The 72,089-nt window shown below is 44.6% G+C and overlaps 1 protein-coding gene across 1 annotated transcript; it reads left to right on the plus strand.

Annotated features, from left to right (window-relative positions):
• Positions 1-47,031: 47,031 nt before the first annotated feature.
• DUSP2 (dual specificity phosphatase 2) lies at positions 47,032-53,872 on the plus strand (the record flags this gene model as incomplete). The annotated part of the gene is made up of 4 exons (XM_081334125.1): positions 47,032-47,419; positions 49,780-49,910; positions 51,867-52,086; positions 53,658-53,872. The coding sequence occupies 4 exons, from the start codon at positions 47,032-47,034 to the stop codon at positions 53,870-53,872; spliced, it is 954 nt and encodes a 317-aa protein (XP_081190251.1).
• Positions 53,873-72,089: the final 18,217 nt, after the last annotated feature.

The following is a 72,089-nucleotide window of genomic DNA, read 5'->3' on the forward strand; positions in this document are numbered from 1 at the left end:
GTAGGGAAAGTGTGATGTCTTCGTGCTTTCATTTTCAAGGGAGATTCCTGTGGAGAATATATATATACTGTATATGTATATATGCCCACTCAAATGATTAATCAAGAGGTTTCCACTCCCTGAATATTAATTTAATCTCTCAGAGTGTTTTTGCACTGCCTCCCTCCCACATCTGGCTCAAAGTGAGGGGTGGTACAAGGATGAGTTGTTTATCTGAGGACCAACATTTCAAGAAACCAAAGCTAACCTTGAAACATCTTCAAAGTTCCTATTTAAGAGAATATTTGAGGGGAATACACCATTTTCACAACTAGAAAAGGATGGAAAATAACCTCATAAACTGTAGGCCAGGGGTCTCCAAGCTTGGCAACTTGAAGACTTATGAGCTTCAACTCCCAGAATTCCCCAGACAGACAGCCATGCTGGGAGTTGCTAAGTTCGGAGAGTCTTAAAGTTGCTAAGTTTGGAGAGCCCTGCTTCAGACAAAAAGATCAGTATATTGGTTTTCCTGGGCTCCAAGATCACCACAGATGGGGACTGCAGCCAAGAAATTAAAAGACGTTTGCTCCTGGGGAAGAAAGCCATGGCAAATCTAGACAGCACAGTGAAAAGCAGAGACATCACCCTGTCAACAAAAGTGCGTATAGTTAAGGCTATGGTCTTCCCAGTTGCAATGTATGGCAGTGAAAGCTGGACCATAAAAAAGGCTGAGCGCCAAAGAATTGAGGCCTTTGAGTGATGGTGCTGGAGAAGACTCCTGTGAGTCCCTTGGACTGCAAGGCGATCAAACTGGTCAGTCCTAGAGGAGATCAACCCTGACAGCTCTTTAGAAGGCCAGATCCTGAAGCTAAAACTCAAATACTTTGGCCACCTAATGAGAAGGAAGGGCTTGCTGGAGAAGAGCTTAATGCTGGGAAAGGTTGAGGGCAAGAGAAGAAGGGGATGACAGAGAATGAGGTGGCTGGATGAAGTCACTGAAGCAGTAGGCGTGAGCCTAAATGGACTCCAGAAGATAGTAGAGGACAGGAAAGCCTGGAGGAATGTTGTCCATGGGGTCGTGATGGGTCGGACATGACTTCGCAACTAACAACAACAAATGGGATTGCCTTCAGCAGACAGTGGGAAATATTGCCATCTTTGTCCTTCCTGTCCTCTACCATCTTCTGGAGTCCATTTAAGCTCACGCCTACTGCTTCAGGGACTCCATCCAGCCATCTTTGGGACCTTGCATATATTCCTTCAGAAAGGACCCCCGCCCCCTTTTCTCAGGTGAGGCTGCTTTGTAAGGAAGCCCAGGTAGAAGTTTTGGCAGCTGCCTTTCCAACCCATCTGGAGAAGAATGTGAGGTTGGATCTCCTTCTCTGGCTTGAACTGGGTTGCCGGGAGCTGTGGGCGAATTACAACTCTTTGCAAAACCTCATAATGACTTTGGTTTCTCTATGATCAAAGTGGAGACGTAAATACCCATTTCTTTCTGTAATGACACTTAGTGCCGAGGAGGGTGGAGAGCCGTCAGCCCAAACCACTGATCAGCCATCGGCTAGCAGGCCTCGTGCAGAAGGTACATTTTCCCAAGCTTTATAAACACATACCCCAAACACACACTAAAATAGGGATTTTGCATAAGAGCTGGTTATGTCATAAGTAGGTAAAAATATTGCGGGGGAAGTCCCTAGATTGAATTTTGCTCTACTGTGGACTCTTAGCAAGTCCTATCAGAGTCTCGATGTCTACCAGATCCACCTTCCCTTCCTGCTTAGCTCTATAATAATAGTGGGTGACATTCAAGCCCAGCCTCTTCATTCTGCTCCATATGTTGACTCTAAAAATACAGAGCAGGAAGTGAAACATCTCGGCTTGTCCTGATCTTAATGTCACTCACCCACACAACTCCAGGTCCACAGTTGGAGTTTGGAGGAAAATTGCTACGTTCCCTCCAGTCCCTCCAATCCCTTTCTCGCAGAAGTCCCGATACTGTCTTCTTTGGTCAGTTAGTACAACAGTTCATTTAGGGACTGTTCAAAGTTACAACTGCATTGAAAAAAGTCAATTATGATCATTTTTCACACGACGCTTAGAACTGATTCACATTTATGATGGTTGCCGTGTCCCAGAGTCACACAATCCACTTTGGAAACCTTCTGACAAGCAAAGTCAATGGGGAAGCCAGATTCACTTAACAACCCTGGTTACTGACTTAATAACTGCAGTGATTCACTTAGCAACCGTGGCGAGAACGTTTGTAAAATGGAGCAAAACTTACCTCACAACTGTCTTGTTTAGCGACAAAAATGTTGGCCTCAGTTGTGGTTGTTAAGTCAAGGACTATCTGTATTGCATCAACAGAGAGATGTTTGATTTGAGAATGCGATGTTAGGGAGTGGGGGGGGTCACTTTCCTTCATCACATTTCACTTCCACGCATTTGGTCAGTATGTGAATTAATGTAAAAAATCTTGGATAACTAGAACAAGACATCTCGGTGGGAGAATGATAAAGGTCTATTTGATTCTGCTTGTAATCGTTAGATTTTCAGTTGCTCCCAACTCATAGTGACCCGATGGACATAATTTTGTGAGGACAGTCTATGATTAGTGGCCTCTAGAGATCTTACAAGCTGCTGCTTTGCACCATCCATGATGGGATGTCACCACCTGGTCTTCTGTCGGCCTCCTTTGTGATGCCTTTCAGTTTCAAGCCATTGGGCTCCAAGGCCCTTCTCTGCCCATTGTTTGCCTAAAATAGTCAAGTTTTAGCCTCATTATCAGCCCCTCTGGTGCAAAATCTGGTTTTACGTCATCTAATCGTGAACGATGCATCCTTCTTATGGTCTGTCCTCAACCATGCTCTCCAGCATTGCAGTTCAAAGGCATTTTGTTGTTGTTGTCATTCCAACTTTCACAGCCATATGTTACGATTAGTTCTGATCCTCAGAACAAATTCTGGAGTTCAAAACTATTTATTTCTGCCTAATGTTTTTCAGAGGGATAGATCTATTCATCTATTCCTATAAAACAACAAGTTTTTTTGTTTCTTTTCTACCTTTTCAAGAGGAAAAGAATATTTTGTTATTTCTCAGGTCACAATAAAGGTAAAGGTAACGGTTCCCCCGCACATGCGTGCTAGTTGTTTCCGACTCTAGGGGCCGGTGCTCATCTCCGTTTCAAAGCCAAAGAGCCAGCGCTTCTCCGAGGATGTCTCCGTGGTCATGTGGCCGGCATGACTAGACGCCAAAGGTGCACGGAACGCTGTTACCTTCCCACCGGAGTGGTCCCTACTTGCATTTTTATGTGCTTTCAAACTGCTAGGTTGGCAGAAGCTGGGACGAGTAACAGGCGCTCACTCTGCTACGCGGCACTCGGGATTCGACCCGCCAAACTCCCGACCATCTGATCGACAAGCTCAGTGTCCTAACCCACTGAGCCTCCCTGTGAAAATTACAGGAGTAGGCAACCTTGGCTCTTTTATGACTCGTGGACTTCAACTCCCAGAATTCCTGAGCCAGCTGCTGGCTCAGGAATTCTGGGAGTTGAAGTCCACGAGTCATAAAAGAGCCAAGGTTGCCTACCTCTGAGCTAGAAGGATCCTTGGAGGTCTTCTAGTCCAACCCTCTGCTCAAGAGGGAGACCTTATACCATTCAGTTGTCCATTCTTGTTTTGAAGTTCTCCAGTGATGAGTTGATCCACAGCTCCTCTCCCCCTTCCCCTCCCCCTCCTACATTTTTCATTAATTTTCTTCCATTAAATGAAATGCAGACAGGCAGGGGAAGATGGGAGGATCTCTCTGCCCAGAACTATTATTTAGCTGAAGTGTTTTAAGGTTTGTTCTTTCACTGAGTGCTTCTGATCACCTGATATTTAAATGCTGATACTATCGGTTTTCTGTGTGGGAGTCTGCTTAGAGAAATTGTATGATGTATAAAAGAAGGATATATGTATAATGCACACAGACATATGTTTTGTCGCTTTCTTGTGTTATTGAATTTTTAACCGTACTATTTATTCTTGTTATTATTTTAACATCTGTAAATGGTCTGGGTCCATGAGGGTTGAGGTAGCCGATACATGGCATAAATAAATAAAACCACATTACAGTTTGGGGCAATATAGACTACCCCCAGGAAACTGAATTAAAAAGACTGAGATGAGGTTTGTTGAGAAAAATCAACTTGCGTGCTGGACTGGTAAGTCAAAAATTTACCAGAAGAAGGAGCGAGGGTCTACTTTTCCCAAGAGGCTGATGAGCAAGACATGAGGATGTGTTTACAAACTATACAGTACAACCCAAAGCATATAATACATGTTCAGGAATGAAGGACTGAAGGCAAAACCACCACCGTCCGTTCCTTTCCTTTCCTTTCCTTTCCTTTCCTTTCCTTTCCTTTCCTTTCCTTTCCTTTCCTTTCCTTTCCTTTCCTTTCCTTTCCTTTCCTTTCCTTTCCTTTCCTTTCCTTTCCTTTCCTTTCCTCCCCTCCCCTCTCCTCTCCTCTCCTCTCCTCTCCTCTCCTCTCCTCTCCTCTCCTCTCCTCTCCTCTCCTCTCCTTCCCTCTCCCCTCCCCTCCCCCCTTTTTAAAATATATATAAAGGAAATGATTTCTTATCTGCAGCTTCCCTTCTTATAATGTTCCAGATACAAACTTTACTCCTTCACATCTTTACTCTTTCTTTACTTTACTCCTCTTTCTTTCTCCTTGGCCATGTAGTCACTTGGCTGAATTAGTAACTACATCATTGATCAAGGAGACCTTCACCACCCATTGATTTTACAAGGATTAAGCGTCATTATAACAGCAACTCAGCTTCCTTTGTAATTACTTGAGGTAGGCGAAACTAATTTTGATTGCATCAAGTGCCGAAAGAAGAAGTAGCTGCTTTGGGGACGAGAACCTGGGCGGGGCATCTGTGAAGCTCGGACTTCCAGACTCACTTGGCCAAAATCTGCTCAGGGCTGTCTACCTTTTCGTTCGCACATTGCTGCTTGTTCTATCTCATTGGACTCCAGCAGGGGATGATTTATTCAAGTTATGTACTCGGAAATACGTTTGCTGTCATCGAGATGAGGTGAGACCAAACCATTATGGTAGCCCCAAGGCCAACAATCATATGCAAACAAAACAAGAACCAACAGAAACATCTCAAGCTAAAAAGGAACAGAAAGCAGCAGAAATGTTCAGTCATGGAGAAATCGTTGGTGCGGGTAGAGATGCAGAAATGGGCAACCCAGAAATAGATATTCAGGCAATGTGCAGAGAGGAGAAGCAGCAGACAGACATTAAGTTCTCCACCAAAGAATTCCTTCAGGATAGATATGGGTGGTCTGCAATCCCCTCTAAATGAGTCCCAACTAGGTGGAGTAGATGGCTCAAGGACTCTTATTGTGGGGAGATGTAGGGGAGCATTGTTTAGCACCCCATCAAGATGGCAGGCATCTGGTCACATCAAGACAATGACTGCTGGGAATCTGACGCATGCCCACTTGAAAGGACCCATGTACTATGAGGCTGGACACGAGAGTTAGATTGATTTGAAGACCAGTGTCTCAAATACACTGTTGAAGACTACTTCTGCCAAATTCAGAAGAGAAAACACAAAGATTCCAATGAATGTTCTACAGCAGGGGTGTCAAACCTGATCACATCGCAGGCTGTATCAGGACTTGTTTTGCACTTGTGGGGCTGGGGTGGATATGGCCTGTGTGGTTGTATCCAGACAACAGGCTGTGTGTTTGACATGCCTATTCTAGAGACTGAAAGGTGTCATTTTTTTCAAACTAATTTGACTAAAGGAAGGCTTTAGACCAGTGGGGCCACTGGGAAAAGGAATAATGATAGCTTTGCTATCTTGAAACCATAGTAAGATGAAGAGATGACTCATGAAAATCCTAAAGGGGAAAACAACCCAAGAAGTGTGGGAAACTCTGAAAAATATGATCATAAAAGCCCAGTCCAGCACAATACCACTGAAAAAGAAAAACAAGAAATTCAAGAAGAAACCAGCATGGCTGCACAAAGATCTCTCTGACAAACTGAAAGACAAAAAGGACAAATACAAAAAATGGAAAGAGGGGCACATAACCAAGGCTGATTATCAGCAGACAGCTAGAACATGCAAAGATGAAGTCAGGAGAGCAAAGGCTCAGAATGAACAAAGACTTGCAACAGAAATCATGGATAATAAAAAAAAAGTTCCTTCCAACATATTAACAACAAGAAAAAAGTCAAGGAAACAGTAGGTCCACAAAAGAGAGAAGATGGCAAGGAAATAACAGGCAAAAGGGAGAAAGCAGAGCTGCTTAAATCATACTTGGCATCAGTCTTCACACAAAAAGAAACTATAGCCCAACATACCAAAAAAAACCACTGCAAAAGACAAATTAGAAACAAAAAAATAATATAAGCAAGGAAATGGAAAGAGAACACCTATCCAACCTTCTCCTACGGGAGAAGGGCGGTATATAAGTCTAATAAAATAAATAAATAAATAAATAAATAAATAAATAAATAAATAAATAAATAAATAAATAAATAAATAAATAAATCACCAGGATCTGACAAATTACATCCCAGAGTTCTGAAGAAGCTGGCAGATGTTGTCTCAGAACCATTGCACCACATCTTTCAAAAATCCTGGAACACCGGGGAAATACCGAAGGATTGGAAAAGGGCTGGTATGGTTCCCATCTTCAAGAAAGGGGGGGAAAATTGGACCCAGGAAACTACAGTCCACTCAGTTTAATATCAATACCTGGGAAGATCCTAGAAAAGATAATAAAAAACAGATCTGCGAACAACTAGAAGCAAACAAAGTTATAACTAGCAGCCAGCACGGGTTTGTTAAAAACAGATCATGCCAAACCAATCTTATTCCATTCTTTGATAAAGTGACTAATTTAATAGGCCATTAAAATGGTGTGGACATAGTATACTTAGATTTCAGTAAGGCATTTGATAAAGTGGACCACAACCTTCTCCTTGGTAAGCTAGAAAAAGGTGGAATAGACAACATCACCACCAGATGGGTCTGTAGCTGGCTGGCAAACCATACTCAATGAGTAGTCCTCAATGGCACTACATCCACAAGGAGAGAAGTAAGCAGTGGGGTACCACAAGGCTCGGTCTTAGGCCCAGTACTCTTCAATATCTTCATCAATGACTTAGATGAAGGAATTGAAGGGGAACTCATCAAATTCGCAAATGACATCAAACTGGCAGGAATAGCCAACAATCCAGAACACAAAGTCAGGATACAAAAAGATCTTGACAAACTTGAACAATGGGCCCTATCCAGCAAAATAAATTTCAGTGTGGAGAAAAGCAAAGTTTTACATTTAGGTAGGAAAAATCAAAGCTACAAGTACAGATTGGGCAAGACCTAACTTAAAAACAGGAACTGTGAGAGGGACCTTGGAGTCCTAGTGGACGATCACTTGATTATGAGTAAGCAGTGTGCAGCAGCCGCCAAAAAAGCTGATACAATCCTGGGTTGTATAAACAGAGGCATGGAATCAAGAACACACAAAGTATTAGTACCGCTTTATAAAACCCTAGTAAGATCACACCTGGAATACTGCAGCCAATTTTGGTCACCATATCACAAAAAAGATGTTGAGAGTTTGGAAAAAATCCAGAGAAGAGCAACTAAGATGATCCAAGGCCTGGAGGCTAAAACATAGGAAGAATGGCTGCAGGACTTGGGTTTGGCTAGTCTAGAGAAAAGAAGAAATAAGGGAGAGATGATAGCAGTATTCCAGTATTTGAGGGGCTGCCACAAAGAAGAGGGGGTGACGTTATTTACCAAAGCACCAGAAGGCAAGACAAGAAACAATGCTTGTAAACTGACCAAACAGAGAAGCAATCTGGAATTAAGGAGAAACTTCCTGACAGTGAGGACAATTAACTAGTGGAACATCTTGGCTCCAGAAATCATGGGGGCTCCATCACTGGAGGTTTTTAAGAAGAGACTAGACAATCACCTGTGTGAGATGGTATACAGTAGGTTCTCCTGCTTGAGCAGGGGGCTGGGCTAGAAGACCTCCAACGTTCTATTCTATTCTATTCTATTCTATTCTATTCTATTCTATTCTATTCTATTCTATTCTATTCTATTCTATTCTATTCTATTCTATTCTATTCTATTCTATTCTATTCTATTCTATTCTATTCTATTCTTTTGGATGCCTGATGATTCCAGAATAATATCAACTTTAAGACTTGATGGATCTGTATTCTCCTGTGGGGAACAAGCTTGCAACTTGGGGTCTTCCTGGACTCAACGCTCTTGCTTGAAGACCAGGTAGAAGCCATGGCCATGAAGGCCTTCAGCTGATGTTCCAGTTACGACCCTGTGGAGAACAGGAGGTGCTAAGAAGGTCACTCATGCCTTTCTCATCTGATAATGGGTATGTAATTTGCTTCACATGGGACTGTCTTGAGACCATACAGAAACGTCAGCTGATGTAAAACGTAGCAGTCCCCATACGTTTGGGTCAGTAGTCTTGCTACTGTCATGCAACATTCCTGCTGCAGGAGCCACATTATCTTCCCACAACTGTGGGTTTCTGAGTGTAATTCTGGTCATTTCCTAGAGAGAGTCATGGCCTTCCAGAAATAAAAAGGGGAGAAACATTCTTTAAGTCTTGGGAAGGGAGATAATATGAAGAAGAGGCTCAGGTTGGCTCTCCCCACCCCCAACTCAATGGGGTTATGAGGGAGGAGAGGAAAACATTATCAGACTTGGAAGATTCTGTTAATATAGTTGATCTCAATAAAGCTTAGTTCTCAAAGCAGTGAACACAGCGCAGAAATAAAATGTCAGATTGCAGTGGGCTGCACAGCAATGAAGAACATGAGCCAAATTTGGAAAAGCAAGGACATAAGCCTGCCAGTCAAATATAGGTTATGTTCTGAACCAGCCTGCTACCGGCCTTGCAATAAGGCAAACCCCTGTTCAAACAGTAGAGACTGGAGAGCGTCTAAGGCTGGAAAGCGTCTGCCAAGATTTATTACTCAAATAACAGAACAAGAAACAAAAACACTGGAACTTGAATTCTCAAACGGAAGGGTTGCTTTCAGCAACCAGCCCTTCCCCAAACACTCCTTTTATTTAGAGATCAGGGCGTGGCCTCCCTGTGCCTCCTCCCGAGGAGTCCCACAGCCTTTCTCTGTTTGGTCCTGCTCGACTGCCTCCTGCGTCGGGCGTCCTTGAACAGGGCCAGCTGTGGGTCATCATCCTCCGCACTATCGGGCTCACGCAGCTGAGAAGAGGGCCCCGGCTGGGGGCTCTGCGAAGCCTCCAAGCCATCATCAGCCGGTTCGTCTTCCACACACTCCTCCTCCCCCTCATCTGAGTCATCCGAGACATCTGAGCCGGCTGCCGGACCCACAGGCTGGCCCTGAGTCACAACAGGTTAGTCTGCTCTATTGTGATCCCTGTAAGCTACCTCTGGTTGTGAAAGCTGGACCTTCAAAAAGCAAGGCAGGTGTCAAGGTTCCGACACAACCAAGCAAACACCTTTGAGACATTTCTATCTCTTCATGTAAAACTTTATTGAGTACACCTCTTTGGCACTAATGAAAGCAAAACCAGCTCTGGCAAGACCCCTCCCAAACCATAGAGTAAAAGCATTGAATTCTCCCTCCTCCCTCTGGGCCAGGTCATGTTGTCCAATCAGCTGGCAAAATATTATTATGAGAAAGCATCTCTAGGTCTGGCCAGACACCTGGTGTAACGTCCTTGAGTCTCACGGTCTGGCTTCTTAATCTTTGAAGTCTGCATTCCAAACCTCTCCCCTCCCCCCACGTTCATTGGTAAGCTGAGAAACAATATTTGTCGCACCAGCAGAACTGTGCTTCGAAACCTGACAGCAGGAAGATCGACTCTTTGAACTGCAGAAGTCTCCTGCATATTCCTTGGACAGCAAAGGTGACCAACAAGCAAGTGCTGGAGCGCATAACACCAGACATGTCACTGGAAGGCAAAATCACCAAACTGGATCTCACTTATTTTGGCCATGTCATGCAAGGGAATTCACTGGAGAAAGCAATGATGTTTGCAAGAGTGAGCAGTCAAAGGAAACCAGGCTGCAAAAGAACATGGTGGCTGGACACCATCAAAGCTGACACCAGCCAGAGCATAGAACAACTCAACAAAGTCATACAAGATTGAAACCTATGGAGATCCCACAATCAGACATAACTGAATGGATATCATCATCATCAGCAGCAGCATCATCAGCATCATCCTTCTGATTGTCTCTCTTTCCTGCTCTGAATAACCTTGAAGGACCACCTGTCCATTCCCAGCAAATGTAGGATATCTGCTGATGGTTTCCACCTAATCAAGAGATGGGATGTAGGATCATGGAAGTGATCCATTTCATAACACACTTCCTGCAGCAAAACTAACTCCTACGTGCACAGCCTTACAAAACCCCAGTTGTTCCAGAAGGCCAATTATGTTGTCAGTGAATTTGGATGATTGGTGCTATGTAAATGCTTTAATAGCTACAGTATATACAGGTAGTTAATGATCAGAATATTACAGTATTGTTTTTATTTATTTTATTTTATTTTTATTTTAATTTCATTTATATCCCGCCCTTCTCCGAAGACTCAGGGCAGCTTACAAGCTTAGCAGTAGCCTTCATTCTATGTATATGCCTGCTTATTAGGGCTTCACACACACCCCCAAGCGGCATTATTACAAAGTCAGCTTAATTGCCCCCAACAATCTGGGTTTCTTGGGGAACAACACTTGGAAGGTTTTCAATTTAAGTGATCTATAAATTATATAAAGGAATAAAAAGAAAACATAGAAAATGGTTAAATTCAAGTGGTTTATACAATTTCACCAGTAGCGTTTCAACAGACAGACCTTCCAATAATATTATCCAGCATTTCTTGAATATTATGAGTAAATCCATCATCCCTTCTAACTTTCCTAAAACTTTCATGTCTTCGTGGCCCCCTTCCTAACAAAAGTTAGTCTATTAAAAAATTGAAATGGATTCAAATTTGGAGCGTGAGTGAATGCAGAAGCCCACCGTTCATAGAGGGCCTCCCTTTGAACAAGTAGCAAGGATGGGCAAGAAAAGACAGCTAGAACAGAGTTTCTCAACCTTGGCAACTTTAAAATGTCTGGATTTCAACTCCCAGAGTTCCAGGGAGACTGGGAATTCTGCGAGTTAAAGTTCAGATATTTTAAAGTAGTTCAATTTGAGAAAAACTGGGCTAGAAATTGGGAAGCTGGTAATTCTTGTCCTCTCATCGGCATAAAAGCCAGCTAGGTGATTTGAACCTATCAACCTTGCTCAGCAAAATAGGAGGAGGAGCATTAGGTATGTCCACCAAAAAGAAAGGTTACGATCAAGATATCTATGGAGATTCTCAACCATCCTGGTCACGGTTGTCCAAAAGATGTTTTTTTTTTAAAAAAAAAGGCAACTGGACTTTCTTGGGGTTTTTCTTTGAAAACTTTCTTTGAAGGTTACACCTAAAGAAGCTTCTTGAGTGAGAAGAAAAATGTTTTCAAAGGGGAAAAAAAAAACCCTAGAAAGACCAGTTGCCTTTTGGAAAAAGCCCTTCCAGGATAAAAATCAATTAAAAAATTAATTTTGTTTTTTTGTTTTTAAATGACATCTAAATTGAAATAAAATTCAATTTCAATTAAATTCTGAGAGTTGCGGGGAGTCAGGCAGCTGATAAGTTTAATTAATGAAAAACCAAATTAGAAGGTGGTTTACTGACCAGGCCCATTTGGGTGGCAGCGTTTCGTTGACTATGGCTGATTTGCAAAAGCCAAACAGGTCCAAAGCTACTTAAAACTAGTCCAGACCGAAGACTAGCCTGGGATTGAGAAACCACTTCTGTTTCTTTCCCAAGATAATTATCTGGACCTAGCCATGAGGTAACCAGCAGTTTTGGTCAGCTTGGCAAAATGGAATTTTTTCAGGTAACTACTTCCTATAGATTAAAGATAGATTAAAGATAGATAAAATTTATTTAACCTATAATTACTGTAATTTCAATCCCAGAGAAATTGCAGTGTCAGCGCTGCTAACATCAGATGTTCTTGCTTTGACAATGTATGGAGATGCAGCCATTTTCCTTCTTATGTTTTACTCTTAGAATTAGAGTTAGAATTTAGATGATACAGGGGGGGCGTACCAATGAAGCAATGGAGCGGCTGGCCTTCGGATGTTGTAGGTGCTCCCTCACTGGAGGTTTTCAAGAAGAGATTGGACAGCCATTTGTCTAGAATGGTATAGGTAAAGGTAAAGGTTCCCCCGCATGTGCGTGCTAGTCGTTTCCGACTCTAGGGGCCAGTGCTCATCTCTGTTTCAAAGCCGAAGAGCCAGCGCTTGTCCAAGGATGTCTCCGTGGTCATGTGGCCGGCATGACTAGACGCCAAAGGCGCACGGAACGCTGTTACCTTCCCACCGTAGTGGTCCCTATTTTTCTACTTGCATGTTTACGTGCTTTCGAACTGCTAGGTTGGCAGAAGCTGGGACGAGTAACAGGCGCTCACTCTGCTACGCGGCTCTCGGGATTCGACCCGCCAAACTGCCGACCTTCTGATTGACAAGCTCAGCGTCCTAACCCACTGAGCCACCGCGTCCCTCTCCTAGAATGGTATAGGGACCCTAAATACCATATATACTCCCTATATGTCAGACTAGAAGATTTCCAAGATTCCTTCCAGCCCAGTGATTCTATGATCTCATCTATCTGCATCAAGAAATATTGTGTAACTTTCTAAAAATAAAGCCCAATGAGGAAGTAATAGAGTTTGTGCAATATTGTAACACCATATTTTTCCGAAGAATAATTTTGGATTATATTATTAGGACTTTTTTTTCTATTTTAAGCATTTCTGCTGAAATTTTAGAGGACATGTGGCACTTCTAAAAGACCTTTTTGAGCGAAGAAAAAAACGAGAAAGACACATGGTTGGGGATAGCCCCATGGTATCAGCAAAATAGTCCTAATACTTTCTTTAAGAGATTTCTGAGAGGAATCACCTCACGGATGGATGGATGGATGGATGGATGGATGGATGGATGGATGGATGGATGGATGGGGGGCCATTAAGTGGATATTAACTCTTAGTGATCACATAAATACGGTAGATTTTCTCCATGATGGTCTGTCCCTAACCTAGTCCTTTTGGTTGTAAACATCCAGATCATTCATTTTAACTCGTTTCTGATTGATTAATTAATGTAAATATTAGGGTGTAAGAGAAAATGTTGAGGAGGGGAATATACTTGATTTCTAAGCAGGAACCCATAATTAGATGGGGGAAAGGCCACGAAGATGCAAATTTAATGCCAGATCTTTTCAAGGTTGGGGACCTGAGTGGGTGGGTAAAGAATGATTACATCCAGCCCCTTCCTCCATGTTTGTCTCATCACATCCCGTGTCAATATAATTTTTCAAGCCTTTAATTTTTTTTTTAAGTGAACAGTCCAATAAGCAGGAATGTTTTGAGAAACCCAACATGCTAACTGCTCTTGAAATTAATTTTAAATATTGAAACATGTTGATCTACTGGGCCCTTTCAAGTTCTGAACCATGTTTTAAATAGGGGCTCTTCAATTTTTAGGGCCTGGGGTAATATCTGCACCCCATCTCATCCCCACAATTGCCTTCCAAAGATATTATGGCATTGCCATTTCCATTCTTAGCCTATATGCACTACAAGAAATCTTGGAGGTCTTCTAGTCTAATGCCCTATTCAGGACAGGAGTCCTTATTCCGCCCCAGACAAATGGTTGTCCAGTCTCTTTTTGAAAGCCGGGAGGTAAGCTATTCCATTGACGAATCATCCTCACTGTTAGTAAATTTCGGCAGATTTTCAGATTGGTTGATGAGCTTCCATCCATTGCTTCTTGTCCTGCCCTCAGGTGCCTTGGAGAATAAGTTCTTCCCCTTTTTTCTGTGAAAGCCCCATAAGTCCTGGAAGATGGCTATCATGTCACTGTCAAGGTTCCGACTGATGATCCCAACAAAGTAAGCACAGCTGGGACCTTCCAATCTCTAATGCAAAACTTTATTGAGAACAGCATATCGGCACTGATGTATAGAAAACCAGCTCTGGCGAAAACGGCGCCAGAACAGTAAATTAAAAGTGTAGGATCTCCTTTCCCCTCTGTTAGTGCAGGTCACATTCCCCGATACATGTCGGACCTTTTGTTATGAGAAAATTCTTCAGTTCCCAGCCCAGCCATTCTCCGATGACCTTGGTGCCCAGGCTGGACCGTTGCAGGTGCGCTGAGCTCTCTAAACATGCCCCCTCCCCTCTGGGTCTGTTGGCAAGCAAAGAAACAACAATGGCTGAAGCAGAATAAGATTCTTTGATGCTTGACAGTCCCCTCTAATCCTTCTCTTCGTTACTCTAGCCCAGACATGTCAAACACAAGGCCCGGGGGCCGGATCCGGCCCACGAAGTGGTTTCATGTGGCCCCCAAAGCCATCCTGGAAACAGTGAGGGGACGGCCCCCACTGCCTTGGCCCTGGCCCAGAGACCCTCCTTCTGCCAGAGACCCTCAGATCTGTCCCACTCCTGCCCAGGCCCCCATAGGCACCCTTGATGCGAACAATGTAGAGCTGGCCACGCCCACCCAGTAGGCCATACGCACTCTAGCCACGCCCACCCAGTAGGCCACGCCCACCCTGGCCACACCCACCCGGCCCCCTGAGGGCAACCGCAATGCTGATGCGGCCCTCAATGAAATTGAGTTTGACACCCCTGCTCTAGCCCAAGGGTAGGCAATCTCGGCTCTTTTGTGAGTCAGCTATGCTGACTCAGGAATTCTGGGAGTTGAAGTCCAAGACTCACAAAAGAGCCGAGGTTGCCTACCTCTGGGCTAGCCATTCCTACTTCCCTTACCCGTTCATCAGATGATTTAGCCTTGAGTCCCCTTTTCATCCTTGTTGCTCTTCTCTGCACTCTTTCTTGGATCTGAGCACCTCTTAGCGCTTCCCCTTAGCTCCAATTTCCTCTCCATCCAAACCCTCGGAAACATTTTCGTGGTTTTGGGTTTCCCCCCCCCCCACAACCCTCAGGTCTACTCTATGACAAGGAGGAGAGTGCAAAACTCAGCATCCAGAGTCCTTGCCCTGGTCCTGAGCAAAGTCTCCCTGGATTGGTTTTGCAACAAGGAAGGAAAACAACAAGAAGCGGAATGGAATGGCGCCAAGGTGCCCTGACATCAACAGAGGTGGAGAACCTTGTGAGATGGCAGCAGGTGCCACGATACTTCGACTTTAAGGAAGGAGGAAGGATGGGATGGGAATTCTGAAACTGAACACAGAATACAGAAAGTCCTCAAGTGCAGCTTGCTGTGATGACCCAGCCTAGGCAGGTAGACCTCAACGTACAACCGCAACTGACCCCCAAGTTTCTGTTGCTAAGCAAGGCAGTTGTTAGGTAAGTGGTGCCCCATTTCACAATCTTTTTTGCCATAGTTATTAAGTGAATCACTGCAGTTCTTAAGTGAATCATGAGGTCCTTAAGCCAATCTGGCTTTCCCCATTAACTTTGCTTGTTGGAAACTGGCTGGGAAGGTTGCAGATGGTGATCACCTGATCCTAGGACAGTGCCCAGCCCTGAAATTTTGATCACATGACCACAGAGCTGCTGCAATTGTCGTTAAGGGTGAAAACCCTTTTCCAGTGTCATCGTAACTTCAACGGTTATTAAATGAATGGCTGTCACCTGAGGACTATCTGTATTAGAAGTATCATCTGAGAACAATAAAGCGGATTTCGACTTTCATTTTGGACAGTAACATTGGCTAGAACAGGGGTGTCTGCGGACCGGATGTGTCATGGCAAAACCGTGCCCACTCCATTGCCGGCAATGAAAAAAAAGTCGTGATACGTCGCGCCATGTCACGTAACGTTGCAAGTTTGATATCCCTGGGCTAGAACATTAGAGGGCGTCCCTTCTGTCTTGATGTTATTGGGCTGATGATGTGAATTGGGTGATTTATTTATTTATTTACCCATGTCACTCCCCATGGAGACTCTGGATGGTTTACAATACCATAAAATTAACAAGAATTTTAAAAACCAAGAGCATGAATGGTGCAGGGCTGGCATCTTGTCTGTTACTCTACCACCCACCACCAGTAGGAGTGCCACTGGCCCCCAACTGGTAGTGCCAGGTTCAAAGGCCCTTCCAGAAAGCCAAAAGCAGGAGTCTCCAACCTTGACAATTTTAAGACTTGTGGACTTCAGCTCCCATGCTGGCTGGGAGTTCTGGGAGTTAAAATCCACAAGTTGCCAAAGTTGGAGACCCCTGGCCAAAAGGATGTGGGTGGATCTCACCTCTAGCAGCAAGATGTTCTAAAGGGTGGGGGCCACAGCAAGGAAGACTCTTCTCCTGGACCTTGCCAGCCGGAATTCCTTGACAGATCAAGTCTTTAGCAGGTCTCTTCTGCTGGAGCAAGTGGGAAGGTCCAATCCCATTGGGTGAGATTCCTCAGATGTCCTGGACCCATTTCATGAAGGGCTTTACCTTGAATTGGACCCGGAAGCAAACTGGTAACCAGTGCAGCTTGTGCAACAACCATGTTGCATGTACCACTGGAGGGGCCTCCATAACTATCCATGCCATTGCAATTGTAGCTTCCAAATATTCTTCAAGGGCAGCCCTGTGTAGAGTGTATTGCAGTAATCCAATTGAGAAATGGTCAGGGCATGAGTGCCTGAACCTAGAGCCTCACAATCTAGAAAAGGGCACAACTTGGAGACAATACAAGTTGTGCAAAGGCTCTCCTAGACACAACTGCCACCTGCTATTCAAGCAAGAATTGCGAGTCTACGAGAACCATCAGGTTGTGAATGGGGTCTGCCTGGGGTAGTATGACCCAATACAGATTTAAAGATGATTGAAACCCCAGATCCTGAGTCTCTACGCACCCACAGCCATTTCATCTCATCAGGATTCAGCTGAAGCCTGTGGTTCTCTTCCAGACCCCCCACAACCACCAGACACCACGAAAGGTCAGTGATAACAACATTTGGGTCATCTGGAGAAAAGATGTAAAGTTGAATATCATCAGCATACTGATCATACTTCATCCCATAGTGTCAGATGATCTCACTCAATGGTTTCATGTAGAAGTAATTGGAGCAATGTTATGTTTTTCACTCTGCTTCAATTATATATTAGATATTTTGCAAGCCACCCAAGTCATTTTGGAGCCAGGCTGCCTTAATAAATCTAAATAACAATAACAATAATAAACTTCTCCAGGTCCTTCTCTTCTAAATGCAGAATAGAAGAGAAGGAACTGCAAATAGAAATAGAATGACTGTCACAAAAGAAAACAAAGGGAGTACCAATAGTCATAGGCATCTTGAGTGCAATCCCAAAGCATCTGGAACACCATTTGAACACTACCGGCATTGACAAATTCACCATCAGTCAATTGCAAAAGGCAGCTTTATTCAGAACAGCTTACATTCTGTGATGATACTTCTAACGCCAGGACATACCATAATACACTTTCCCAGGTCCTTGGGAAGGACTAGATAGGTGGATAAAATCCAGTGTGAAGATCTGGCTGAGTGTGTGACGAACCATAATATAACATCATGATATACATGAGGCCATTGTTGTTTCTAAGAGATGCCCAGCTTACTCAGCACAAATATTGGGGTGAGAAACAATATTAGCCTACAGATTAACCAGATGGCCACCTTGGAAGTCAATCAGGAACATACAGAATCCAGCAGGCAAATATTTGGGAGAGAACATCTAATTAATTAAAATACTGGATTGAAAATTTGGAAATTGAAGATCGACACATTTCGAGGGTACCAGGTTGGGGTATTATTTTAATTTGTTTCAGCTGAACAACATGTGGGCAAAAAACATCCATATTCATCATATGACTTTACAAGGTTGCATGAAAGATTATTAAAATGATGTATGTGGAGTACATATTGTGGAATGTGTTGTCAACATCTGTAGCATTCCCATCACACTTGCATTCCTAGGAACTGTAGGGGCAGTTTAGGTTAAGAGATAGGAGCTTCCCCAATGCCACGTTGTAATAATAATTAGATAGTTATGTTGTCATCCATTATATTTTGATTATAAATTAGCGCAGGCAAACAAATCCTGTGGAGGTTTTTCCCCCCTACTTGTTCTCATTCAATTTGATAAGAACGTCGTTGGCTTTCAGTGTGTTCTTTCCTAAAAGTGAAGAAGCTTCTGGAGAAGTTCTCAGGATTGGTCTCCTTGCACCTAATTAGTGAGAAGGTGACCAAGGTTATGAATGAACACCGTGTCCTTCGTGAGTTGAGACTCCCTGGCTTTTCTTATGTCCATTCAGCCCAGGAGAAGTTTTGAGGAGAGAGATCTCCATAGGATGTGATGGTTTGTCCAAATATATATATATTTTTTTAAAAAAAGTTGCGATGTTATGCCAGATGTTCTGCATCTTTCACACACGCATGCCACAAAAAGGGTGGAGCTTGAATCACAACTGCACAACGCTCCTTTCATTATCTGCTCTCTTTGACTCTATCTGAGGATGCTTCAGACAAGAAGAAATGTGGAGTCGTTGTTGCTCTGTGAGCTTGGTAGTTTGTCTGCAGAAGACATTACCTAGCTGGACAATGAAACATCTGCAAACAAACAATCAAGCTCAGAGAGCACCAAGGACCCCGCAGTTCAGTCCTGAGCTACAGCTTTTTCAGTAATGGTGCCCTTGTTGTATCAAGTTAAAGTCCTGTCTTTGACCCATTAGTGGTGTAATTCTCCATGCCCTAGGATAATTCTGAGAAATGGTTTCCTCACTTTCTCCATCCAGAAATTCAATGGGAAAATTTTGAAGGGCTATTTGTGTCCATCCCCAGAACACACAGCCACTTATTTAATAAAGGTAAAGGTAAAGGTTCCCCCGCACATGCGTGCCAGTCGTTTCCAACTCTAGGGGCCGGTGCTCATCTCCGTTTCAAAGCCGAAGAGCCAACGCTTGTCCGAGGACGTCTCCGTGGTCATGTGGCCAGCATGACTAGATGCCAAAGGCGCACGGAACGCTGTTACCTTCCCACCGGAGTGGTCCCTATTTTTCTACTTGCCTTTTTACGTGCTTTCGAACTGCTAGGTTGGCAGAAGCTGGGACGAGTAACAGGCGCTCACTCTGTTTATGCAGCACTCGGGATTCGACCCGCCAAACTGCTGACCTTCTGATCGACAAGCTCAGCGTCCTAACCCACTGAGCCACCGTGTCCCTTACTTATTTAATAGAGGCATGAAAAGGCTAATGTCTAAAAGAATAGGGGTGGAACAAATCTCAGTCAGGCAGTTCCTTCTCCTTTTGAGTTTGGATCTGGTGGCTCTTGTCCTACCCTTGGATGGTATGGAGAGAAAACCTTTTCTCTTCTGTCTCTGGAGGGATAGTTTTGTCTAGAAGGGCCTTGAACAATTTGCAGTGGAGGAGAAGGAGAAGGAGAGGGAGAAAGAGGAGAAGAAGGAGTGGGAGAAGAAGGAGGAGAAGAAGAGGAAGAAAGAGGAGAAGAAGGAGTGGGAGAAGGGAGAGACAGAAGAAGGAGAAGGAGAGAGAGAAGGAGGAGGAGAAGGAGTGGGAGAAGGGAGGAGGGAGGAGTGGGAGAAGGGAGGAGGGAGGAGGAGAAGGAGAGGGAGAAGGAAGAGGAGGAGGGGAGAAGGAGAGGGAGAAGGAAGAGGAGGAGGAGGAGGAGGAGAAGGAGAGAGAGATTTCTTCCTGATCTCTGTGTCTATACACACACACACACTCAAGGCAGCAAAACTATTTAATAATTATTTCTCTAAAAGTCCCAGGTAGAATTCCTATACCGGCCCTGCAAGATAGACCATACTAGGAAACCAAAGTTATAAATGCTAACACTACTTTTACTATAAGGTTACAGGAACAGAATCTCACAAGTCTGAATAGGCTTTCTCCCACTTTTTGCCTTTGAGAAGCTTCCTTGGATCACATTTCTTGGGTTTCTTTGATCTGGCCCTTGATTTGTAATGGTTTTTCCTCCTGTTCCTCAAGGCCATTCCTTTTTCCCGTTATATCCTAGCATGGCCAGGAAGGCTGGGAAAGATTCCCTGTGAAACCAAGTAGTGTAAAGTCCAAAGCACCTGTGTTTTAGAGCTCTCAATTGGGATGGGAGCAGGAGTGGCTAAGGCGCCATAAAACAGCATCTTCTCAAATCTGTACCTAGCAGAGGTCCTGGGATTGCAACTGCCAACTTCCATGTGTAAAGGTTGTTTTTGCCAAGAACTGCAGGAGTTGTAGTCCTAAAGTGTTGTGGGACCTTATGCCACAAAGAGCTATTGTGGTCATCTATATTTCACACTGAAGGACCAGATCAGGGGCAGATGACTTAATGGTTCCAGCATTCCTTGCCAGATACTTTTGGCTGTGGTCCATTTAGTCGTGGGAGACTTAGAAGCATCATCTGATTTACCTGGTGGATCTGACAACCTTCACACACCCACTAATGAGCCGAAGCTGGGCAGAGCCAGGTAAGTATCTTGAGGGACTATTTAGAGGGAAGGGTGAAAACTGGCAACAAAACACACAGAACAAGTTCTAGGCAGGCGGTTAATTTGCGATTTAATCTTGCCTGGACATGAACAGTTCTCTTCTGCCCTTGAAAGCATGGCCTCACCCTTGGAAGCAAAGCTTTTTCACATGATCATCTATCAACGGGCCCCATCCTGGGATCTCTAAAGTTCAATCACAATTTTTTAATGTCAGGTATTGAGGATCTACTGCAATGTCCAGAGACCTCAAAATTCTCCATTCTGTGATCCAGTTTTGGATCACTGTTCTGTGGATCCAGTTGTGGTAGTTTGTAAACCATGATTTCTGACTTACACATGAAACAAACCCAGTTCATGGTGGTTTATTCATCATGTATATGATGTAAGTTTTACTGAATATGATTATTTCTGATGAACACCGGCTTAGTGTTTTGTTGGATCATGACAACAAGCAAGCAGAGAAACCAAGTAGACCCTTTAATTGAATTTTTAATTTAAAGGGGAAGAAAAATACCTCAGAAACGAGTGAAACTCAACAATAGCTGTAGTGCAGTTGCTTTTTCTCCCTCCTAAATATCGAATGCTTCTTTAAAAGAAAAAAGAAAAATCAACTATTGTAAATAGTGGCAGTGGCAACCTTTGTTTTTAAAAGCCAGTCACCATTTTATATGATCTATTCTATAACAATCATTTTGTTCTCTGATGGGTGCTGGAGGCTTGTCTAGCAAAAAAAGTAGTGGGAAATATTTTGGAAGACTTCTGCTAACAGGAAAGTAAAAAAAAATCTTCTATAAGTTCATGTCCTGGATAAATGGGGATTTCATGACTATTGTCCTCATTTCTCCCCCCCCACCCCGCTGTCCTAACAACCATTTGCTAGGAATGGCTTCCTAATGCAGGGAAGAATGCTGGTTCCTCTTGTAGTTTAGCCTTGCCCCATGTAGATATGCTAGGACTGCAACTCCCAGAATTCCCCATTGACAAAGCAACTAAGATGATTAAAGGCTTGGAGACAAAAACATGCGAAGAAAGGTTGCAGGAATTGGGTATGGACAGTCTAGAGAAAAGAAGGACTGGGGTGACATGATAGCAGTCTTCCAGTATTTCAGGGGCTGCCACAAAGAAAAAAGGGGTCAACCTATTTTCCAAAACATCAGAAGGCAGGACAAGAAGCAACGGGTGGAAACTCATCAAGGGGAGAAGCAACCTGGCATTAAGGAGAAACTTCCTAACAGCGAGAACAATTAACCAGTGGAACAGCTTGCCTCCAGATGTTGTGGGTGCTTCACCACTGGAGGTTTTTAAGAAAAGACTGGACAACCACTTGTCTTAGATTGCATAGGGAGTCTTGCTTCAGCAGGGGCTTGGACTAGAAGACCTCCAAGGTCCCTTCCAGATCTATTCTGATTCTGGGAATTAGCTTATTCCCAACATATTTGAAGGATGCTGGCTTGGAGAGAGCTTTCCAAGGGCTGTCTTTTGCCCTGAGTGAAACCAGGAATGCAAAGAAGTCTTGGAATGTATGAAATCTGTCTGAAGCACCACTCAGTTCCATGAAAACGTCTGGCTGCCCTCCATATTTCAAGCACCCTTCCTTCCTGACGTTAATCAGATGTTTACAGTACTTAGGATTACATTTCAATTGTATTACTAAGGAACTCAGCAGGCAGGTCTGGGCTAGCTCCAATGCATGGGAGGGTTGGAAAATTGGAGAAGGCATTTCTTGACTTCTGACCAACCTGTGGATGGATGATAACTTTTTCGTATTGACGTATCTCTCATATCATGCAGCTCACTTCAGTGGAACAACCACAGGGATGATTTGTTTTGCATCATTTTAATGTTAGAAGGGCCCTGGGAAAAGTGACTTTCACAGCATCCCCATGTCACACGATCAGAATTTGGGTGCTTGGCAACCGACATGTATTTACAATGGTTACAGCAAACCCAGGGTCATGTGATCACTGTTTCTGACCTTCCCAGGGGGCTTCTGACAAGCAAAACCAATGAGGGAAGCCGGATTTGCTTAATAACTGCATGATTTGCTTAACAGCCACAGCAAAAAAAGGTCAAAAAATCGTGCATTACTTTCCTCACTCAACAACCACATCTCTTAGCAATGGAAGTTACAGTCCCCATGGCAGTTATGGTTCAAGGACTACCTACGTTTTCATTTGCGTGGCTCTACATTTTTTGCACAATGAATAGTTTTAGCCCCAATTTAGCATTTGTGAATCATCTCAGATAACCAGGCTAGGTGGAACATCAAGATGCTGTCCATGGAGGACTAAATCTTGTTCCTTCTGGTCTCACCTTGGCTGTCAGGGTAGAAATCCTTAAATTTCCTAAAGAGCCATGGGCAACCATGCTGAGCTTAACCATAAAAATCAGAGCCCCATCTTAGTTTGAAACTCACATGGTTACGTCACCATATGGGGAGTACCCCATAGAGACTACTTACAATGACTTTGATGGACATATATAAGAACATTGTCTGAGCAAAAGAGGCTGAAGCATTTATTAACAGTAGAATGGCCAGATAAAATTTCAAAGCAACTCAGAGGGCTTCCTAATTTACTAACCCAGTAAATTAGGATTCTGATATAATACAGGCAACTAGTCTCCATAAAAGTAGTTTTAGCTTTCTTATAGCATCAGTTTCCTGGTTTGGTCCATCTAGTGAGTATGACTCCATAGCTGCCCTCTGCGGACCCTGAAGGAATATTTGCAACACTGAAAAATGAACAAAGCAAAGGCCAGGAACTCCTTGAATAATAGTCTATTTGATGGACTTTCTCTGTTCTGCTTTGTAAAAAATGACAAATTGGTTAATGGAGAAGAAAGCTTTCAGCCGGTGACAAGTTGAATAATTAGATGTGCTTTTCCAGCGTTTGCAAAGTTGCGATGAGATGAGTGTAGCATGATGTCACCACTTTCCAATATCAACATTTGCACTTACCTTTGAAATTCCTGGCTCATGAGTTTGATATGACTCTCCCTTATCTATACTTTTCAGAACTGGAGGCCTGAGAAAACATGCCTGGGTCACGAAGAAGATATTGATTGGGCTGGGCCTGTTGAGAACCATCCCAATGTTTTGGCAACTCTGCATCATTCTTATTAGAGACAACACCAGTGGAATACAGTGGGGGTTCTAAATTGTTTATGAAAGTGTTGAAGAGTATTGGGCCTAAAACAGAACCTTGGGGTAACCCACTGCTTACTGCCCTCCGTGTAGATGTAATTCCACTTAGGACCATAAGTTGAGTGTGATTTATCAGCCAGCTACAAATCTACCTGAAGGTGATACTGTCTATTCCACATTTTTTAAGCTTACCAAGAAGAAAGGGCCTTACTGAGATCCAATGCCTTACTTACAAACCTCTCAGTGGCACTTCATTGACTGCAGCTGGTAATTAAGAGCTGGAGAAGACATTTAGTTTGATCTAGAAACCAACTTTCTGGGTTTTATTGTGCTGAAGCCAGAAACAGCTCTAGGGGAGGGGGGAGGGGTCTGGACAAAATGTCCTCCAACAGGTCACCTGTTTGTGAAGGATCTTTTCCTCCTTTGGTGCCACCTCAGGGGCTGACTTCCTGTCAGCCAGCCAAAATTAACACTGTTCCTAGAATCCCCTGTGTGACTTTCGTCTCATGTAACTTTTCCAGGGTGCCCTGGAACAACACTTTGTCAGGGATATTCTGAGATATTAAAATAATTTATTTATTTTTATTTATTTTAATTCCATTTATATCCCGCACTTCTCCGAAGACTCAGGGCGGCTTACAAGCTTAGCAGTAGCTTGTAAAATAATATAGAATAGAATCTCAGGCATTGAGGTCTCTTAGTCCAACCTCTTGTTGTCCAATCTTTTCTTGAAAATCTCCAGTGATGGATGATCCACAACTTCTACAAACTATTCCATTGATTAATTTTTCTCATTGCCAGGAAATTTCTCCTTAATTCCATATTGGAACTCTCTTCAATGAGTTTCCATCCATTCCTCTTTGTCCTGCCCTCGGGTGCTTTGGAGAATAGATTGACCCCCTCTTAACTGTGAGTGGCTCTCCAGTACTGGGAGACTGCTACCATGTCATCTCCATACAATGAAGTCTCCATATCCTTTATCACCTCCATGGCTCTTCTCTGCACTCTTTCTAGAGTCTCAGCATCTTTTTTTTTTTTGCATTGTGGTGACCAGAACTGGAGGCAGTATTCCAAGTCCTTATTAATGCAGTATAAAGTGGTAAGGTAAAGTAAAGGTTCCCCCGCACATGCGTGCTAGTCGTTTCCGACTCATCTGGTGCTCATCCAGTGCTCATCTCCGTTTCAAAGCCGAAGAGCCAGCGCTTGTCCGAGGACGTCTCCGTGGTCATGTGGCCGGCATGACTGGACGCCAAAGGCGCACGGAACGCTGTTACCTTCCCACCGGAGTGGTCCCTATTTTCCTACTTGCATTTTTAGGTGCTTTCGAACTGCTAGGTTGGCAGAAGCTGGGATGAGTAACAGGCGCTCACTCTGCTACGCGGCACTCGGGATTCAACCCGCCAAACTGCCGACCTTCTGATCGACAAGCTCAGCATCCTAACCCACTGAGCCACCGCGTCCCTTTTATAAAGTGGTACTATCACTTATTGTAGTTAAACCCATCCACCTGGTTTAAGAATCTCAGTTTTGTAAAAATGGTATTTTTAGAGAAGGAAGCAAGATAAATGCTTCTGTTGGTCCCTTCAGAGCTTTGATAAGTACCAAAGAAAACTATGTGCTGATGGTGTCCTCTTTAGCTGATTTGTTTCTCAGGACAATCAATGGAGAATTGGAGTTCTCTCCACTTTTCCACCCTGTTAGAGAATACCATGAGGCTTAGAGATGCTCCTCATCAGAAGAGTTGCAGCTGCTGAAATCCAACAGCTGGACTTGCTTTGGCCCCGAGATGTTCTACTGGACTTCAGCAAGCAATCTGGTAACATCACAGAGACCACAAGTGCAACTGAAAGGACACCAACCATACATATGAGTTGCACTGACTTTTGAAATAATAAAGATGGAAATGCTTCTGGCCCTCTCCTCATTTCACCCTTGGGGCATTACAACCATGTTCAGCCATGAGTCATTTTGGAGGATTTGGCCACGTGTAACTTCTTACTGTGATCGCAGATACTGCATGTCATTCTGAATACCATTTTATTGCTTTTTTCATTGTTTGTTGCTTGTTCATTTTCATTGTTAATTTTGATTAGGGTTGAGCTGTGCCCTAGTGGGGCATGTTACAAACAGGAATGTCACTTATTTAACAAAAATGGCTGCAACTGCTAGAATCCAGCTTGGGGTCAATTTTGAGTCTGCTGGCTTGACTACACATCTGTACCATTATTAATAGCAACGAGATAAGATGAAGAAGCCACCTGCTCACAGCCCATAACAGGACCTTGATTCGAAATAGCTTGAATTCAATGCAGCTTAAAATGCAAGGGTGAGAGGCAGGGGAAGGCGTCAAATAAGTCAAAAAAAGCCCATACCACTGAAGCCCTGCCCACTTTTTTGAGCGGCTGCCATCTTAACGTGGTTGACCTCTCTCTTGGTGCTGCTGAGAACAGCTCCACTTGATGGTGTTGACATCTCCCTTGTGGTTTTCCAACCCCTCCCATCAGAAGCATGTCTATGACTGGTACCTGCTACTTTCAGGGAGGAGGGGGAGGGGGAGGGGGAGGGGAAGAGGAGGGAGTTTCGTGGACAAGTTACTCTTTGGGCTGTCCAGCGAGCACACGAGAGAGGGGGAGAACATTCCTCAGGATTGCCACATCATTGGGTGTTACAGAAAGACTCATAATGACAAGTCCGTTGTGGGATATTATGTAATGGCTGTTCTAGATCCATTTTGTCATTTTTCTACTTGAATTCCGTCAGATTTGCGGAGCTACCTTTCATTTTCTTGCAGAGTATAAATTAATGTTATGCCTCCACTCGTCCCCCAGATTCCTTGCAGAGAAAGGCCTTCCTACACACCTAAAAGTTCAGGACAGGAGGAATTCCACAACCTCCCCCCCACCCCCGCCAGAACCCAACAAAATTGCCCTTGAGTGCCGCTACCAAAAACATAACAGTATGGACCTTTTCTTATTTAGCTCCCAGAAATCCCATCGCTTGCAAACCTAAGGGGGGGGGGAGAACACCTTCTCACCAACCAGCTTGCTGACCTTTATCAAGTCGAAATCAATAAATCTGACCTGGCAAACTGGGCTTAGATTCTAAAGCAGAATGTTCACCATAAAAGGTTGAAGGTTCACAAATCCAAGAAAGCTATTTGGGAGGGGCTGTTGGAAACACAGTATCCTAGAATTGTAGAGTTAGGAAGAATAAACCACGGCCATCATCTGAACCAATTCTGCCATGTGCAAGAAAACCGGGCAGTCTATTTATGAGAAGTGGTTTTCCTCCTCTTCAAAATCACCCAAGGTGGAGAGGCCATCAACCCCATGGCTAGAGTCACCTTTGCACAAGCGAAATGGGGAACAGCAACCGAGGATCCTGGCGCGACTTCATTAGGTTTCCAAGAGAGACGCTGCAGATTCCATCAGTGACTAAAGCAAGATTTAAGTGGGCAATTAGGATAAAAGGAAGGAGGAGGCCAAGAGATCTGCCATTTTGTGGGCAAAAGGTATCTCTGAAAGAGAAACAATCAACTCCCTATGAATGGGATGTGGCCGATCTGATTTTCTTGTAGAAAAGCAAACATGTATTCAAATAGGAAAATATTAATTTGTCCTATGAGCAACCACATATTCATGCACAATTATTTCCACGTACAGCTTGTTGGCTGTTCATTTTGCACATAAGTGCACACGTAGAAAAAAAAACGATGCAGCAACAGATGGACCCAAAGCACACTCACCCATTTGTGCAGAGTGGAATCCAAATAGACATGTGGAGGGCGCTCTGATTCCTATGGCTGCACAAACTCACATACACACATATGCAAAAGGCACTCAAACACAAATATGAATGTGTGCACTGGGACACACCATATTTGTGTACTTGAGAGCAGCCACACTTGTGCAAATCCTTTAATTTGCAAGGCCCACAAGTCTCATATTCCACAGGGCAGGCAAGGTTCTGCACATTTGCCTGTCTCTCCAAAATACACCAGGAGAAGCCAGACATGGCAACAATATGCAAGCAGTCATAAAATATGCAGAAATTCTGAATGCTATAAGAATACCTTTGCTTGGGCATGCCCAGAACACATTGCACGATGCACCAGAACATCTTTGTGGGACTCCTACACTGAATGCAAACAAGCATTAAGACAACACACAGTCATGTAAAAATACACAAGTGCACATTCCATAAAAGTATGTACAAGTATGCATCGCTATATGTGCAAAAAACATACAACCCTGCACACATACAAAAGTATATAATCATGCACAAACTTGTAGGAAATTGGTGTGCACACACAGACACTTGCACGCGCGCACGCACACACACACACACTGATATATCTTTGTAATTTTGCAGATATCAAAGAGCAATTTCAGAGCAGCTGGGAAAAATTGTCCCATTCCTGCACATTGCACAGGTATATTCCCTTTCCCCAGCTACTGTACTTTCAACCTCCTGCAGCAAAGCTGCTCTTTGGGGGAACACCCCCCCCTTTTATCTGCACAGTGCAGCAGACAGGTACATCAATCTCTGGGCACGTCTGGTAGATTTTCCATAGTTCAAATTAAACCTGGCCACTTCGTTTCTCCACCACAATCCCAACACAGCTGGAGTTATCCTTGGTAACATTAAGCCTCTGTGCATTGCTGGCTGGCTGCAAAGCCCTTGCTTGTAGCTCTGCAGGTCTTTTGGTTTTCCTCCACCTGGAATCTGCATTTCTTGCTGCAAAGTCATTCCTGCTCTCTCTTCAGGTTACCTGACTGTCCAGGTGACGCACCGGCATCCCAGCTCCTGCTTTCTCTCCAATTTCTCCAAGATGGACAGGCTGCATTCCACTTCTGATTACTCGCGGCAGGGCTTGGTTCCTTCCTAGCGAACTCCTCTCATTAAGCTCTCTCCAGTTTCTGCAATTAGCTGCTGAATGGTTAGCAGGTATGAACGTGGCAAGCAATTATATAACAGCAGCCTTTTCACTGACACTGTAATTATCTTTTCCAAGCCAACCTGGTGCAATCCAGAGTTCTTCATGCATTTGGGTGGTTCTGGAGTCTTTCCATGCGATGCGAAGGCGGTTCTGGTAAGAGTCCGCTTTGCAGCAGCAATACCTGCCTGGTGCAATTCCCAACATCGTTTGGATCACCACAAAGAGACACACCCTGAAAAAGAACGGGTGCACAATAAGGAAGAGGCTGTTCCAGCCGCTGGTTTCTGCAGAAACCCCCCCCCACACACACACATCATTTGGTAAATTGGTTTGTGTGGGCCTGGAAAGCAAATCATGGGGGCGACCATAATGAAAGAAGCCCGAGACTCAAGATGGGGGTCAGGCAGGGAGATGAGGAAGAAGCAGTAGGACCCAAGGACTAAAGTCTAGTAGGGCTTAGTTTTGGGGTACCCAGTCCTAGTTAGTTCTGCACTGGCATCATGTTATTTGAAGAGGGCACCCCCAAGAGGCCAGCATTTGTTCTGCATTGTACAGGGGAGACCAATTTTCTTCAACAAACCATCACCTTCACATTTCTTGAGCCGGGGGGGGGATGATGGGTGTTATGGTTAGAGTGATGGAGAAAGGTTGGCAGGACCTAAGATCACATTCATATGATGCATTAAACAATCCAACCATCTGGAATGAAACTGAATTGACTTGGTTAGGCAATACTCCATGATCAAACTTTATTCATCATCCCGAATGACTGAGCTACTGGACAAGAAATGACCAAACGAAAAATCAGTTTTGGATACGGGTTTATGGAGATTCTCAATCATCCTTATCATGGCTGTCCCAAAGGTAATTTTCCAAAAGGCAACTGGACTTTCTCAGTTTTTTCCCCTTGAAAACATTTTGCTTCTCATCTAAGAACTGAGGAAGCTTCTTGGATAAGAAGCGAAACATTTTCGGGGGGGAAAGCACCTTTGGGACTTTAGACACAAGTTTTGGTTGGAGGACTCCAACTTCCTTTCTGCACAGAGCTACGAATCTTGTTAAAATTTCTCAGGATTTGCAAAAACTCAGGGGAAACTGACCAGCACACATTCCAGATGATCAGGAACAGTGCATCCCCATCATCATTTTTATAGCACATTTTTTAAAGAGTGTCAACAGCTGAACCCAAGGTGAGTATCCAGGGTGTTCCAACAGCTGAACAGAACAGGGAACCAGGGGTGGGTGGTATCTCAGCCAATGCAAACCAGCCAACTCCCCAGCTGTGTCAGAGTTCTAGCATCACATGTTGCAAAATGCAGATGTTGCAATCTGAATTAGGCAGGGGTTGAGCGGGACACGGAGACGTAGACTCATAGAATCAATTTGATAGTTGAACGGTGAACCACATACTGACAGAAGTGGTAGACTCATCTTCCAGCACAGGGTGTCTGTTGAGGAGGCTTAAGATCATAGAATCATAAGGCTAGAAGGGACCTTGGAAGTCCCCCCTGCCCAAGGCAGGAGGTTTATCTGGCATGATCTGCTTTTAATAAAGCCATTGCTTCTAATAATTGCCTTGCTCATTTCTAGGTGTTCACAAATCCTCCGCTTGATTATCTTTTCCGGGATTTTCCCAGGTATTGATGTCAAGCTGATTGGCCTATGATTTCCTGGATCCATTCTCTGCTCCCCCCCTTTTTTTTGTAGATTGGAACCACATTAGCCCTTTTCCAGTTCTCTGGTAGTACCCTGGTGCTATAAGAGCTTTGAAAGATCATGTTCAGTGGCTTCTAAATTAGGTCTGCCAGCTCCTTCAGAAGTCTGGGATGCAAACTGTCTGGTCCAGGTGATTTGTGCTCATCTAATATGGTTAGGTATGCCACACGACTGAAGCCACCCTTGGAATAATGCAGCCCGTTCTGGTTGCCACAGTACAAAGAAGATGCGGGGACCCTAGAAAGAGTGCAGTGAAGAGCAACAAAGATGATTAGGAGGCTGTGGGCTAAAACATATGGTGAACAGTTGAGGGAGCTAGCCAGTGGTGGGGTTCAAATATGAGAACAACCGGTTCTCTGTGTGGATGCCGCTTCCAGAAGTCCGTTCTGGGCCTGGGCCACAAAAAAATTAGCTACCGGTTCTGCCGAAGTGGTGCGAACTGGCTGAATCCCACCACTGGAGCTAACCTATCAAAGAGAAGGATTAGGAGGGACTTGATCACTGCCTTCCAGTCCTCAAGGGGAGGGGGGGGTCGACGTGTTCTCTAAAGCACACCAGGGCAAAACAAGAGGCCATGGGTGGAAGCTTTTCAAAGAAGAGATCCAACCTAGAAGTAAAGAGAAATTTCATGACAACGAGAACAATTAATTAACGGAACAGCTTGCCTCCAGGAATTGTGAGTGCTCCATTGCTGGAGGGTTTCAAAAATAGACGGGACAACCCTTTGACTGGGATGGCATAAGACTCCTGCCTTGAGCAAGGGGTTGGACTAGAAGACCTCTGAGTTTCCTTCCAGCTCTACGATTCTACGTTCCCTATTCCGGGTTGTCCTCTTGCTTAGCTAAAGTCTCTTCATCTCACCGAGATTCAACTCTTAAACTTTCATTCTTACTGGAGATCTTCACCCTCTAAGCAAGCGATGGAAAGCTGGCTCGTCAGGCATCGCCATTCCTTTACAACAACAGTAATAGCAGAGGTGGAGTCCTAAAAATAAAGAACATAAAATCCAGACTGTCGAAAGGCCGGGAGACTCCCAATGGCACCGGCCTGGCTGTGTGGGCCAGAAGAGCATTGGCTGGTGTGGATGGAATGAAATAGCTGAAGGAGGCACATGGAGCAGCACATGGCCACCCTCTGTCCTTAGGAAGCACATGGACATCATTGCTGCAATAACTGGCAAAAACTGCTTGGAGGCTGCTAATGGTCTTTCCAAAGTTGCCGAAGCTACAAGTGCTGAGTATTTTTGTGGAAGTTCTTGCCTTCTTGGAGAACAGATTTGCAGGTAGTCCTCAACTTACGGCCATCTGCTTAGCGATCATTCTGTAGGAGAAGACCAGGCAGAGCCTGAGGGTGGGGTGAAATCAGTCAGGGGCACTTACACCCCAGAAAAAGCCCAAAGTCCAGCCCCCCCTTGAAATCTGTTGACTCTTACCTGGCACCAATTCTCCTTGGCCGTTAGTAGATCAGATTCTCGTGTACAGGTAGCAGAGAATAAACTTGCAGTGGTTTTGCTTGGACCTGACACAGTCGAAATACGTCATCTGAAAGTTCCCCGGGGGTACTTACAACCCAATTCTGAAGTAAGGAGGAATTTCCTAACAGTGAGCACAATTAACCGGAGGAACGGCTTCCCTCCAGAAGTTGTGGGTGCTCCAACACTGGAGATTTTCCAGGAGACACTGGGCGGCCATTTGTCCAGAATGGCATAGGTTCTCCTGCTTCAGCAGGGGGTTGGACTAGAAGACCTCCAGGGTCCCTTTCAACTCTGCTCTCCTGTTATTCTGACAGCCGGCAATGGGGTGGGCGTGGTTTCTCGGTGACACGTCCGGCCTGCGGGTTGGCAGTTTGACACCCCGTTGGCAAATTCTGGTTACAACTGGCTCTGAACATAGCAGGGCCCTCTGATCCTTGCTCTTACGTAAAGTTTCCACCCTCAAGCAAAATTGACGAGATTCGAAAAGTATACAATATACTCTCTTCACAGGCTAGCATGTCCTTCTACCGTTTCTGTCCCTTTCCCGCACCCCTAGTCCTTTTGATGGCAGGACACTAGCGAGGCGCCAAGCCAGAGAGGGTGGAGCTGACAGCTGCACCCATATGTCTGTGGATCATCATAGGTTCTTTGTCTGGTGGCTATCATAGGCCTATCGTAGAATCCTAGAGCTGGAAGGGACCTTGGAGGTCTTCTATCTAGTCCAGCCCCCTGCTCAAGCAGGAGACCCTATGTCATTTCAGACAAGTGGCTGTCCAGTCTCTTCTTAAAAACCTCCAGTGATGGAGCATTCACAGCTTCTGGAGGAAGGTTGTTCCACTGGTTAATTGTTCTCGCTGTTGGGAAGTTTCTCCTTAATTCCAGGTTGCTTCTCACCTTGATTTGTTTCTATCTGTTGTTTCTTGTCTTTGGAAAATAAGTGGACCCCCCTCCTCCTTGTGGCAGCCCCTCAAATACTGGAATACTGCTAGCGCGTCACCCCTAGTCCTTCTTTTTTTTTCCAGAACCTTCTCATTGCAGTCGAATGGTTGTCCAGTCCATTTTTGAAAGCCTCCAGCTATTTCATGCATTGTTTCAGATTGCGTTTCTCTTACAATTTATGCTTTGCAAAAAGACAGAAGAAACAAAAACATAAAGCAGAGAGCTAATCAACACCAGTGGGTCATCCCAGGCCTGGCTCACTCATGTGGCACACCCAGCCTATTTCTCCCACCTTTTTGTCCTCGTGCTGCTCTGATCTTGGCTTATGCAAGCTTGAGTTTCCCACTGTATACGTGCGCCAGTTTAGCAACATCTTAACTCTTTACCAATAGGAGTAGTGTAGTTCTAAAACTATCCCGCCAGTTTTATTGGGCAGAGGGGTGGATGAGAAGGGGGTGTAGAAATCAATGACTGTGTCCTCCCCAACCATTATTTTGTTATGTGCAAGTGCACTAATGTACATGTGAACGATTGTGTAATCTTTCTTTTTAAACTTAGCCAGCTGCCATATATACATGACAGGAGGAATGAAGAGGAATTAAATGTACGAATTCATTGATGTGCAGAAGAGAGGTTATTAGATTCCACTGGAACTAGCATTCTAATTACAAAGTTTTAAAAATCCATTTCCCTTTCCCGCATAGGAAGCATTTGCATTATACATGCACATATGAAATGGTGAAGATCACTCAGCTAGCTTCCTTAATTCTCAGAAGATCATGCCCAAATGTCCACTTATAATTCCCATTGTAAATATAATAACAGAATAATGGAAGGGACCTTGGAAGTCGTGTAGTTGAACCCACGGCTCAAGCAGAAGACCCTGTAGCATTTCAGACAAGTGGCTGTACAATCTCTTCTTAAAAACCAACAGTGTTGCAGCATCCACAGCTTCTGAAGGCAAGCTGTTCTGCTGATTAATTGTTCTAACTGTCAGGAAATTCCTCCTTAGTTCCAGGTTGCTTCTCTCCTTGATTAGTTCCCATCCGTTGCTTCTTGTCCTGCCTTCGGGCGCTTTGGAGAATAGGCTGACCCCGTCAAATATTGGAACATTGCTACTACTGTCATCCCGAGTCCTTCTTTTTATAGCCTCTAGCTCCCTAATCATGTTCATAATATATACCTACCAGGTGATGATTTAGCAAAAGGGGGCATTCCCCATTTCAAAGATGTATTTATATGTTTGTTTTTAGAATAAATAACCAAAAATAAAGGAAAAAAGGAAAGAAGAAAAACTACCTTGAGTCATTTAGACAGTGAGATGGGCAGCACATAAATCAAAACAAACAATCAATCAATCAATAGGATGCAAATACGTACATTGTCAAAGAGAGAGAGAGAGAGAAAACACATAGAAAGTGCTTTTAAAAAGTGAAAAAATAGAAGAAAAGGGAAAAAGCAAAGTATGATTTATCGTTGTATTAGTAAACAACTGTAAGTCCATATGTAGTTACTTAATGCCAATGTTATTCAGGTACATGTATATTTCCAGTATATTTATATAACTATCATATGAGTCCCACATTCCATTATACCTGTCCATGCAAAGTCTACGTCTGTAGGCAACCTGCTCATCAGTGGCCATTGTAATCAGATCTTCAGCCCATCCAGTCTTTTGACTGTAGTAAGAGCAGGGACAGTAGGGACGCGGTGGCTCAGTCCCGAGTGCCGCGTAGCAGAGTGAGCGCCTGTTACTCGTCCCAGCTTCTGCCAACCTAGCAGTTCGAAAGCATGTAAAAAATGCAAGTAGAAAAATAGGGACCACTACGGTGGGAAGGTAACAGCGTTTGGCGTCTAGTCATGCCGGCCACATGACCACGGAGACGTCCTCGGACAAGCGCTGGCTCTTCAGCTCTGAAACGGAGATGAGCACCGGCCCCTAGAGTTGGAAACGACTAGCACGCATGTGCGGGGAACCTTTACCTTTACCTTTACCTTTAAGAGCAGGGAAATTCCATTTATTTTCTCTGGCTGTCAAATGCCAGGAACTAGATACGTGATTCAAATGAATATTATCCTCTAAAAATTTTGGCTTTTCAGAAGACATATTTTTTTTAAGTATTCAGGTATATTTTATTTGTTTTGAAGAAGAGCTGGACAATTTTCCATCTTTCAAGAGCTAGTCTCTGCGCCTCACTACATATAGAGTGTGTTCTTATGCTGAAGTCTGCGTGTTTAGCAGTGTGGGAGCAGCAGTTTTGCATGCATTTATCTGGGATTAAGTTACATGGAATTTAATGAGTAAAATATATGAGATTATATTGCTATTTTTTTAAAAAAAATCATTTCCCTAATTGAGAGGGGGTTAGGGCTGAATTCCTCAGACAATACAGTATATTGTGACCTGCTTTTCCAACTCCATTTGCAAGATCAGAAGAAGCTACCGTAGCACAAGTCCTACCTTCTGTATTTTTTTTAAAAAAACACACATTTTATTAAGTACAAAAGTTTAAAAACATTGAACGTAGTGTATCATCTTTGACATACATCTTTGTCTGATCATTCCATATTTGTAACATTGCATGTGGTACATAAGAAAGTAACTATTACATATTTATATACAGCTATACATTCCCAGTTAACCTTTTCCTACTTATATCCATTCTATCGACTTCCTTCTTTTTTCCCTCCATTTGTAAAAGACATTTTTCATGGAAACTGGTATTCTGTCTTTGCCTATCAGAAGGCCTCTACTGGATCTGACTGGGCTCCGCTGAACGCAGCAGTTTCTTTCCAACAGCGAGTTCAGGCAACCCTCCATGTACGCGCACAGCTGGGACCAACATTGGCATTGTAGGTCAGTGCGGTTGGAGAACAAGTCACTATGTGGCCAGACTTGATTTTCACAACCATTTTGCTAACTACCATTTTGGTAGTTAGCAAATGCAGCTTCCACAATGTACATTTTTTTTTGTCAGAAGGCAGCTGGGAAGGTTGCAAATCACGAGCAAGGACTTTGCAACTGCCAAGCATCCGAATGGTGATTAGGTGAACGCAGGGATGGTGGAATGGTCATAAATGTGAGGACAGGTTGTTTTTTTCCAGAGGCTATTGTAACTTTGAACTGTCATTCAAATGGTCATAAATCAAGGACTACCTATAAGCAAAATAAGCTATAAAGGTAATTCTCCCTTATAATTTACTGTATGGTTTAGCAATTTTGGATTCTTTGAAACCCAATGGGCATGATACACAAAACTGTCTGCTAATAAGCCTTCCTTCTTTCCTTCTTTCCTTCCTTCCTTCCTCTCTCCTTCCCTCCCTTCCTTCTTCCCTCCCTCCTTTTTTCTCCCTTCCTCCCTCCCTCTTCTTCCCTCCCTCCCTCCCTACTTTCCTTCCTTCCTCCCTCCCTCCCTTTCTTCCCTCCCTCCCTTCTCCCCTCCCCACTCTCCTTTTTCCTTCCTCCCTCCCTCCCTCCCTCCCTCCCTCCCTCCTTTTCTTCTTCCCTCTCTCCTACTTTCCTTCCTTCCTCCCTCCCTCCCTACTTTCTTTCCTTCCTCTCTCCCCCCTTCTTTTTTTTGTGTTGAAGAATACCTGTAGGATTAAGTTACAAAGGAAGATTGTGACTGAAGTTAGAAAAAAGTAGAACTAGAACAGTTTGGCAGTGGGATAACCGCCCAGAAAGGGGATGTACAAGCAGAGGCCAGAGAACCAGCAGTCTCGGTGTGTGTGTGTGTGTGAGGTGTAGTGAAGTTGAGGCAGGGTTTTTCAACTTTAGCAAACTTAACATCTGTGGACATCAACTCCCATAATCTGGGAGTTGATGTCCCCATGTCTTAAAGCAGGCTGACTGGGAAATTATGGGTGTTTGTTTATTTATCCAATATATTTGGCCACTCATCGCAGTGAGTGTCTCTGGGTGGTGAGCAGAATTAAAATTTAAATGAAAACAATTGCAAACCTTACAAAGGTTAAAATGCAAAGCAGCCTAGAAAACAACAAATCCAAAGCAGAAACAGTTGACATCTATGCATCTTAAAGTTCCCCAGGTTGAATTTATGGTGCCCTTTGGCCCTTCCATCGCTTGACTGGCAAGACATTAAGGCTCAATTACCACAGACAGCTAAAGGCGGACAGTTTGGTCTTAGTGGCGAAGGCGCCAGGCTAGGCAGCGGGCAACGGAGACTTTTAGTCTCAGCTTAGCCATGAAAACCAGCTAGGTGACTTTGAGCCAGTCCCGCTCTCTCTCCCCCAGCCCACAAACAGGGTTGTGGGGGGGGGAATAGGAGGAGGAAAAAGTAATAGGCATGCTTGCCAGTTTGGGTTATTTATAAAATAATAAAGTCAGGATACAAATGAATAAATAAAGTTGAGTGTGTGAATAAAAGAGTGAGTGAGGGGCATGACAGCTAGAGGGAAAAAACTTCAGTTGTCCTCCTTCCCTTTGCATATTTTTGCCTACTGGTTAGATTAGGGTTAGATGCAGGTTGCCACTAACTCGGTCACATCTTGCCTTTGGTGGCCTGAATGCTGGCCTCCTCCTGCCAAATGTAGACTAGCCTCAAATTCTGCAAGGCACCAATGAAAGACAGATTACACCTGGATCCTAGAACTTCGAAAGGGTAGGATGAACTTAGTTTATTGGAACTTAATATTTTTTTGCACCTGGAAGGAGGGCAAAAAGCAATTCTTATGCCTTTTGAGGCCACGGTTCCGTTTCTTGAAAACTGTAATTGAAGGGCCCCAGGTGAGAGTGGGGGAGAGCTAAACAACGGAACAGGATGCTTCGTTGACAAAGGAAGTGTGGTCGGGGCTTTGAACCAGGGGTGGGCAGGTTTCCTGTGAAAGCTGGAGGTTGAAAGAGTGGGCATGATGTTTTTCTGCCAAGTGGCAGACTGATTGAACTGCTGGAGGATGTTACATCACACTTAGGTTTCATTTTTTAAAACATTTGGGTTTGGTTTTAAGTGTGTGTGTGTGTGTGTGTGTGTGTGTGTGTGATAGTTTCTTTTCCCCCTACTGTAACTCTTATCAGGTGCAAATGGTTTCAATTGCCTCATTCTTTTGGAAAGGGGAAAAGAAACATTTGCAAAAAGCGAAAAAGTATTTGGTGCCAGTCCAACAGAAGGATTGTTCTGGGCAGCCACGATTTGCCTCCAGACGTTGTAGGTGCTCCAAAACTGGAGGTTTTTAAGAAGAAACTGGACAGCCGTTTATTTGAAATGATATTACTCGAGCACAGGGTTGGACTAGAAGACCTCCAAGGTCCCTTCCAACTCTGTTGTTCTGAGCATGAGATATGGCTTTGCACAATCTGACTCCACCTGCCAATATATCCTGGGTTTGCTTTGGCAGAGCTTGCGAAAGAGCTGATAGAGCGTGAAAACAATGATGGATGCTTGTTGGTAGCTCAAAGTTTCCACATTTCTGAATGGAAAGAATGTGCTTGTATCATGCTGGACGAGGAACTCTTAGTCACGGCCATGTTTTGGACAGCACTGGGGCGGCGCCAGGCTTTTAGGAATGCTTTATTTGCACCCAGAAAAAAAATCATAGCTAATTAGATTGCTTGATTAATTGGGAAGGGCCCCAAATATGTCCATGCAGAGGACAGGAAATCTCAGGGTTTTATGCTAGACATAGAAGTTGAAAAAACACGCAGAAGCCAATATGGGTGGCTAATGGCCTCCCTTGAACTAGCCTTCCTAGATGTGGTGTTTTCAATGTGGTCAAGGCAAGAAGAAACTGAGAAGAAAGGTTTCTTGGTGTCCCAACTCAGATATGGTGGGAGTAGAATTTCCAGTTGGTATTTTATTGGGAATAGAATAGAATAGAATAGAATAGAATAGAATAGAATAGAAGCTGGAAGAGATCTTGGAGGTCTTTAGTCCAGCCCCTTGCTCAAACAGGACAACTTATACTATCTCAGAAAAGTGACTGTCCAGTCTCTTAAAAACCTCCAGGAATGGAGCAGCCACACCAATTTACCATCATTTATGTTGAATAGAATAGAATAGAATAGAATAGAATAGAATAGAATAGAATAGAATAGAATAGAATAGAATAGAATAGAATAGAATAGAATAGAATAGAATAGAATAGAATAGAATAGAATAGGGAAGGTGTCAGGACCCACCTCAATCCACATCTTAGGAAATAAGAACTCTTGGATGCAAGTTTGTCCAAAAGGAAAATGTTTACTAGGATGGAATCGATTGTGGCAATACAAGACAGAATCTAACAAAGTTACATTTCAATCCTATATAAAGCATTCCCATTTCAGCCCCTCCCCTCATCCATTTGGTCAGGCTCCCATCATTTGCTTAGGTGTCAGGCCTTTCCGTGGGAAAGGGAACTCTCCTTGTTTTTATTGTTATTGCTTCTTCCTTTTTCAGTTGTAAATGAAGATGCGATCCAGATCTGTCTCTTCCCCTCCCTCCCCCAGTTCAACCATTTCCCTGTTGTTTGAAGATCCGCCTTAAGTAACTATCCTCTCCCCCCCCCTCGGAGAGATGGCAGAATCCCCAGAATAAGCACATTGTTCTACCTATACATTTATGAAATGTGATATAAATGGATTCTGACAGAAGGGACCTTGGAGGTCTTCTAGTCCAGCCCCCTGATCAAGCAGGAGACCTTATACCATCTCAGACAAGTGACTGTCCAGTCTCTTCTTAAAAACCTCCAGTGATAAAGGTTAAGGCTTTTTGGATAAAAGTCTGGTGGAACATACTAAGTTGATGTTGAATTTAATTACGGCAGCAAGACTTTTGATAGGTTAGTACTGGAAAGAGGAACTGCCGACCATAGAAGAGTGGGCTTTAGAGGTTTCCGACTTGGTTGAAATGGCGAAGATTTCGGCCTATTTGCAAGATTACTTGCAGGAACGCTATATTATGGAAGGGAGAGAATGGTTTGAGTTTATCCAGAATAAGTATAGGGTTAAGAAGTTTTATATTTGAATAAGGCTTCTTTCTTTGTTTCTTTTTCTATATTAGTTTTTTTTTATATATATATTTAATATTACTAAGGTTTGTTTTATCCTATATAAGCTAGAGAGTGATAGATTTTAGAGTTTATGGTTGTTAGTATATGGTTGTTTATGATTGTTTTTTTATATATACCTTGTATTTAGCTCTGGGAAGTCGGGGGGGAGGGGGGGAGGGGGGGGAGGAAGGGGGGGAGGGAGAAGGGTGGGGGAGGGGGGATTTTCTAAGGGAAAAATTGTATGTTAAAACTTTTCAATAAAAAAAAAAAACCTCCAGTGATGGAGCACCCATGATTTCTGGAGGCCAGCTGTTCCAAATCTAAGGGTTATTGTCCTGGCAGATGTAGAGGGTGTAAAAGAAAGGAGGAATGGCCCTGAGGAACAAAAGGAAGAGCCGCAACCAAGACAGCAGTCAGATAAAAGTAATTTGAGCCCAGGCAGATATGTAATTTGTAATTTGATGGAGCATCTCAGACATGCCCTCCCTCATAAAGCGGGAGAGGAGGGAGTGCATTTAGACAAGGATGATGATGATGATGATGATATCCATTCAGCGTGTCTGACTCTTGGTGATTGTACAGGCCAAGTCCCTCCACATCTGATTCTGCACTCCTTCTTTGAGTTGTTCTATGCTCTGGCTGCTGCTGGCTTTGATGGTGTCCAGCCGCCATGTTCTTTGATGGCCTGGTTTCCTTTGACCGCTCACTCTTGCGAACATCATTGCTTCCTCCAGTGAATTCCCCCGCTTGTCATGGCCAAAATAAGTGAGACACAGTTTGGTGATTTTGCCTTCCAGTGACACGTCTGGTGTGATGCACTCCAGCACTTGCTTGTTGGTCACCTTTGCTGTCCAAAGAATACGCAGTAGCCTTCTCCATCACCTCAGCTCAAAGGAGTCAATGTTCTTCCCGTCTTGCTTTTTTTTAAGGTCCAACTTTTCCAGCCAGAGAGCATGATAGAGCAGACTAACCTACATTTGGCTGCCAAGATGATGTCTTTGCTTTTCCAAATTCGGCTCATGTTCATCATTGCTCTGTGACCCAGTGCAATCCGACATTTTATTTCCGGATTGCCTGCAGTCTTTTGAGGGATCTGTTATCCTAGGAAAGTGAATGTATTCTGTTATTATAACCTTTTAATAAAAGTAATAATAGCCTGCATGACTTTGACTGGTCTACACTGAAGGGCTGACACAAGGAAAGAAGTTGGGGAAAGTGACTTTAAGTGGATAGCGGGGGGGGGGGAGGACAGGATATATGACAGAATATATACAGGGAATTTTCTCTCTACAGGTAGTTCTTGACTTATGACCACAGTTGAGTCCAAAATTTCGCTTGCTAAGTGAGACAGTTGTTAAGTGTGTTTTGCCCCATTTTATGACCTTCACACAATTGTTAAGTGAGCCACTGCAGTTGTTAAGTAACGTGGTTGTTAAGTGAATCTGGCTTCCCCTTCGACTTTGCTTGTCAGAAGATCGCAAAAGGGGATCACAGGATCCCGGTACATTGCGACCATCATAAACACGAGTCAGTTGCCAAGCATCCGAATTTGGATCGCGTGACCGTGGGGATGCTGCAATGGTCATAAGTGTGAAAAGCAGTCGTAAGTCTCTTTTTTCACTGCCATTGTAACTTCAAATGGTCACTAAGTGAACGGTTGTAAGTCGAGAATTACCTGTGGTTTTATGCAGAGCCTTCAGACTCGTAAAACCTACACCAGAGCTGTATATTCAAGCGAGGGTGTGCTTCATCAGTGGGTGATCGTCAATGGATGACATGATAACAAGTCTCCCCAAAGCCAATCAAAGACACGGGTGGGAGCTCCTCAATCCCATTTACAATGGAGAAGCACAGACACAATCCTAAAAAGGTAAAGGTAAAGGTTCCCCCGCACATGCGTGCTAGTCGTTTCTGACTCTAGGGGCCGGTGCTCATCTCCGTTTCAAAGCCGAAGAGCCAGCGCTTGTCCGAGGACGTCTCCGTGGTCATGTGGCCGGCATGACTGGACGCCAAAGGCGCACGGAACGCTGTTACCTTCCCACCGGAGTGGTCCCTATTTTTCTACTTGCATTTTTACGTGCTTTCGAACTGCTAGGTTGGCAGAAGCTGGGACGAGTAACAGGTGCTCACTCTGCTACGCGGCACTCGGGATTCGACCCGCCAAACTGCCGACCTTCCGATCGACAAGCTCAGCGTCCTAACCCACTGAGCCACCGCGCTCCTCAATCCCATTTACAATTGAGAAGCACAGACACAATCCTAAATGTACACAAATAGCATAAAGGATTGGGTAATGAGCCAGCTGGGTGTGTTCTCTCCTCAGGATGCTCCATCATAAGCCTTAGTTAATAAAACAGTTGCTGGATTCACAAGGCATGCGATCAGTCATAAGATGGCTTAACGTGACTAGGCCTGGATGCCTGGTTGAACAAGACACGGCCCCATGTCAGTTTATCCAGCCAACTGGAGTACGTGAAGCATCCCACGAGTTTGTGCTGGGGAAAATCAGTGAGATGGGCCCATTGCAAGAAAGAAAAGGGATGCGTGTTAAGTCCAAATTTTCACGGGGGCCTGACCTTAGGTGCTGGAAAATAAAAGGTTGCGTTTTCAATTCATCTTTTCCGAGATCCATTTGATGCATGAGTATTTGCAAAAGAGGGCAAAAAACCATGGTCATGATGAGGCAATCAAAGCTTCGCCCGTTTTTGCGGTGCATTGAGGACATGAAAATGGGTGGAGCGTTGAGGGGCTTCCCACGGCCACCATCTTGACTTTGCTTACCATAGCCTACACAGCCCATCCCCCAATTTCATCTCTGTCTTTTCTCCGTTCTCCTGTCTCTTCTTGTTCTTCCATTCTCCCTTCTCTTCTTCACTCGCCCACTATTTTGACTTAAATTCTAAGATGTTACTAAAATTTTCACAATATGGATTATGACCACCATCTTCCCCATTCTATATAACTGTTTTAAATCAATCAATCCTTGATAGAAGCTTGCATTCATCCTGGCTTCACTGCCTCTCCTACCACTCACCCACCCGCCCACCTTAAGTGTCCTGCATTCCTTTAACTTCCCACCCAGAGCTTGCTTTTCGTTGAACACACAATAAAACGTTTTTCCTTCCTACTTTTGGTGGAGTCTTCTTTAGGCCCCTGCAAACTCTTCCTGTTGTTCTTTGCCATAGATTATCACCTATAATCCTTGATAATCTCGATTGAGCTTGTCTGACATCACCACGATGGTTCACTTCCTCCTTTAAAACATGAAGGTAGCAACCTTCTTAGCAATTTTTGCAAACCAGGCCTTCCAGTGAAGCTGTAGTATGACTTACTCGCACAAAACATGCTATGCAAAGACAACAATAGTCTTTTGTTCATTTTGGATTAACTTAGGTTAGATGTACGAAAAGAACAGGCAGAGTTGGGGGCTGAAGTTAAGTGGACCATCAGTTCAGAGCTGTTACATGGTCACAGAAGGTCCAGGTCCAACCCCTCTTGAATACCGTTGACCTTTATTTGGTGCCAACTTAGTACTGAACTTTAGTTGACTATTACAGAGGGTGGTGAACACAGCACAAAACATCGTGGGCTGTCCCCTGACACCACTGGATGACCTCGCCAGGGCTGGCTGCCTTGGAAGAGTGAGGAAAATCCTCAGGGACAACTCACACCCTGGCCGGTACCTCTTTACTCTCCTACCATTGGGTAGGAGATACAGGAGTATAGCCAGCTGTACCAACAGGCTGAAGAACAGCTTCTATCCATGGGCTGTCAGGCTCCTGAATGGAAAATAACTCTGTGTATGATTGACTTGCGAGGCCGGTGCGTTGTGCAATTAGCTCACATGGTGTAACAAGATGGTGGGTTTGCTGTCACTGTGAGTTGTGGTGGTGGGGGGCATGAAGGGAGGCTCAGCCAATCTCACTGTATACAAGGTGTACTTTGATAATAAAGGTTCACTCATTCATTCACTTGATTCTTGTGTATAGGCTTGAGCAATAAATCTTCTGAGCTGCAACTGAATGTCTGGTCCTGATCTTTTGCGCCTCACACAAGTGCATTGTGTGAAGCCAGCCAAACTGGGAACAATAAGCACTGGACTTGTGCTATGTGGATGATGCAGTTTTCCTCAGCCATCCAAATAGTCTCTTTGTTTCAACACATAGTAGAAACTCATAATGTGACTCACATTCTTGTCATCTCCCTGCTAGACTGCTGCCATTTGTTCTACACAAGACGACCCTTGAAGGTGACGCAGAAGCTGGTAGACTCCCCCCTACCTTGTGGAGGCTGAATTTCGGATCCCAGTTTAAGGGGCTGATGCTTCCCTATAAAATCCTATATGAGCTGGGTCTTCCTTACCTTCAAGATCATTTGATCCCATCAGAATCTGCAAATGTCCAACCTCCAGGAGATGGGAGGACAGGAACCTTGAGGGTCAACTTTCAGTAGCACCATGGAAGAGTGTGACCCCAAAACTGTCACCCCTCCCCCATTTTTTCATTCAAACAGTGCCCTTGTGTAGGAGCGTTGACATGGAGGAGTCATGGTGTAGAATGGTGAATGTAGTGCGTCTCCATTTTGTTGAAAGGGCTTATGGTATTTTTAAGACCTGTAAACTATCCAGAATGGCGAGGAGGCCTCATGTATACCCTTGTAGGTACTAAATAATCTCGGATGCTCCCAATGGAATTTCATCTTGAACATCTGTATCTTAGCTCAGGGGTCCCCAACCTGGGCAACTTTAAGACCTGTGGACTTCAACTCCCAGAATTCCTCAGCCAGCCCTGTGTTAGCTGATCCCTTGCCCAGCAATCGGGGCAGCACTTTGGGTGGCTCAGTGCCTGCAGCGCCACCTGCTGGTGGCATGTCAGGCAGCTCCTTTGTGCCAGCTTCTCTCTTTTACCTACAAGCCTAGTAGTAGTCTGTTCTTAGAGCAGAGAAGAGAGGGTAAGTTGGAAGGGGCCTTGGAGGTCTTCTAGTCCAACCCTCTGCTCAGGCAGGAGACCCTGTACCATTTCAGACAAATGGACGTCCAGTCTCTTTTCGTAAACCTTCACTGACGGAGCACCCACGACTTCTAGAGTTAAGCCGGAAATGTCCCAAAAGAGCAGGCAGATGTGAGGGGGGAAATTACAATGCCCAAATTTAGAAAATCCTGAGACAATGTCAGCCCTGCGAGGTAGGCCATGTCAGGAAATGCTCTTCCAGCAATGGTCTTTCTTGGAGTAAGATAGAATTAACAGAACCTTGACAGCTTGTCCCGTTTTCCTTCTTATACTGAAGAAAACTGAGGCAGGGATTTTTTGAGTTTCTTTCACACATGCCCCTCTTTCTCCGAACTAAGACTTTTTCTTTTTTTGGGAAGTCCCTCCTTAACATCTTTTAAGATAGCGAGGCAGGAGACGTATACATTTAATAAATGTAAAATACTCACTCTTTCCTCCCTCCCTTTCTCCAATCAGCTTGACATTTGATTTATTTATTTCAAATATTCTTTGTCTGCTGTCTACCGCAAAATAAAGTCAGTCGAGTGGGCTCACAGCGTAATTCAGTACGGAACAAAATTCAGCAAAAATATCAGCCTGAGCAATGTGGCCAAAGCAAGGAGAGTCAAGAGGATTCAGATTTTCCTTCCTTCCTCCCTTTCTTCCTGTTTTTAAAATCCTTCCTTCCTCCCTCCTTTCTTTTCCTGTTTTTAAAATCCTTCCTTCCTCCTTCCCTCTTTTCTTTTCATTTCCTTTTAAAATCCTTCTTCCTTCCTTTTTTCCCTGTTTTTAAAATCCTTCCTCCCTCGCTGCCTCTTTTATCTTTCTTTTCCTTTGTTTTTAAAATCCTTCCTTCCTTCCCTGATTTCTTTCTTAATGGATGTTAATCTGGAAAATGACTAAATTAGAAAGCAGATTCTCTCTCACACACAGGTGTCCGTCACACGAGCTGGGACCTTCAAGAACTTACATGAAATAAAAGCCAGAAAAATAAAGAGCACAGGAGTGCATGGAAGAAACAGGCTCCAACATTCTGAGTGCAAAATCCTGGTATTTCTGGTGCAGACTACCCTTGATTATCCAGCCCGTGTTTTAATGCACACATGCCTAAATTGACCCTCCTTTAACGCAGCAAAGGCAAAAAAAAGCTAGGTTGTCTTCACTTATTTCATCTGGGTACTGGATTAACTTGGATTTACAAAATCGAGTGAAGCAGAACTACTCAGGCAGGATTCACACAACTCCCCATAAGTCTAACCAAGATTGATAGCAGCCCACCTTCTTGCTTTCTTCGACACTTAATGCTCATCACTTGGTCAGTCCTGGATGGGATGGGGCAGCCGGGGGGGGGGGGGCTCAGGAATTCAACTCCAACTTGAAACCACAAATCTTTGTTATAAGGGAATTTAGCCCTCAGATGGCCCCGAAATTGGGTCTGTTTTCAGAACGATCCGAGTTGTTGTTGTGTTTTTTTTTTCCTGCTGAAAGAAAGCTCCGCTAAGGGCTGTATGGAAACGAGGTTTTCCCAGACAGAAACCGAAGCTAAACTCATTTGCGGAAAGCATTTCAGGTGATTTTCCAACGCCCACGAAGAAGTCAACCCAGCAATCTGGGCGTGCAACAAGGCCCGTTCTAACTGGACCAAGAATCAAGGTCCGTTTCATTGAGGCTTTTTCATGAAGAACCTGCGGGAAATCCGATTCAGACGTGCCTGTAGTTCTTCCAGGGAAGATGCCTTGGAAAGCCCGCCCGCCTTCCCTTTCTCAGCGCATCTCCATCTCCAACGCGACCTTTCCCTTCAACCCGCCCCAAGCCCGGGGCTTCTCGGGGGCGCCTGCCTGCCTGGCGAGCGCCTCGCACGTCCGGACGGCTGGATTCACGTGTCCGCAGGGCCGGCTTTCCTGACGGCGGAACTCTGGGTCTCCCGAAGGCTCCACGGAGCCGTCCTGGGGTTGCTTCCCCCGCGCCGCCCAAGACCCCGAGCCCGGGAGACGCGGGGATGCCCAGGCGCGCGGGGAGGGGGGGGCGCGGGCGGGGCATTCGGGGGGAGGGGGGGAGAAAGGGGAAGGGGAGGGGGCGTGGCCCAGGCAGGGAGTTCCTCGTGACGCGCACTTCCATATATGGCCAGCCGGGGGCGGGGCTAGGCAGGCTATATAAGCAGCCGCCCGGCCGGCGGGGAGGCAGAACTGGCTGACTCGCGTGTTGGAGGGTGGGGGAAAAAAACCCCACCAACAAACCGTCGCGGGGATCGTGGGAATCGTGGTCTCCCGGGCCGCCGCTCTTGCGTGTTTCTGCCCGCCTTGGCCGGCATGGTGATCGAGGACGTGGTGCCGCTGGAGAGCTGCGGCTTGGCCCGGCTGCTGCGGGACCCGCAGGAAAGCGGCCGCACGCTGGTGCTGGACTGCCGGCCCTTCCTGGCTTACTGCCAGGCGCACCTGCCGGAGGCGCGGCCCGTGCACTGGAACGGGCTGCTGCGGCGGAGGTCCCGCGGGCGGAGCGGGGTCGGGCTGGAGCGGCTGGTGCCGGACCGGGCGCTCTTGGCCCGGCTGCGGAAGGGCGAGCTGGCCCACCTGGTGGTGCTGGACGAAGCCGGCGGCTCCGTCTCGGCTCTGCGGCCGGACAGCCTGGCCAGGCTGCTGCTCAACGCGCTGCTGCGGGAGGAGCGAGCCGGGACGTCGCACATCTACCTGCTGCAAGGTAAGAAGCCGGCCTGGAGCTTTATTTATTTTATTTATTTTATTTTAATTCCATTGATATCCCGCCCTTCTCCGAAGACTCAGGGCGGCTTACAAGCTTAGCAGTAGCCTTCATTCTATGTATATGCCTGCTTATTAGGGCTTTCACACACACACCCCCAAGCGGCATTATTACAAAGTCAGCTTAATTGCAAAGTCAGCTTAATTGCCCCCAACAATCTGGGTCCTCATTTTACCTACCTCGGAAGGATGGAAGGCTGAGTCAACCTTGAGCCTGGTGGGACTCGAACCTGCACTAATTGCAGGCAGCTGGTGTTACTTAAGGAGGCATTAGCCCACTGCTCCACCAAGGCTCCCCCCCTCCTCCTCCTCGTGCGCCCAGGACTGGGGGGGGGGATGTCTGGGGCAGAGGCAGGGCTAAGCGACGGGGCCCGGCCCTGGCTGCGTTCGCACGGCCCGCGGAACCTGGGCACTGAAGGAGCCAACCCACGGCTGGCCTCGGCGGTTGTGGCTGCTCCGAACTGGGTTCGCCCAGCAGGTTGGGTCGCCGGGAGCCAAAGCGCGGTTAAGGTGAACCGCCGAGCTTGGTTGAGGCGGTCATGTGAATCCTGACTGAAGAAAAGCGAGTCCAGCCGTCGCTGAGGTTTCAATTTTAAGGGAAAGAGTCAGAAATGAAAAGCATAGAAATAAAATTAAAAAAAAGAGGCAGGGTGGGATTATCCCCTGTCCCCTGCCAAAATTATTATTAGGCAATAATAAGAAATATTTAATAATATTGTTGGTAAAAATGTCCTGCTGTTAGCTGGCTGATTTGGAAAGCCTTTGATATGCTGCCTTTGCTTTATACAATCTGGATTCACACACGGAATCCTAAACCAGGGTTAACCACGCATTGTACCATGGGTTCACATCATGCCTAGATAGGTAACTGTTCTGGCTTCTGGGCACAGCACGGGTTGGTGCAGCTTCAAGGATGGTTGGTTCCTCACCATCTGACCCTCAAAATACCCAGGTATATTTCAGCCTAGTAGGGTAGGTTGTGTGAACTCAGCCTTTCTCAAAGACACCTTCAAGGAAAGACAGAATGGGGCGCATCTGCTGAGGGCTGAGGAGATTAAGTCTTGGTCCCTCTGCTCTGTGAGAGAAAATCTTACAGAACTAAAGCAGAATAATGGTTATCGGGATGATCCGAGGAGCGTGGAAAAAAAAAGCCAAGCTGGCAATCATTGTGATGGTGTGATGGTTGCTCTCTCTTTCTAGAGCTTCGGTCATGGCTGTCACCCCAACTTGCAGCACCTTCAGTTGGGATGATGGGCAGTCTTTCACTACCTGCCAATCATTTTGGATTGTGTGGAATCTCGTTAAGAGGCATTAATGCCCCATTTTGGCAAAAATGGAGCATCAGGACCAGATCTCAGGTTGACCTCCGAGGAGATTCCAGTTTCATGCTGACTTCCAAGGAGATTCCATCTGGATCTTGTAGTAGGAATTAAACTGGAGGGGTGATCACATTGCCCAAATCTATAGTTTGGCGCATCTGCAATATTTCTTTCAGCAATCAAGCATAGGTGTAAATGGCACTCTTTCTGTCTCCTGACGGTGCACCTGTCTGCAAGACTTTGGATCTTGCTTCATCACTTGCTCCTGCCTCTGTGATGTCCACGCATCAGTTCCTTAGGCCCAGCGCACAAATGAAAAAAAAGCACACGTCAGCAATCTTGGGTTAGCATCTCAATTAATCAGATCACTTTGCAAATGTTAGCTGTGGCCTCTCCTTGTCGCCACCGAAGCACATAAAATTATAGTTGGAACTAAAAATGTTCCTTGCCTGCTCTGAGTCTTTTCGCTGGAAAATTTGGGTCAATAAGCCAATTTGGGCTAGTAGTTAAGACACTGGGCTAGAAAGCAGGAGACTCTGTGTTCAAGTCCCACTTTAGCCATAAAAGCCAGCTGGGTGACCTTCGGCTGGTTCCCCCCCACCTCAGCCCAACCCACCTCACAGAGTTGCTATTGTGAGGAAACTAAAATGACGAAGGTGTGTTGCATATGTTCTCTGCCTCGAGTTATTTGTAAAAACAATAAAGGCGGAGTAGAAATAATAAAATAAATAAAATTAAGGATAAAGGCTTCTTCCAGCAGATGCTTTTAAGCAGCGTTTCTCAACCCTGGCAGCTTTCCGAGGGGTGAACTCCAATTCCCATTGAAGTCCACCCCTTAGAAAGCTGCCAGGATTGAGAAACTGCCTGTAGGTGTGAAGGATGTGCTGCTTGCTGATAACCAGAAGGAAATAGCCCGGAAGGCTGCTATTATATGCTGTCTCCCAACTCAACAGCCCACTTCCTTCCAATCTCTCTCATTTAGGTGGCTTTGAACACTTCCAAGCCAATTTCCCAGAACTGTGCGCAGTGGCACCACCTATCTTGGCGCCTTCGCCAGCCTTAAGAAGCCCTGAAGACAGTGGTGCAGAAGTGGTGACTCCCTTGTATGATCAGGTAAGTTCCTGGACTGGGAAGGTATAGAGCAAACGCATAAGAAGAAGTTACAGACCTACTGACACACCTGTAATTCCCCAAGCAATTTTTTTTAAAAAATTAATCTTCTGGTCTGCTTTAATTAAACTGTCTAGACTTCGTAGAGTGAGTAATGCTTGGTGAAATGATTGCGTGCGTGGTGGAATACCAACTGACGTGGAAGAAGAGCTAAATTTCATTTTATTCATCCATCCTTTCCTTAAGGCTTGGAGCTGGTCACAAACAGAGCTTGGATTTTAGCTGTCACATCTCGTAATCATTTTTAAATCAATTAATTATGTTTTAATTGCCTATTGCAAGCATCTCCGTGCAGGAGTGTCTTGGAGATAACTAAGGGGGTATGGAAGTTTGTCTCTTCATGTTTCCTCCTTTGTGGCTTAATTGCAGGTTATACCAGAAGCAAAATATTTATAAAGTCCCTTTAATTCTCAGCTGACATCCATTCAAAAGTTACATCTCCTGTTAATGAATTATGCAATATAACCCAGTTGCCTTAAATAGTAACACTTCTTTCTTCTCCTAACATTTTGAGGTTTCTTCTCATTTTGCTGAATGTGGAATTATGGCAAGTTGACCATGATTTGCAACAATTTATCTACTCTGAGTTTTTCAGGGTTTGGGGGAATCTTACAGTGGCACCATATACAAAAATGGGCTTAATTTGTAACCTTCCGCCTTCTTATTTGGAAGAAAGACCCAAATATCTAGAGACCTTCACTTTCATTTAAGTTCTTCAACATTAGCCACAGGAGAGACCAAAATGAGAAATAAGAACTCCTAGAATTAAAGATTTTTTTTCTTGTGAAAACAATTGACCAGTGGAATGGCTTGCCTTCAAAAGTTGTGGGTGCTTCATCACTGGAGGCTTTTAAACAGAGACTGGAAAGCCATCTTTCTAAAATGGTCTGGGGTCTCTTGCCTCAGCAGGGAGAGAGACTAGACTAGAAGACCTCCAAGGACCCTTCCAGCTCTGTCATTCTGTTAACTGGACATAGCATGAACATATGTCTTACTGGACATGCATAAAGCTAAGCTGAAGGGCGGTAGACCTGAATCTGGTCTAACCACGGCTCATTCAGAAAAATTGCTTGACTCTGTAAAAGATGGGCTTTGCCCCTTTCATCTTCTCCCTGGATATGATCAATGGAGCTTTTATTTTTTCCTGCCATTTGGTTTACTCATTACACTACAAAGTATGACTTGCTTCACATGGTTGGGCTAAACCAAAATTCTCTAAATTTGCACATTGAACTAAGCACTGAACCACGACTTACAAGCCTAGTGGCTAAGTTCACACAACAAAAAATTAATCACATGGTGGCTTAGTGACTAGTCCAGGGGTAGGCAACCTTGGCTCTTTTATGACTCGTGGACTTCAACTCCCAGAATTCCTGAGCCAACCATGCTGAGGGGAAAGGGAGAGGTTTCCAAGCTGAGCCATGCTGGCTCAGGAATTCTGGGAGTTGAAGTCCACGAGTCATGAGGGGGCCATAGTTCCCTCATGCTGGCTCAGGAATTCTGGGAGTTGAAGTCCACGAGTCATAAAAGAGCCAAGGTTGCCTAACCCTGGACTAATCCATTCAGTGGAACCTATAACTCTTAGGAAGGCAGAGAAGAACTCTGCAGGAAGAAGGTGCCAGCTGCTACCCAACTTGCCAGAGACAGCTGGGAAAAACTAGTGTGAATTGAAAAAGCTTCCCACGCTAAGCTGTGCCGAAAAAGTGCAGGATGGAGAGAAGAGAATAAAACCTGAAAAAAACCCGTTCTCCTTGGTCCTCTTGCAACTACTGTTTAATTTTCTTCATGCATGTTTCACAGGAGTTAAAGTGGCATATAAATTTAATAAATAAGTTCTGCCTTCAACTAATTAGTGGACCCCAAAGCTGAACATTGTCCCCTTGGTTTTTTCTTTTTCAGGATGGACCGGTGGAGATCCTACCTTTCCTTTACTTAGGTAGCTGTCACCATTCCTCCAACAGAGAGGTGCTGGAGTCACTGGGAATCACAGCGGTCCTTAACGTCTCTTCCAGTTGTCCCAACTACTTTGAAGGACACTTCCTTTACAAGAGCATCCCAGTAGAAGACAGTCACATGGCCGACATCAGCATATGGTTCCAGGAAGCCATTGATTTCATTGGTGAGTGCCATAAATCGGAGACACTCGTTGTTTCTGTGTAAACTGGGGCAGAGTGGACCATTTTGGAGGGGTGTAATTCAGCCTCTTGGCTCTCCGAAGAATGGCAGGTCTCCGTTCGTTGACACAGTGAAGTCCCTGGAAGAAACAAGGCTGAATGAGTTGGTCCAGTTTGATCTTTGGGGTGGAAGGGATAAGGAAGATGGTAGTTATAAGAAGCTTCCCAGAGGCAAATCATTCCTATTCACACCATTAAACCACTCTAAATCGTCAATAGCTGATGGAAATCATGTGGCTGGAATTTGGCCATCCTTGTCACCAAATGTTGATGATGTGATCTTGAAAATGGGTGCTGGTGGGAGTAGTGGGGGGGCATCTTCAGGTTGCTGGTAGCCCATCACTGTCCTGAGAATATCTGCAGAAAAGTAAATGAAGCCACCTTGAGGTCTCTTTGGGTTAACCACCTATTATACTGCCACACATGGAATATGATACAATAGTGACTCATATCCAACTCATTACATGATTAGGACAACCTCAGCTTGGCCAAGGAGGTCTCCTTAAAGACGAGATTAGAGCTTTGGACCTATTTAGGGAGGGTGGGCCTTCCAGAGAACAGCAGTAGCTAAAATAGAGACCTTGCAGATACAGAGGCAGCCCAAGTTCTGGATCCAGTTTGTCAAAGGCAGGTTGGGGAGATACTGGTGCTCCTGTGTCTTCCTTGTGAACTTTACAGAGCAGCTAGTGATCCGAGAGAGATCCTTGCCTCAATCTACCCAAGCAACGTTTAACACGAGAAGCTATTTCTTGGATCAAGTGGGAAATGAACAGATTAACAGAGCAGGGGACATGGGAAGCATAAAGCATAAAGGTCTAATAAATAAATAAAAATTTTTAAAAATGGGTTACAGTTGGCATGGAAGAAGTCTAGGACAGGGGTCCTCAACCCCCAGGTCTGTGTACCAGTACCGGGCCATAGCATGCCAGCAACCGGGCCGCACAAACAAGCAAAGCTCCATTGCGGGATGCAGGCAGCACACAAAGCCACACCCCCTCCAGTCCGTGGGGAAAAACTCCACGTAACCAGTCCCTGGTACCCCAGAGGTTGGGCACCTCTGGTCTAGGAGACATTAATCCGTGGCCCAGTAGTCCATGAGCCCTCTCCATCCTGCAGCCTAGAGACTGCCTCTACAACACAGCATGAAATTAGACTGCTAAATCAGTGGTGACAGGGTTGGTTTTTGGCACAGAATCCTAAGAGAATAACAGAGGTGGAAGGGACCTTGGAGGTCTTCTAGTCCAGCCGCCCTGCTTGAGCAGGGGACCCGATGCCATTTCACAGGTGGCTGTCCTGTCTCTGCCAATCGGAACAGAAAGCTTGCTTTCGCCATCCTTCCAAGCCTTGTGCCTGCCAGGCGGGATCGTAAAGACCTTATTCACCCATTCTGTGCCCACCCAAAACGGCCAAAGGGTCTTTCTAGGCATGGTGGGATTCCTGCAGCCAGGACCGTCTCTCTCTCCCCCCCCTCCCCCTCCGCCACCTCTGACCTCCTCCTCTCCTGTTCTCTCGGCAGACTCTGTGAAGGCCGCCGGTGGGCACGTGCTGGTACACTGCCAGGCTGGCATCTCCCGCTCAGCCACCATCTGCCTCGCCTACCTGATCCAGAGCCGCCGGGTGCCGCTGGAGGAGGCCTTCGATTTCGTCAAGCAGCGCCGCGGAGTCATCTCGCCCAATTTTGGCTTCATGGGGCAGCTCCTGCAGTTTGAGACGGAGGTGCTCTGCCATTAGCCGGCAGCTCCTGTTCGCTCTGCGGAGGAGGAAGAGGAGGAGGCCAGGCGGCTTCTTACGGACCACAGATGGGGAGGGGGGGCCATTCCTGTTTACATCCCACATGGGGGGGGGGGAGAGCCACGAGCTGGGCCTCCTCCTTTTTCTTCTATTGCACTGATTGGTAGCAAGGAATCCCCAAAGTGTGAAATTGCCGCCATGACTATGAAAGGAAATGTGAATAAGCTGGAAAGGAAGAGAAATAAATGTGAGATGAGCAGGTTCGACACTGTGGACAGGAACGGCTCGGCCCCTCTGGTGAACTCCGTCGTCCCCGGCGAAGAGAACCAAATGTTATTTATCTGTACATTGTTTTACGAGTGAATCCCACTGGCGGCTAGTTGGTGCATTGCGTAAATCAAACCGGAGCACAGGTAGTCCTCAACGTATGACCACAGTGGAGCCCCCAAATTCACATGGCTAAGTGAGACATGTGTTAAGTGAGTTTTGCCTCGTCTTACGACTTTTCTTGCCACATTTGTTAAGTGAATCCCTGCAGTTCTTAAATTAATATCCTGTTTGTTAAGCAAACCTGGTTTCCCCGTTGACTTTGCTTGTCAAGAAGGTCTCAAATGGGACGTTGCAACCGTCATAGGTACACGCCAGTGGCCAAGCGTCCGAATTTTGATCACGTGACCACACTGCAATGCTGCAATGCTTGTAAGTGTGAAAAATGGTCATAGGTCTCTTTTTCCAGTGCCGTTGTAACTTGGAATGGTCGTTAAATGAACTGTTGTAAGTCGAGGACTATCTGTATCTCCCCTTGGGTCCTCCAAAATTTGATTTGGTGCCATTCTTTCTAGCCCAGGTGACTAATGGTTGGGTGTCTCTTGGATGTTGCCCAACATCCTTGGAGGACTTCAACTCAGTCTGAAATCACTGCATTTTTTAAAAAAGTCATAATATATATTAAAATAACAGTTTAAAAAAGAGATCCAGGTTGCTGACAGTCTTATGCATTTGACAGTGGGAGTAAGTTCACGTTGCTGTATAGCCAGCATCCTGCTCCACCAGGGGTCTTCAAAATTGGCCCTTTTATGACCTGTCCACAAGTCTTGTAGTGGCCAAGTTTGAGGGCTCCTGCATTAGTACCTTGTGTGAAACACACCAGTGTTTCCCAGCCAGGTAGACTACTCTGGCACCTTTTGATCAGAGGAGCCAGCAATCGACAAGCCCCACTGTGATGCATACGGCTACTCCTATGTGCTGTGTGGACAGAATTGTGTAACTGGGTTGAAAATTGTCTTCACCATCTGTAAAGTGAGGTGGGAGAATTCAGGGACCTCCTTCCCTTTGAGCACAATTATCTAGGGGGGGAGGGGGGCTGGAGCAGTGGTGGATTGGGCCCCAAACTGTTCCCTTCATCTCTCTCTCTCCCCCCCCCAAAGCAATACTCAATTGTTCCTCCACGCGTGTGCTATTAGGAGAACCTCTTTCTTGACGGACATTGATTTCAAAATGTCTTCTGCACTTTATATTTATTATCACCTGTTGCAATAAACAACCACTTTTTATATGGCAGGATGTGTGTCTCCAAATGCTTGCTCGGTTGGGGAGTCTGTCCTTTATTTATTGCCTGAATGATGAAATGATTAATGTGCCCTAAGCATGCTGAAGACGCACGCCCGGTGACATGGTCAAAGAAGTCAAGATGGTGGCAGCCATGTTTTATTTAAAGCTCCACCTGTTCAGGAATTTCTACCTTGGGTGCTTGGCTGACCATCTAAGCACCCCCTGTTATCTATGAATACAATAATGGAGGCTTTGTTTATGCAATACCCTAAGCCATGGTTTGCTTAACCTTAGTTGAGTGAATAAGCCACATTACCTGGTTCCCATAACATATTGTGTTAAACTAGGTTAGGGTCAACATTTTGAAATGCTTATTGATGAGCCCCATAGAGAACCCTTGGTATCTTTAATGACTCGCATAGCAGCCTCTGCAGCAAACCACAAAAATGTCAAAATAATGACAGACACGATGTCATGGCTAAAGACGGCTTATGATGCAATTATAACGACATGAATGTGTACTGAACGTGGTTGCCTTCGTGTGACATCACTCATGTTTTGTAATTTGCTCCCCTCCCGCCCCCCAAAACCAACAAGAAGCCTCCCTCCCTTGACTTGACGGAACTTGAGGAGCTGCCTTTATGTCATCAGGGTTCATACACTCAATCATGGTTTGTTTAATAAACCATAATGACCCAGCTCACACGTAGCAACCAATATACTGTGGCTAGAACATAGAACACCATCAGAGTTGGAAGGGACATTGCAGGTTTTCTAATCCAAACCCCTGCTCAACCAGGAGACCATTTCAGAGAGTCTCCAGTGATGGAGCACCCTCAACGTCTGAAGGCAAGCTCTTCCATTGGTTGATTGTTCTCACTGTCAGGAAATTTCTCCTTAATTCTAGGTTGCTTGCCTAGGTGGACAAAACAGAATGACTGGCTTTACAAAAAAATGCAAAGCTCAATACATTTCATTATACATTAAATCAGGGTGTCCAACCACGGCAATTTTAAGACTTGTGGGCTTTAACTCCCAGAATTTGGAATTCTGGGAGTTGAAGTCCACAGGTCTCAAAATTAACAAAGTTGGATACCCCTGCAGTAGATTGAAACACAAGGCATGCAATCTGCACTCTTCCATAGCGCAGAGGTCCATGCCTGCTTTGCGGCCTCTTATCCATTCTCCACCCAAGTATGAGTATTGCTGGATCAAGAGCTGCATATCTTTTGTGGTTCCAAATGTTTTATTAGTTCATCAAAAATATAAAATACAAAGAAAAATGAAAATGTTGGGAAAGTAGGGGAGGAAAAATGGAAGGGGAAGAAGTGTAGAATAAATGGGGAAGAAGAAAGAAAAGCGTTAACTTCCAACTCTCTTTGTTGCAATAGAATAAGATAACATACAGCCTGATTTTTTTTATTTTTTCATACTAATATGTACTAATCAATAAAATCACAAAACTGGGTCCAATCAAAGAACACAGTTGCTGGACACCGTCAAAGCGGACCCCAGCCAGAGCATAGAAAAAACTCAAAGAAGCTGTGCAAGATCGGAAGAGATGTGGAGAGACCTGGCCTGTAGAATCGCCAAGAGTCAGACACGACTGAGTGGATAAGATCATCATCATCATCATCATCATCATCATCATCATCATCATGTAACTAGCCACTTCTATAACAACAACCTAATCCGCAAAACTCAAAGTCAAAGATTCACTTTTTTCCACTTCAATCCCAAAGTCTCCAGAAGTGGTTTTCAGGTGGAAACCAAGTTAGCTGTATTCTTTTCTTCAAGAGCTGAACTGAGCTGAGCTTTCTTCTGGTTCACGGCCTTGAGGACCATCGGTGTCCTGGGTGGATTTTGCATGGGGCTGGTGCAAAATGAAGACCCTTCTCCCCTTCCTGTTCTGATGGCCTGGAGCTCAGCTGACCTCTGCATGGTCCGGATCTTCAGCCTCTGGAAGCCAGTCACTCACCTTCTCTGCCCAGTGGTGTCCCTCTGGATTGAGGTGCAAGACCCTGGGTCCTGAACAGGAAGAATGGATGGGCATTTGGTTGCGGGGCAGAGCCATCTAATCCTGCTTATGGACAAGAGGACCACACGAAAGGTGCAGGTGACCCTGGTCCCAACTGATGCTATGGAGAACACAACACCCAAGCCCTGGTGCTCAGCAGCCTGTGGGCCTTCTCTCTCGCCTACCGTCCACCAATGCGGCAGGTTTGACTCCCAGTCAGATTTTCCAGCCAGCCTCCCCCACCCTATCTCTGCAGCAAGAGAAACCCTCCCCACACCCCATTTCCTCTGAGCTGCTGCTTCTCCATCCTACTTTGCGGTGACTCACAACCCCACAGCCCAAACCCAGAGCTTTCATGAAATCAGACGGCCTCTAGCATGGTCTGAGTAAGACAGTCCCAGGGTAGGAAGTGAAGGAACTTTTAAGTGGTGATGGCAGATGTCATACCCATTGTTGTTGTTAGCTGCGAAGTCGTGTCCGACCCCATGGACCACATTCTTCCAGGCCTTCCTGTCCTCTACCATCTTCTGGAGTCCATTTAAGCTCACGCCTACTGCTTCAGGGACTCCATCCAGCCACCTCATTCTCTGTCGTCCCCTTCTTCTCTTGCCCTCCACCTTTCCCAGCATTAGGCTCTTCTCCAGTGAGTCCTTCCTTCTCATTAGGTGGCCAAAGTATTCGAGTTTCCACTTCAGGATCTGGCCTTCTAAAGAGCAGTCAGGGTTGATCTCCTCTAGGACTGACCGGTTTGATCGCCTTGCAGTCCAAGGGACTCGTACCCATGCAGATGCTTTAATTTTTACCCCAGAAAGACGAATTCCCACTGCAGAGATCAGGCAGCTAAGGAGTCTTTCCACATCCGACTGGCTGTTCTTGCTGCTCTGCAGAGAGAGAAAACATCCACATCCCCTCTAGGATGATCTTTCCACCCACGGAGCCTGCAGGCCTTGAAGAAGGCAGTTAAGCCATCTGGGTCAGAATGAGCAGAACTTCCATTTGGCACAGCCTGGTTATGACCACGGTTTTCATGGTACATACTGGTTTTTCCCAATTACAGTAAGGATTTTTGTATCCTGCCCAAAGTCACTTTGTTGGAAGGGGGGGGAGAAGGGGGTGTCATGGAGATATCGTAAATCAATCAATTGATCAATCAGTCAATCAATCGATACCCTTCTGATTTTCAGCTTGCCAGTGCTTCTCTTGTCCAACCTCAGATCTCTCTCTCTCTGTCTGTCTGTCTTTCTCTCTCTCTCTCTACCACCATTATTATTTTTATAAGTAGCTGAAGGTGGCAAACATACCTAATGTTTCTTCCCCCTTTTCTTTCCCCCAGAACAACAGTCCTGTGAGGTGGGTTGGGCTGAGAGAGAGGGACTGGCCCAAAGTCACCCAGGCGGGACCAGAACTCATCAACTCCTGTTTTTTAGCCTACTGCTTTAACCACTAGACCACACAGGAGATTCATTTCAGTTTATTTCAGTTTAATGGATTTCGTATGGCTACACACCCCAGAAGACTCTAGCTGCCTCACGAAAGCTGTCAAAAACCCTCCAGGAAAAGCATTAAAACAGTCAAAACCCAGATAAAGTGGCAGCCCTAATTTTGGGTAGTCCTGAACGTGCGACCACTATTGATCCCAACATTTCTGTCGCCAAGTGAGGCTTTTGTTAAGTGAGGTTTGCCCCATTTTATGACTTTTCTTGCCACGGCTGTAAAGTGAATCATTGCAGTTCATAAATTAATAACAGGGTTAAGTTAAGTGAATCCGGCTGCCACACTGCCTTTGCTTGTCAGAAGGCCACAACAGGGGACCCCGGGGGAGGCTGCGACCGTCATAAATATGAGTCAGTTGTCAAGCATCCGAACGCAAATCACGTGACCCTGGGGATGCTGCAACGGTCGTCAGTGTGAACAAATATCGTAAGTCACTTTTTTCAGTTGTAACTTTGAACGGTCCCTAAGCAAACCGCTGTAAGTTTGAGGACTAATACTACAGTGCATAGTGCAGAGACCTGTCTCTCTTCTCTCTAGCCAGGAGATGCATTATCTAGCTTGGCTTCTGCAGGGCGGACTGTGTTTCACAGCAGAGAAGCAGGTTTGTCAAAAGGGAGACTGCCCGATTCTCATGAATTAAATTAAAAAAAATAAAAAACACGACAAATTTAAATTTAAAATCTTTTTAAATTTTAATTTAAAAATCAATTTTAAAAAAAAACATTTGTGGCCATTTGCGTGGGGGGCGGCTGGGACTCAAAACGCTACCTGCAAAATTCTGAGAATGAGATAGAAAATGGGAAGTTTCTGGCCACAAACGCAGCCCGGACACCACCCCCACCCCCCCACCCCCGTGCACACGTGTGCGTGCAGATCTCAGAGAGGAACGCTGATCTAAATGTACCAAAAGGCAGCTAAGTTTAGGCGCTGCGTTGGAGAAGAGTCACACATCTGGGGTGGCACGACGCAAGGGAGCTGAGATGAAACCGGGCTGATTAAATCCAGCGCGAGTGGAATATTTCTGGCTGTGTGGGTGGGTGGAAAGTGACAAGCAGTCACGGCTGGCACAGGGGGTTTTCTCTGGACCCAGCGGTGTGTGTGTGTGTGTGTGTGTGTGTGTGTGAAAGAGGCCTTAACGCAAGACGCCCTGCTCCCAAGTCATTAAGGTGAAGCTGCTGGGGTGGAGTGAATGGTTAATCAAAGACTATAACATATATTTACTCGTTAATCAAAGGAATATAACACGTATTTACTCAAAGGAGAAGGGGAGGGGGGAGGCAAGCAGGAGGGGGAAAAAACAAGGGGAAAAATGGCATGGAAATTTAATGGATTGAAAGCAACCCAAAAATGAAGGCTGGAAAGTCCTTTTCTTGTAGGCCTTTTGAAACTGTTGGCAGCTTATACTAGAGCAGGGGCCTTCCAACGTGGCCCTTTTATGACTTGTGGACTTCAACTCCCAGAATTCCTCAGCCAGGCACGCGTGCCTGGCTGAGGAATTCTGGGAGATGAAGTCCACAAGTCATAAAAGGGCCACGTTGGAAGACCCCTGTACTAGCGGGTGGCAAATCCAGTTTAGTCTTCATCCTGCCCCGAGCTGGGAAAAGGACAAAAAGTTGTCTTGATGGATGCCAAATGCAGAGAAAGGGCCACAAAACCCACCTCACCCCCTTCTTTGTGACCCAAGAGATCCTTGTTTTCACCCACCTATAGAACAGCAGTTGATCTTCCAATAAGGGTTGAATTAGAAGATCTTCAAGATCCCTTTCGACCCTATTCTGTGTTCCATGTTCCAAGTCAGGTCTGTCCGACCTTGGCCACTTTAAAACTTGTGGACTATGGTGGTTGGGGAATTCTGGGAGATGAAGTCCATAAGTCTTAAATTTGCTAAGGTTGGACATTTCTACTTTAACCCCAGTTAGAGGGGTTAACCGGCTGGGGAATTCTGGGAGTTGAAGTCCACAAGTCTTAAATTTCGACCCCCTGTTCTAAATCAGTCTACAAAAGGGAGAGGACTTGAATCATAAAACTGCATCCACCATCTTATCTGCTTACAAACACACACACACACACACACACACACACACACACACACACACACACCACCACCACCAACAACAACAGAACAGAATAAAAAACTTGGAAGGGACCTTGGAGGTCTTCTAGTCCAACCCTCTGCTGCAGCAGGAAACCCTATACCATTCTGGACAAATGGCTGTCTGGTCTCCTTAAAAACCTCCAATGTTGGAGCAGCCACAAATTCTGGAGGCAGGTTGTTCCACTGATTAATTGTGCTCAACGTTAGGATTTTTTTCCTTAGTTCTCGGTTGGTTCTTTCCTTAATTAGTTTCCATCCATTGTTTCCTGTTCCGCCTTCAGGTGCTCTGGAGAATAAGTGGACCCCCTCATCTTTGTGGCAGCCCCTTCGATATGGCACAGACACACAGACACAGACACACACTGCAGACACCCCCTGGCAGTGAAACTGACTGATCCTGTCAGAAATTGCCTTCTCAATTGTCAGGGCAGGAGGGAAATGAGAGGCATCGGTCTGGCCCAGGAGATAATAAGACTGGTCCTTGCACCTGGGGCCAAACCTGCAACGCTCTGGGACTGTCTGCCCTGCTCTTCCCCCACCCTCTCCCTTGGAGCTTCTCTTCCACAGGAAGCCTTGGCGTCAGTCGGTGGGAAGGGAGAGGCTTCCCAGCAGGATGGAACAGCTTCCTCAGCTTCCCAAGCGCCACCCCAAGCCAGCAACACAGCACACACACAATACCTATTTCCCTTGGGGGTTGAGGTGGGCCTCCCAGCTCCTGTGAGCAGAAGCCTCCTCCTGCGTGGTCAAAGAAAGTCAAGATGGTGGACGCCGCAGTGCAATCAAAGCTCCACCTGAGTTTCACATACCTTGCACAGCCTGGCCTGCAGGAGTTAGGAGAAGGTCAGAAGGGAACATGGGTCTCTTGCACTGCAGGGTTACTAAGTCTGGTAAGACAGTCGGGGGGGAGGGGTTGTCCTGTGTGCAAGGGTGTTAGCAAGAATGTAGAACATAGATTAATAGAGTTGGAAGGAACCTTGGAGGTCTTTCTAGTCCAAGCCCCTGTCCATAGCAAGAGATCTTATACTGTTTCAGGCAGATGACTGTCCAGTCTCTTCTTGGCAAACTCCAGTGATGGAGCACCCACAACTTCTGGAGGCAAGCCGTTCCACTGGTTAATTGTTCTCACTGTCAGGAAATTTCTCCTTAGTTCTAAGTTGGATCTCTCCCTGATACGTTTCCATCCATTGATTCTTGTCCTGCTTTGGAGAATAGGTTGTCCCCCTCTTCTTTGTGGCAGCCCCTCAAATATTGGAAGACTGCTGCCATGTCATCCTAGTCCTTTTCTTCATTAGATATACCCAGCTCCTGCAATCATTCACTCTATATTTTAGTCTCCAGCTCTCTAATCATCTTTGTTGCTCTTCTCTGCACTCTTTCTAAGGTCTCAGCATCTTTTCTGTACCATGGTGACCAGAATTGGACACAGGATTCCAGCCGTGGCTTTAGCAGTGTAGCATAAAGTAGTGTTGTCACTTCTTGTGACCTTGATGCTATCCCTCTGTCGATGCGGCTGAGTACCGCTTTATAAAACCCTAGTGAGGCCACACCTGGAATACCGCAGCCAATTGTGGTCACCATATCACAAAAAAGATGTTGAGAGTTTGGGGAAAAAAAATCAGAGAAGAGCAACTAAGATGATCCAAGGCCTGGAGACTAAAACATACAAAGAACGACTGCAGGACTTGGGTTTGGCTAGTCTAAAGAAAAGAAGAAATAGGGGAGACATGATAGCAGTGTTCCAGTATTTGAGGGGCTGCCACAAAGAAGAGGGGGGTCATGTTATTCTCCAAAGCACCAGAGGGCAGGACAAGAAACAATGGTTGGAAACTCATCAAAGAGAGAAGCAACATGGAATTAAGGAGAAATTTCCTGACAGTGAGGACAATTAACCAGTGGAACAGCTTGCCTCCAGAAGTTGTGGATGCTCCATCACTGGAGATTTTTTAAAGGAGACAGGACAGTCACTTGTCTGAGATTGTATAAGGTCTCCTGCTTGAGCAGGGGGCTGGACTAGAAGATCTCCAAGGTCCCTTCCCTATTCTATTCTATTCTATTCTATTCTATTCTATTCTATTCTATTCTATTCTATTCTATTCTATTCTATTCTATTCTATTCTATTCTATTCTATTCTACTCTACTCTACTCTACTCTACTCTACTCTACTCTACTCTACTCTACTCTACTCTATTCCCTATTCTATTCTACTCTACTCTATTCTATTCTATTCTATTCTATTCTATTCTATTCTATTCTATTCTATTCTATTCTATTCTATTCTATTCTATTCTATTCTATTCTATTCTATTCTACTCTATTCCTTATTCTATTCTATTCTATTCTATTCTATTCTATTCTATTCTATTCTATTCTATTCTATTCTATTCTATTCTATTCTATTCTATTCTACTCTACTCTACTCTACTCTACTCTACTCTACTCTACTCTACTCTACTCTATTCCCTATTCTATTCTATTCTATTCTATTCTATTCTATTCTATTCTATTCTATTCTATTCTATTCTATTCTATTCTATTCTATTCTATTCCTTATTCTATTCTATTCTACTCTACTCTACTCTACTCTACTCTACTCTACTCTACTCTACTCTACTCTACTCTATTCCTTATTCTATTCTATTCTATTCTATTCTATTCTACTCTACTCTACTCTACTCTACTCTACTCTACTCTACTCTACTCTACTCTACTCTATTCTATTCTATTCTATTCTATTCTATTCTATTCTATTCTATTCTATTCTATTCTATTCTATTCTATTCTATTCCCTATTCTATTCTATTCTATTCTATTCTACTCTACTCTACTCTACTCTACTCTACTCTACTCTACTCTACTCTACTCTACTCTACTCTACTCTATTCCCTATTCTATTCTATTCTATTCTATTCTATTCTATTCTATTCTATTCTATTCTATTCTATTCTATTCTATTCTATTCCATATTCTATTCTATTCTATTCTATTCTATTCTATTCTATTCTATTCTATTCTATTCTATTCTATTCTATTCTATTCTATTCTATTCTATTCTATTCTATTCTATTCTATTCTATTCCCTATTCTATTCTATTCTATTCACTAAGGTCCCTTCCAACTCTGTTATTCTATGGCCCCATACCCGTGAAACATTCTACCACTGGAGGTGAGAACTGTCCTCGCCCTTTTGGTCTTCTGGGACCCTGAGGAGGGGTGCTCATTGCTGGAAGGGCTTGATGTGGGAAGAAAAAGACCACATCCTCATGCCATCTATTTCCTTAGTTGTATATAGCTCTTTAAAATTTTAATTGTTTTTATATTTATCTTGTCACTGTTTGTAAGCCATCCAGAGTTGCCTTATCAGTGAGAGGGATGGCATATAAATTTAATTAAACAAACTACGGTACTTTCCCCATGAGGAAAGCTGGGATCTGGAAGTTCATAGGCAGCTCCATGGGCTGAAATTTGAGCCTATGAGCAACAATTAGAAACTCTGGTGCATTCAACATGCAGAAAAGACCGTTCCAAGGAGATCTGATAGCAGTCTTGAAATATCTAAAGCAGGGGTAGGCAAGTAATTTTCCCAAGAGGCTACATGAAAAACTGGGACTTTGTGAAGGGCCACTGCTGCCCTGGCTGAGGAATTCTGGGAGTTGAAGTCCACAAGTGATAAAAGGGCCAGGTTTGAAGACCCCTGCCCTACAGGACAGGTCCAGACCCAGAACCAAGGGTTAAGTCTAGAAGAAGGAGGTCCATGGTAACCATCTGGAAGAACTTCATGATTGTAGGTGCTCTCGGGGCAGTGGAGCAACCAGCTGAATTTTCCTTCCCCAGAAGTCTTCAGAGACTCCTTTAAAGCAGGAATCCCCAAACTTTTCAGCTCATCAAACACCCCCCTCCCTCATTTCAGGTAGTTCAACAACCCCCTCCCATATTTATTATATGAAAATAATGCAGTAAACAGTACTATGAAGAACAACAGTGAATAGCCCCATTGATTTCTTTGGAGAAGTCTGCTCTAGAATCTCCTGGACTGAGCAGACCAGGTGATGCTACCTGGCAATTCTATGAGTCCCAGCCCTGAGTACAGCAGAGGCTCCATCACACAAGGGGTTAACCTGCTTGTGCTTGATTCACCTGAGCTCTATATTAAAAGCCCAAGGAGCTTTTTCCCTCCTTAAGCCTGCATGTTGCTCTCTCTTCCTGGGGCTAACTAGTAGTTAAGCCAAGACCTAACATTACAGAGGTTAGTTCCTCAGCCATGGGTCTCCACGATGCCTTTGGGGTCCTGGTTGTAGGCTGCTTTTGGCTTCTTTCAGGTAAGACTCAGGAATCCCTGGTTCCATCAAGGTTACAAGAGGTTAAGGTTCCAACATGTTTCTCTTTAGTTTTGACTAAAGAGTCTTAAAGTCCACAAGACCTATAGACTTCATCTCTCAGTATTGTCTGTAAGTCTCAAAAGCTCTGACTCTAGCCCTTGCAATTGAGAAGACATGATTTGGGGCAGGGGGCCCAACCTGGAGGCTCTGAATGCCAGCTGGGAGTCCCTGACACCCCCTTTACAATATTTTCCGTTCTGGTGACTCTCCTCCTTCGCTCTGACCTCAAGTTGCTACTATGCCATGCAAAGACCAAATGCAATGGGGCTTTTTCAAACAACCAGGGTGGTATAAGGCAGGGGTAGGCAACCTTGGCTCTTTTATGACTCGTGGACTTCAACTCCCAGAATGGCTGGCTCAGGAATTCTGGGAGTTGAAGTCCACGGGTCAAGAAGGGGGCCAAAGTTTTTCCCATGCTGGCTCAGGAATTCTGGGAGTTGAATCCACAGGTCAAGAAGGGGGCCAAAGTTTTTCCCATGCTGGCTCAGGAATTCTGGGAGTTGAATCCACAGGTCAAGAAGGGGGCCAAAGTTTTTCCCATGCTGGCTCAGGAATTCTGGGAGTTGAATCCACAGGTCAAGAAGGGGGCCAAGTTTTTCCCATGCTGGCTCAGGAATTCTGGGAGTTGAAGTCCACGAGTCATAGGTTGCCTATAGTCATAGAGTCATAGAGCCAAGGTTGCCTACCCCTGGTATAGGGTTTCCTGCCTTGAGCAGGGGACTGGGCTAGAAGATCTCTGAGTATCAACATTCAGCTGAGCAAGCATGGCTGACTGTGTCTGTTGTAGTGCAGGCCACAAACCAGGATAGTTGTATTCTTTGGACTCCATTTCCCCACTTGGATTGGGGAGGACTGTGTGTGGTTTTTTATTCATTGGTTTGGGGTTTTTTTTGTCATCCCTGGCATCTTTTATTTTTCATTTTTTGTCTGTTACTCTATTTTCCTTGTTTTCAATATGTTTACATCCCGAAGTCCAGAGTCAGGCAGCACATCGATATAAATAAATGAAATACTAAGACATTGGAGTAATGGATGTTACCATGATTTAGGAAGTTCTAGATTAATTACAAAATCTCTTAATTGATCTGCAGACAGGTAATTTTCAGGAAAGCGCCGATAAAAATTATCCAGCTTAACATTTAGCAGAGGAACTCCTCCAAGTGGTGTTTCAAGTGGATTGTGCCTAACTCCAAAAGGTGGGCAGGGTAACCTTTTTAAGGTGCCACAAGCATCCAAGATTTATTATCCTGTGCAAAGAGAATTTAGCCAACTTCCTTTTGAAATTCCTGGTGAAAAGTTGCCCTCTAATGGCGGAAGCTGGTATTACCTCAACCAAAGCAAGGCAGGCATTACAGATATATAGGTAGTCCTTGATTTACAATAGTTCATTTAGTGACCACAATAGCACTGATAAAAAATGACTTATGACTGTTTTTCACACTCACGACCACTGCAGCATCCCCATGGTCACGTGATCAAAATTCAGACAACTGGTTCACATTTATGATGGTTGCAGCATCCCAGGGTCACGTGATCCCCTTTTGTGGCCTTCTGACCAGTAAAGTCAATGGGGAAGCCAGAACAACATTACTAATTTAACAACTGCAATGATTCACTTAACAGCTGTGGCAAAAAAAGGTCGTAAAGTGGAGCGAAACCCCTTTAACAACGGTCTCATTTGGCAACAGAAATTGTAGGTTCAGTTGTGGTTGTTAAGTAGAGGACTCCCTGTGCATTTCACTTGCAAGGATCTAAGTTACATCAGAACAAAGGTGTGGGGGAAAACGCTGCCTCGCAGTGTTGCTCAACCTTGGCCACTTGAAGATCTGTGGCAAAGCTGGCTGGGGAATTCTGGGAGTTGCAGTCCACACATCTTCAAGTAGCCAAGGTCGAGAAACACTGTCCTAGCCCAGGGGTAGGCAACCTTGGCTCTTTTATGACTTGTGGACTTCAACTCCCAGAATTCTGGGAGTTGAAGTCAACTCCCAGAATTCTGGGAGTTGAAGTCCACGAGTCATAAAAGAGCCAAGGTTGCTGGCTCAGGAATTCTGGGAGTTGAAGTCCACGAGTCATAAAAGAGCCAAGGTTGCTGGCTCAGGAATTCTGGGAGTTGAAGTCCACGAGTCATAAAAGAGCCAAGGTTGCTGGCTCAGGAATTCTGGGAGTTGAAGTCCACGAGTCATAAAAGAGCCAAGATTGCTGGCTCAGGAATACTGGGAGTTGAAGTCCACGAGTCATAAAAGAGCCAAGGTTGCCTACCTGGTCAGTTGGGCCAATGACCGAGGAGGTGATGGGTTTTCCTTCCCTGGATGAGTTCTGACAGAAGCAGGAGAGTCTGTGTTGTATTCCTGCACTCGGCAGGCAGTTGGACAGGATGGTTGAATTTTTCCCCTTCTGTTCCCCCTTCTCTTGGTTCAGCCCAGCTGGTTCACGGTCGTGGAGACACCTTCCAAGTGGCGCCCACTCCAGATTATGAACTGGAGGAGGAAGAGGAGGCTCCTCGTGATGACATTCTTGACATCAACCAAGGTAGAAGTTGCTGTCCTTTCAAAAAATACATTAATCACTCTGCTGAACACTTAATTAGCACAGCACTGTCTTGTGTCTAAGGATATTTACCCATGTAGTAGGGTGGTATTAATATTATCCTTCTCATCTTTTCTGCTACCTTCTCTTATTGGTACCTTATGATTATATCACTTCGTTGTTTGTATGTACACAGAGAGCTTCTGCAACAAAGACAAATTCCTTGTGTGTCCAATTACACATGGCATTCTATTCTATTCTATTCTATTCTATTCTATTCTATTCTATTCTATTCTATTCTATTCTATTCTATTCTATTCTATTCTATTCTATTCTATTCTATTCTATTCTATTCTATTCTATTCTATTCCTATATTTTATTCTCATTCGCATTCCATTTCCATTTCCATTTCCTATTCCATATTCTTTTCTAGTCCCAGTCCCTATCCTATCCTATCCTATCCTATCCTATCCTATCCTATCCTATCCTATCCTATCCTATCCTATCCTATCCTATCCTATCCTCTCTTCCCATTCCATTTCCTGTTCCATACTCTATGCTATTCCATTCCACTGTAATCTACTCTAATTAACTTTAATTATACTGTTGTAAAACTTGCTTTATACATTGTATTAGTTTCAATACTGTGATATTTCTACAATGTTGATTAAAATGATTAGCACTTGAAAGTTTAACTAGTTTAAGCCATTGAATATTCAATAAAAGAAATAAGTACTATCAATCCTAATTACACTTTAAAATATTAATGTTAATAAGCATCGAATAAAAAAACTTAAATATCTTTATTATAGTCTTTGACCAGCCTTTACACTAAAAGAGAGAAATAGCTTGACACCACAATTGAATTGAATACTTTATTTGATCAAGTGTGATTAGACACACAAGGAATTTGTCTCCAAAGCAGAAGCGTTCAGTGTACATGCAAAGCAACAGAGAGAATAATAGTAGTAATAATAATACCAATAAAAGGAGAAAGTAAAGAAGATAATAAAAAGGAAAAATATAATATTTCATCCACCCTGGATGGGTTAATATCCATCCAGATTAAGCAGCACTGCAAGATTTTTTTAGGAAAGAAAAAAAGCAAGACAATAAAAAGCATCTTTAATTATTTTTTCTGTGCAATTGGTGAATATATTTGGCTAATATCTGTAACCATCATAGTATTTGGCATCTGCATCTGGAGTTGAGTGGAGCAAGAAAAAAAAGTGCCAAGTTCTATGAAATTGCTTGTTATACAATAAATGTTACCTTCCCAGATCCACTGCTAACATTAAGATCACTACTCTGTATTACTTAATATTGTTTGTACATACTTAAAAAGAAAAGATAAACAAAGCTTCTGTGACAAGGATCAGAGCACTAATAGATTTTTTTTTAAAAAAAGGAAAAGAAAAAGGAAATTCAAACTTCCCTCTTTTGTTGCCTGGGTTAAGTACAATATTTATACATGTTTAGGCCCCCTTAGAAGCCCAGCTAGGAGTGACTAGGTTTCCTGAGTTTAAGGCTCAGTCCGGTTTTTCTTTAACACCATTCCCACATTCTGTTCCCAGGACTGATTCCGCTGGAGGCACCTGAGCACAGTTTCCTGCTTGAAGGCGATATTATCAAGGTGGTAAGTCACGATGCTAGAGAGATGGAGATCTCTGGCAACTTTGCAGAGCCCTTCAATTTCAGCCCATCCCAGGCTGTGGTCAAAAAAGTCAAGATGGCAGCTGCAACGGTGCAATTGAAGCTCCACCCCTTCTTTTGTGAGTGGAGTAGGGTGATGGAAAGGGTTACTATCAAAAATAACTATCCACTCTACCACCCGCAACAATTTCTTTGGGGTACATGCTGTTCTATTGCCAAAGGCCTTGAGCAGTCCTTTTTAAAAACATTGACAGAGAAATGCAGAAAAAAAATTCAAGCATCTTGAGAAAGGATTGAAGGGATGATTTTTTTTTCATAGGGGAAGATATTTTTGGGAAATTGCAAGGCAATGCTTAATAAATTGGGTATGTATAGTGAAAAGAAGGACTAGGAGTAACATGACCGCAGTCTTCCAATATTTGAGGGGCTACCACAAAGAAAAGGAGGTCAAGCTATTCTCCAAAGCATCTGAAGGCAGGCCAAGAAGTAACAGATGGAAACTAATCAAGGAGAGAAGCAATGTAGTACTAAGGAGAAACTTCCTAACAGTGAGAACAATTAACCAGTGGAACAGCTGGCCTTCAGAAGTTGCGGGTGCTCCATCACTGGAGACTTTTGAGAAGCAACTGGTCAGCCATTTGACTGAAATGATAAGGTCTCCCTTGAGCAGAGGTTGGAATAGAAGACCTCTAAGGTCCCTTCCAACTCTGTTGTCTGTCATTCTGTGAAAAGCATAGAGCACCTCCAAGATACAGCATTGTAACTGCAAGAGGCATAAAAGAAAATAAATGACAGAAATTGGTTAAAAAAAAAATCAGTCCTGCAGTTACAGCTGTAGTTGTTGCACAGCTGACTTCTAACTGAAGTTCATTCCATTCTCTAAGTGGTTCTTATTTGAGTAAGAAATATATCTATTTTTTAAATAATGTGATGGCTCGTAGTTCTAAATGCCCATACAATGCAGTGGAAACAGCATTTAACAAAAAAACAAAAACCCAAAAGGAATCTTGTCTGCCCCCCCCCCCAAAAAAAAAACACACAAAAAAACTTCTGGCTTTAAAGATTTGGAACAGAAAACCCAGTTTGCTAGCATTCCTTTGAGAAATTGCTGGAGATGTGGTCCTAAAATACAGGGTTTACTCATTTTGGTCACTACAATATAAAACAGATGTTGAAACCCAGAAAGAGTGGGCAGATGATTAGGGGCATGGAGGCTAAAGCATACAATGATCGGTTGCAGGAACTGGGTATGTCTACCCAGGGCTTTTTATCTCATAGAATGCTCAGAACGGAGTTCCGGCACCTTTTTTGGGATGGAACCTTGTAGGGTAGGCAAGGTGGGTTGTATAACATGTGTGAGTTCCGGCACCTTTTTCTTTTACAAAAAAAGCACTGTGTCTACTAAAGAGAAAGAGCAGGCTTGACATGATAGCTATTATCCAGTACTTGAAAGGCTATCACAGTGAAAAGGGGTGTGTGTGTGTCAACCTATTCTCCAATGCACCTGCGGGCAGGAGAAGAATTAATGGATGGAAGCTTGTGAAAGAGGGATCCAACCTAGAATTGAGGAGAAATTTCCTGATGGTAAGAACAATTCATCAATGAAACAACTTGCCTCCTAGAGTTGTGTGGGCTTCAACACTGGAGGTTTTCAAGAAGAGTTTGGGCAACCATTTGTCCGGAATGGTGTAGGTAGGGTCTCTTGACTGAGCAGCGGGTTGGACTAGAAGACCTCCAAGGTCCCTTCCAACTATGTTATATTGTTACTCTTGCTGTTAGGTGGTCCTGAAAGGCCTCTGATGAAGCCTTTAAAAACAGATAGTGAATTTTAACTTATAAAGCGGCAGAATGGTTATTAAATGCATGGAGAATAACTACAGTTATCCTAAATGCTAAGAGACGTGTATACGTGTCCTGAATTTGTGATAGAGGGGTTGCCTTTTTCTCTCTAGAGCCCCTTCAGGAGATTCTCCTCTGCAAGTCCGAGATGGCCGAAGAGGAAAGGAATTGTCCGAATTCCCTACATTGTCTCCTATAAATACAGTAAGGAGCAAACTCTGGAAAAACTTCCGTGTGGATGAAAAGAAATAATAGCAGGCTTCCATTTTCTTGGAAAAGTCCCAGAGGTTCAACTCCAGTGGTGTTTCTCCAACGCTTCTGGAATCTTATGGTTTGCTTTTTTCAACTGGGCAATCTCTAGCCAGGATCTTAAACCAGGAGTCTTGGTAGGATCAAATCCCTCTAATGAGTGGCCAGGTGAAAGGATCTAAGTCTCCTGGTCACAGTTCAACTTGCTGCTGAACTTGAAGATAATTTGTACATTTAATTTAAATGTCCTGTTTATTTCTGTATTTATTTGATTTAGATTCCACCTTTCCCTCAGGAGTTCAAGCTGGTATATGTAACACTCTGTTTCCTTCCTTCCTTCCTTCCTTCCTTCCTTCCTTCCTTCCTTCCTTCCTTCCTTCCTTCCTTCCTTCCTTCCTTCCTTCCTTCCTTCCTT

This window comes from Vipera berus (genome assembly GCF_964194415.1).
Source record: "Vipera berus genome assembly, chromosome: 8".
NCBI lineage: Eukaryota > Metazoa > Chordata > Lepidosauria > Squamata > Viperidae > Vipera > Vipera berus.